This window comes from Mercurialis annua, linkage group LG2 (genome assembly GCF_937616625.2).
Source record: "Mercurialis annua linkage group LG2, ddMerAnnu1.2, whole genome shotgun sequence".
NCBI lineage: Eukaryota > Viridiplantae > Streptophyta > Magnoliopsida > Malpighiales > Euphorbiaceae > Mercurialis > Mercurialis annua.
In genome coordinates, this window is record NC_065571.1 from 8,330,024 (window position 1) to 8,399,100 (window position 69,077).

A 69,077-nucleotide genomic window follows, 5' to 3' on the forward strand; every position below is an offset into this window, starting at 1 on the left:
CCTAAATCAGGGTATAAACGAAAAAAAAGTTCAAGGTGTGTGATTTTAAGTAATTAAGCCAATATATTTATCTATAATTACTTGTTTATTTAGAACAGGAATAATGTCAAAAAAATACGAACTTTACATGTTTTATCATTTTAATCACGCGGTTTAAATTTCGTCATTTGCATTCACGAACTGCCATTTTTCAAATTCATGCACGGTGCCGAGGTGTCACGACTCCATTAATGTAATTTGTGTGTGTTTTAGAATAAGACTACTATTATGGGACAGAGGGAATACAAATTTAGTTAAATAGACAAATAAAAAAAATGAAAATAATAGTATTTTTAGGACATCAAACCTTCTTTTTATTACCATTTGATGGTATTTAAATAAAGTTAGCTTGTTATAGTTTACAATTAAATTCTTTTTTAACATTTATGAAGAAACACAAACATATTTATAAATAAATATAGATAAACAATTTCATCTTCATTATTGAAAAATCTTCAATCTATCCTTGACTAGCTTTCCGATGATAAATATTAAATCAAGAATAAAAATAAAAAGAAATTTACTATTTATTAAAATTTATGGAATTAAAGCGAAATAGAAAAAAAGATGGCTACCGCCAACTGTAAAATCAAATTATTGACAACAGCCGAACAAACTATTGGATTTTTTTAGAGAGGAAAAGTGTGTGTGAGAGAGAGAATCGTTCAACTAAAAGTCTTAGTTAAATTGCAACAAATTTTAAAGATTTGGTATTTACTTTACTATTAGGCCTATATAAAAAAAACATAAAATCAACACTCCGTTGGTCAACTGTGCACATAGCACATGTACACCGTGTTGTGACCAATGTTAACCGGGTTGTTGTCCATAACTGATCGGCGTTAACCGCTGCTGCGAGAAAAAAATTCACCCAAATTTAACGAGTGAGAAATTTCTAGACGAGACTTTGGTAATATATTTCTGTTATTTTCATGTGTTTCAAGTGTTTAGTTAAAACATTGTATTTGTAAATAAAAATAAAACGACAAACGTAAGTTTTTTTAAGTATGTGTATTTGTTTTTTTGGAAAAGTTACAATATTTTTGATAAAAATATTTGAAAAAATAGTAAATTTTATATTTTTTTATAAACTATCACATTTCTTTTCCTTTTTCAGTTAAAATAAAAATTATTATACTTAAATCCAACCATTATCTTTTTTCCATATAGAGTCAATGAAATTTTTAAAATGCTTCCAACTATAGATGACATCTGTAAACTTTTCACATTCATACCAATCCTCGCTCAAATTTTACAGGTCTTTTACGAGAGGTAAGTTCTTGATTCAAATTTTAACGGTTATATATATAAATATAGTTTAAACTTGTGATCTCACTTAAATTAGAAGAGCGCTTTAATAACTCATATGTACTTTGAGGTTAGATCCACCCATGGTTAATGTTGAGCAATATGTGTGGAAATGGCAAGATGATAATTAAAATAAGTTAGAAGGGCATAAGGGGCAGGGAGGCAAAAAAACATAAAAGGGATTATAAATAGAAAACGACAAATTCTACCTAAATGGTCATGTAGTTGGATTTTAAAGTGTAATTTAAAGTGTTAGATACATATTAGATTTTTATTGATAAAATTTAAAATATTTAAAATATATATTAATTATAAAATTAACTTTATATATGTGATATAAATAAAAATATTAATTTGAAAAACAGAAGAAAATAGATTAAGGAAGCAAAAGTCATTGTCAATGCAAGGTGTCTATCACACATGTAATAGTCTCTCATCTTTAATGCATTACCATGCAAGGTTATGAATTTAAAACAAAATTCACCAAATTAGCGCTTTAAATATATACACTTAGAGATGTGTGGTAGTAAAAATATTAAATCTATTTAATGTTTAAATAAAATAAAAAATAGAATTACATTAAAATAATAAATTCAGTTTGATGTGATTTAATTTTATCAAAATTTAAAAACAGCAAATAAAAAATAAAATCAATTACATATAGGTCAAAATATTAACATTTTAATATATATAAAAATACCATTACTATATATATATATATATATATATATATATATATATATCTGTTCAGAGTTTTAAATTTTTAAAATTTTTAAACTTAAAATTGAACCCAATTTTTTTTTTAAAGAATTACAATAAATAAGATTCATAATAAACAAGTAATTATTTGAGTTGATCTGTTTGGTTTAATGAACACCTTATTTGCATTGCTATTATCTTTTGTATTCAACAAAATTGTGAGTTTTAATATTCAATATTCATTTTTAGTTAATATTATAAAAAAATATTAATAAACTAAAAAAATTCTATCCAAAATTTTATTCTAAACCATTAGATGTTGCATACATACTTGAAGTGTTTTATGTTTTTTATAAAATAGAAGAATGATATTTTTGTGTTTTTAATATTGAAAACAAAATTAAAAAGAATTCGAGCTTATTAGAAACTCTATACTTCATCTTTTAAATCCCTCTTATTCTCCATTTCCTTGAGTTAGCCCTACAAACTATACTTTAAACATAGCAATACCCATTAGTTATTAAGTACTCAAGAAACTCTACTTTTGGTTGATAACACATAACAATTATCTGTTTTTTTCTCTTATAAGAAATGACAAAATTATTGAGATTTTCTATCTTCTTCTTTATAGTCTATTAAAAATAGCCATAAAATTATATTAAATTTCCTGGATATTTCTTGATTTATTATATAAAGTTTGGTGTATAAAGCACATGCTTGTATATACATGCACATAGAAAAGAATAGAATCCTACAGATTTTAGAGGATTTTATCATCACGTCGCTCGTCTATATTTATTATTTGACTATTTAAATTATGCTAAGTTATGGCGTCAAGATTAAACTATACATTTAGGTGATTGGCTAGCAAGGAAAAAAAACTGAAAAAGAAAGGCTTATGCATGTGAATCATTCTAATTTTTTTTATATCGGACATATATTTGTATATGTATATATTATATTTTAAAATTTAAAATTTAATTAATAAAATTAAACACATTTTTTATAATTTAAATTTTAAGGTTACATATGATTAATATATTGTGTGTAGACAACAAAATATTCCCGATTATTAATCTGAAAAACCAATCAATAAAGGAGGAGACACCAATGAGGGCAGAGGTTTGTAGGGTATAGTTCATGTGGGCAAGGCAGAAAAAGATAATGCATAATAGAACCATCCAAAAATCACCTCACATGATTTTTGTATCTCTGATCTTATTATTTATTCTTTTTATTTATTTTATTTTCAATATGATACCAAAATTGTACTTTTTCTATAGATGTTAATTTAGAAACATGTTTGATTCAAATCAGTTTCATGAAATTTATATATAAATAAATTTAATTGATTTTTTTAATGTTTTACATAAACTATGCATAAATTTATTTACATAAAATATAATTTTGATTTTATAAATAAAAGCTACTTACAATTTTTTAGATGGTATTATTTTCAAATTTGAAGAAAAAAGTAATGTTAATTGTTTTTTTTTACAAAGATCACTGTTTAAAGCACTCCATAAATATTCATTACTGATAGAAAAATGTTCTTTCTGTTTCTTGAATAAGCTTTGTTGGTCAAATCTTCCTCGGAATTATGGCAAGCTCTAACTTTTTTTAGCAATTTTCATATGCCTCTCACGATCAACTTAAATATGAGAGCAAACGGTCATTTCGGAATCTGACTTTTTGTATCAACGTCGATTAATTCATGTTTGATTTTTTTTATTTGTTAAAAGCTAAAATTTCTATTAATTATAATGAAAATTATATAAATAAACGGTTTTTTAACAAGCTGAAAAACCATTTTAAGATAGTGATGATAGCTGTAAATACAGCAATACATACAGTTATCGATAAGGATTTTACAAACCACTAAATGGATTACCTAATATATTTATAGATCCAATATTAAACTACGATTATGAAACCGCTCTAACCTCAAAACTTCAAACTTTTCAAATCTCATCTTCAACATGAATTTAAAGAGTAGATCTAGTAAAAAGCAAGCACAACATCAAAGACCATCTTCCAATTTTTAGATCTATAAAAATATGGATCTAAAGTTCGAAAACTAAAAATTCTTAAACGATCTAAAACATTGGATCAATATTTTGTGAAGACCTTAGAAATTTATTCAACTAAAATAAAATTCAAATAAACAAACACCTTAAAATAGAATTTATTAAAATAGAAAAAATAGATCTATAAATAATAGTGTTATGGGGAGAGAAGATGGTTTTCCGGTTAACCGGAAAAATATTCTCCCACCCTTAAAGAAAAAGATGAAGATGAAAGAAAGTTTTTTAGAGAGAAGGGAGAGTAGTTTTTTAGAGAGAGAATTTTTTTAAATTATTTTGATTGATTAATAATAATATTTTTATTTTTAAATTAATTGAAAATAAATTATGCAAATGAAACGATCTGAATGATCATTCTTAATTAACCTAAAAATAAAAAAATATTAAAGTTAATTGACTTAAAAATACAATCTGTGGTCCTAAATTATTTCAAATAGCAAGTATGAGAATGAACTCTGCCTTAATTTTAAACCTGCTCAAAGGCTATTTCCATGGACAACCTTCAATATTTGCCTTTCTTTAAGGAGTATTATAGCTCTTAAACTTTATTTTATAATTATATTTTCCAATCCATCGATTTCTACTTCGTATTAATATTGTCTCCAGCGTACTTCATATCCATTATCGTTAAAATTTAATAATGTGGCGGTCACTTGAAACTCTATAAACCATATTGAATTCACTTAAAATATTATAGGTCGAAATATGAATTAAACCGAGGGTCACAATTATTAAACTTTAATAAAAATTTAGCACTACATTATACAAAAAGACATATTAGAGAATGATATGTTTTATTGTTCTTTCTGTTTTTAGCTTCCCCAACAACTGTATGTTCTTCAAAGTGTAGGTTAGGTCCACAATTTTTTCCACATAGAAAAGCCTAAACACCATAAGAGGTTAACTGCCTTAGCCTTAGGGCCACTCACATTTAAGACTCAACCTCATACTCACAATTGGATAGAGGTTCCAATGTTGATGCAAATTAGTATTAATTCCATCTAATCCAACAAATATTGAGAAATTTGCATTATACATGATCTTTTATTATAAAAATATATCTTTTAATTTTCGTTTGCTAATAATTTATTAATCTTTTTTTGCTGAGAGCGTACTTATATAAATATTTTTTATTAAACTATGTTATAAAAATATATCATATTTTAATAAATACTCTCAAGAAAAGGCATTTTTTGTAAAAATAAAAAATATTGATATATTCACCTATAAACTGAATTGAATAAAAGAGATATTTTTTCTTCTTCAACATTATTCTACCGCTTCGTTTCTTGGGCAGGAAGCGGTGATTTTCCGGTTTATATCGGCATTTCGCCGTTTCCTCGCCCATCTGTTCATATTTTATGCTTTTTGTGGATTTGTTTGAATAAAGTTCTCCATTCCGGAGTTGATTTTAGTTGTGAATTTTTCTGTTGTGGAGTTGTTTTTGTCTGTGATATATGTTTTGATGGTTTTGTTGATGTTTTAGCAGATTCTATCAAAATGTTATTGTTTTGGGCGTTCACTTGTACCGATTCTTGATGAATCCTATTAAGTTGTGGTTTTTTAATTCGTTTCAAGTTCTTGTGCTGGTTCAAGCTTTTTTCTTGTAGATTTTGTTGCTATAGCAATTTTTTCAGTGATTCAGACTTGCAGGTTGCAAAATCTTGATGGATTAAAGACTTTATTTAGCTCCAGTGCAGTTATTTAATTTCAACTGTTTAAGTTTGTAAGATGATCTGCGATTGAAGTGTTTGTGTTTATTAACATATGCGTCTAGTTTTATGTCAGACAACCGGATTTCATCTCGAACCTTACGTTTTTAACTCCTATGGTTTTGAGCTAATATAAACCTATGTTTACTTAAAAAAACTGAATTGAACAATATTTGATTCAAATAATTTAAAATGTTTTAATGGAGCTTGTGTTAAATAAAATAATTGAATTGTAGATTTGAATATTGCTTGAGTTGGAATTTAGCATCAATATAGATTTAGTTAAAGTTACTTTAACTTTCATAACTTACAAGTAAAAATTTGATATTTATTATATATTATGTATTATTTAATATTTTAGTGGATGTTAAACTGAAATTTCTTTCAATAATTATATTATTTGACTAAGTCAATTAATATAGTTAATTGATGGAGGAAAAAAATAAAATTTTTGATCAAAAGTCTAAAAAATATATCTAATTACGAGCTAATGTGAAATGATTTTTTAATAAAAGTCTCTTAGGTACTGTTCGGATATAAGGATTTTAAAGAAATAAAATTTATAATTTTTGCGTTATCAATGAATTTTATGAAATTTCATTGTTTGGTATGAATAATTATCATGAAAATTTATAAATTGTGACAATTCTTCATCCTCCAAAATACATCATTTAATTCCTCACTTTTTAAGTGGAAAAGTTAAAATCCATTTGAATGAATGATAAATTATATTATAATTACAATACTCGAAATATATCCCTATAAATTTATATATTTTAATTCAATCCAAACGGTAGAATTTACAATTCTATCACTTCTACATTTATATGAATTTGAAATTCATAAATTTAATAAAATTCACAAATTTTAATACCTTTTAATTTAAATGGTGTCTTAAACTCGTCTCATGTTGCAAAGGACGGAATCATATAATGTTCAAAACAGTAAAAAAAAATTACTTATTACTTTAACTTAAAATAAGGTATGATAATAAAAATAGTGTCGCTGAGACTAGTTACTTTTTTTTTTGGTGATAATGGAGTGTTTATCCCATGTATTGATTGTGCCATGTCATGCTTACAACAAGCTCATAGACATTAGCGATAGTAAATTTTTTTTTTTAATTATTAAAAATTTATATAATTAACGCACAATTGGTTTGTTGCAATGAATGACATAACGCAACAGTTACATTGAAAAATGTTCTTTCTGTTTCTTGAATAAGCTTTGTTGGTCAAATCTTCCTCGGAGTTATGGCCAGCTCTAACTATTTTTAGCAATTTTCATATGCCTCCCACAATCAACTTAAAGATGAGAGCAAACGGTCATCTCGGAGTCTCTCTATCAACGTCGATTAATTCATATTTGATCTTTTCTTTTATTAAAAGCTAAAATTTCTATTAATAATAACGAAAATTATATAAATAAACGCTTTTTCAACAAGCTGAAAAACCATTCTAAGATAGTGATGAGAGCTGTAAATACATAAGTACATACAGTCATCGATAAAGATTTTACAAACCACTAAATGGGTCACCTAATACATTTATAGATCCAATATTAAAATACGATCTTAAAACCGCTCTATTCTTAAAACTTCATACTTTTCAAATCTCATCTTCAACATGACTCTAAAGAGTAAATCTAGTAAGAAGCAAGCACGACATCAAAAACTGTCTTCCAATTTTTAGATCTACAAGAATATGGATTTAAAGAACGAAAACTAAAAATTCTTGAACGATATAAAACATTGGATCAAAATTTTGTGAAGACCTTAAAAATTTATTCAATTAAAATAAAATCCAAACAAACAAACACCTTAAAATAGAATTTATTGAAATAAAAAGAAATAGATTTATAAATAATAGTGTTATGGGCGGAGAGAAGATGTTTTTCTGGTTAACCGGAAAAAATTTCTCCCACCTTTGAAGAAAAAGATGAAGATGAAAGAAAGTTTTTTAGAGAGAAGGGAGAGTAGTTTTTTAGAGAGAGAATTTTTTTTTGATCATTTTGATTAATTAATATTAACTGAAAATAAATTACGCAAATGAAACGGTTTAGGGATCTGAATGATCATTCTTAATTAACCTAAAAATAAAAAAAATATTAAAGTTAATTGACTTAAAAATACAATATGTGGTCCTTAATTATTCCAAATAGCCAGTAAGTATGAGAATGAACTCTGCCTTAAACCTGCTCAAAGGCTATTTCCATTGACAACCTTCAATAGTTGCCTTTCTTTAAGGAGTATTATAGTTCTTAAACTTTATTTTATAATTATATTTTCCAATCCATCGATTTCTACTTTGTATTAATATTGTCTCCAGCGTACTCCACATCCATTATCGTTAAAATTTAATATTGTGGCAGTCACTTGAAACTCTACGAACCATATTAAATTCACTTAAAATATTATAGGTCGAAATATGAATTTGTTTACACCGGCCCAAATAAATACCGGATAGAACTTTATATGGGCTTATCAGGGATCAAGGCCCAACGGAAAGCTTGTTTATTATTGCTTTTTCTATTTTATTAGGTGTTTGTAGCTCATTAGGAGTGATTTTCTTTCAGAGTCTTAGTCCTAGTCAAATTAAAAGTCTTAATAATAAAGCTCTGAGCTATTTATAGCTCCTCATAATTAAGACTCCTAATTTGACTAGGACTAAGACTCTGAAAGAAAATCACTCCTAATGAGCTACAAACTCCTAATAGGCGAAATGCCAAGGTAAGGAAGGTATGGATACCGAAGAGCGAAAAACAATCGGCCGATGTGTCCGTAACGGCAGTGGTTCACAAGGATGACGAAGATTCCAGCAACCGATCGTCCTACAAGGACGTACTCGTATCGCACCACGGTGGCCAACTTAAAGCAAGATTGCCCAAAGAACGCGAAGTCGTCGTCTCGCACAAGAAGGGTGTGTTGAAAGCATGGGTCCCGGTGGTAAGGGACGAATACAGAGTAAGAGTGGTCACGCTCCCCAACTCATACAGAAGTAAACCAGGGCAGAAGGCAACGTTGGAAGGCGATGTAATCGTACCAGAAGGAGATAGCGCCGATGATACCGCGGTAGTGTCCCTCAGCAAACCTCCAACAAGAATGACCAGGCACATTCGGCCGCTATACATCAAGGCCGATCTGAACGGGGTGTCGATTAACAGAGTCCTCATCGACAACGGAGCTGGCGTCAACATACTACCGGCGAAAATGCTAAAAAAATTGGGCATAACGCGGGATCAGCTTGACCCGACCGACGTTTACATGACTGACTTCGCAGGGGCGAGACGCCGGCCGAGGGGTACATTACCCTCAGAATTAAGGTAGGGCGAGTAGAAACCGAAGAAGGGTTTTTCGTGGTCAATGCCCGGAGCAACTACAACATTTTGCTCGGCCGCGATTGGATACACTCCAACATGTGTATACCCTCGACTATGCATCAGATGCTCTTCATATGGCGAGATGACGGCGAGGCCGAAGTTGTGCAGGGTGACCCCAACCCCTTCGGCGAGGACCATAACGTACTCGAAGCACGTTTATACGATGAAGAGGTGCGCAACATACAATCCCTTAGTTCGAAAGGAGAGACGAGCGTTCCTCGCTTGCTTGTTAACTCGGATCGGCCGGTATCAGTGACCCTCGGGGGCAAAGGCCGATCCACCATCCTCAAAGATTCAAAATGATAGCACGGCATAAAGAATTGAGGGAGAAAATTAGACAGTTAACCTCGCTGTATGATATTACATCGGCCGAATGCATCTATGAGGACCAGGAGCAAGACCCAACAGGATCGCTGCGGATCGGGGACATACGATTGGCAACTGGGAAGTTAGAAGACGATCCCGCCCAAGTTCAGGACGACCTCCTCGAAATCAATCTGGGGACAAATGAATCGCCTAAGCCTATATATATCAACGCAGGATTGGACGAGGGATTCAGAGAGCAACTGATCGCCCTACTCATTGAGTTCCGCGACTGTTTTGCCTGGTCGTACGAGGAAATGCCGGGCCTTGATCCTGACATCGCCGAACATAAGCTTCCATTAAAGAGTGGGTTTCGGCCATTTCGGCAACCTCCCCGGCGAATGTCCAGGGAAGTGGATACTCTCATATAAGATGAGATTAAGCGGCTGGAAGATGCCAAGTTTATTCGGGAAGCCCAATACACCGAATGGCTCTCTAACATCGTGCCAGTGATGAAGAAAAACGGGAAGCTACGAGTATGTGTAGACTTTCGGAACCTCAACCTGGCTACACCTAAGGACGAATACCCGATGCCTGTGGCCGATATGCTGATAGACAGGGCAGCAGGACACACGATACTCAGTTTCCTCGATGCACACTCCGGGTACAACCAAGTTCCAATCAGCAAAGGAGACATCTCCAAAACGGCTTTTAGATGCCCCGGGCCGATCGGAGCCTACGAATGGGTCGTGATGCCTTTTGGCTTAAAAAACGCGGGGGCAACATATCAGAGGGCGATGAACAAGATGTTCAGAGGCCTTGAATGCCTTGAGGTCTACATCGACGATGTCGTAATCAAGTCAAATACCGGCAAAGTTCATTTGGCTGATCTCCGGAAAGGTTTCGAGCGTATACGACGTAATGGGTTAAAAATGAATCCTCTGAAATGCGCGTTCGGCGTTTCGGCTGGAAACTTCTTGGGTTTCTTGGTTCACCAGCGGGGAGTAGAAATAGACAAGAACAAAGCCAAAGCGATTATCAATGCTGAACCACCCAAAACCAAGAAGCAGCTCCAGAGACTCATCGGTCAAATCAATTTCCTAAGAAGATTCATAGCAAACACAGCGGACCGACTTCGCAGCTGGAGTGTTTTGCTAAGAGGAAAAGAGACCGACGAGTGGATATGGACGGACGAGCAACAACGGGTTTTCGACGATTTGAAAGGTTACTTGGCAAAACCTCCGGTTATGACCCCTCCAAAGCCGAACAAGCCGTTGTTGTTGTACCTATCGGCTGCACACGAGTCCCTAGGATGTATGCTCGCCCAAGAGGACGATGGGATCGAGAGAGCAGTCTACTACTTAAGCCGAGGATTGACGGACACAGAGATTCGCTATACCGACATAGAAAAAATGTGTCTATGCCTGTACTTCACATGCTGCAAGCTGCGATACTATATGTTGCCGGTCGTAGTGTATGTATTATCCCAGACCGATATCATTAAGTATATCTTATCGAAGCCACACCTGAGGAATCGGATTGGAAAATGGGCGATTGCAATGTCCGAATTCACATTGGTGTACGTTCCTCAAAGAGCAGTAAAAGGACAAGTGTTGGCAGACTTCTTGGCCGATCACCCTGGTATTACCCTCAAGGAAGAGACACCTGGTCGAGTAGACATCACGTTCTTCGACATCGCCGTGTGGAAGATGTGGTTCGACGGATTCAGGACAAGCCAGGGGGCAGGCGCGGGAGTACACATCGTCACACCCTTGGGGGCATCCTACCAGCTATCATTCAGACTCCAGTTCGAATGCACCAACAATCAAGCAGAATATGAGGCCCTCATATTCGGTTTTGAGATTTTAGCCGAGCTAGGAGCGAGGGCGATCAGTGTAAAAGGAGATTCTTTGCTAGTCATTAAACAAGTGACAGGAGAATTCAAATGCGAGTCCGAGCTGTTGGTGAGATATTGCAACAAGGCGAAACACCTGATCGAAGGCTTTCAGGATACGAGGATAGAATACACAGAGAGGGCCGATAACAGCGTTGCAAACGACCTAGCTCAGCACGGTAGTGGTTACAAGGTAAACCGAGAGTTCGACGCTATAGAGAGGGAAACACCGAACCTCCACACCGGGGGCATCACAATCGACGAAAAACAATTCTCGGTTTACCAGCTGGACGTCACCCAAGATTGGAGGGACGAGCTCCTGAAGTGGTTCGAAAAACCAGACGCCACGAATAGGAGGTTGATGACTTTAGCCCTTAGTTACGTGGTCTTAGCGGGCGAATTATACAAGAAGGGCTTTGAAGGGCTACTCTTCAGATGCATCGGTCCAAAAGAGGCGATGCTTGCTATGGCCGAGGTACACGAAGGTATAGCAGGCGCCCACCAGGCGGGCCCCAGAATGAGGTGGCTTATCCATAAATACGGCTTTTATTGGCCGAAAATGGAACAAGACTGCATAAGATATGCCAAAGGTTGCGAAGCTTGTCAGTAATTCGGCCCAATACAACACGTCCCGGCCGAAGACCTGCACTCCATCATCAAGCCATGGCCATTCAGAGGATGGGCAGTCGACCTGATAGGGAAAGTATACCCCTGCTCGTCTGATGGTCATACTTTTGTGATTATCGCCACCTGTTACTTCACCAAGTGGGTCGAAGCTAAACCTTTGAAATCGCCGACACAAGAAGCGGTGATCAAGTTCTTCAAAAAATACATCGTCCACCGACACGGCTTGCCCGAGTCCATAACCACAAATCAAGGGACGATGTTCACAGGAAGCGATGTAAGTTGGTGGGCCTCCCAAATGAAGATTAAAATGTTGCACTCAACACCGTACTACGCCCAGGCCAACGGGCAAGCCGAAGCCACGAACAAAGCCATCAAGCTCATAGTTCAAAAGATGATTGAAGAAAACCCAAGGCAATGGCACGTGCTTTTATCAGAAGCCGTTTGGGCGAATAGAACCAGTCAGAAGTCGGCTACTGGGACCTCGCCTTTCAGACTGGTTTATGGCTACGATGCGATGTTGCCAATGGAGCTGACCGTCACGTCTACTCGCCGCAGATACCAGAGCGAATTATCCAAAGAGGATTACTTTGACAAGATGGTGATAGATTCTCTTGACCTTGACGAAGAACGTTTGACGGCGTTAGATCACTTAGAAGCCCAGAAAAGAAGGGTCGAGAGAGCTTACAACAAACGGGTAAAACAAAAAGTTTTTACGGTGGGCGACATAGTATGGAAAGCAGTCTTGCCTATCGGCCATAAAGACACTCGGCTTGGCAAATGGAGCCCGAACTGGGAAGGCCCCTTTATTGTGGTCAACAAGTTAGAAGGCGGTGCTTACTTGCTGGCAAACATTGATGGAGAAGAACACGACAGGGCGATCAACGGCCAATTCCTGAAAAAATACGTCCCTAGCTGTTGGGAGGGCGTAGACCGTCGGTTGTTTGGAGCCACCGAAGAATAGTATCGGTTATAAACTCCCGCCGAACATCCCGGAGTGGGAAAATTCATGGGGTGTTCGGCCACACTATGTAAACGCCGATCATTTGGTAGTACCATTTATGTTTCGGTAGTTCACATCAGTTGAGTTTTTTCAACGGGTCCTCCGTTTTTCTCAACATTTTGTAACTTTTTATTGGTAAATAATATCGTTTTGTGTCGGACCAAACGCGGACCGATAATATGAGAATAATCAAAAATGACAAAGTAAATGATGGTAAAACTTTCGGCTCTCTAGCCGGATGAACATTAAAATTACCAGAAAGGTACGACCCCAAGGCCGACCCGAAGCACTAAAATTCATAAAGAGATACGGCCCCCGGGCCGATCAAATTGTTTTAATATTCAGAATTAACATGAAAATACAAAATTATAAAATTGTTCTGGACTTAAAATGTTAAAAATGACTAAACATGTCGCCTATCTCACTACGGAGAGTGCTGAATTGAGAGCGGGCGTCTGCCACCTTTGACTTCATCTTCGCAAGACTTTGCTTCAGGGCGTTTCGATCTTTCTTGACAGCGATACCCTCAAGCAAGTCCTTGTCCATTGCCACTTCAAGATCGCCGATTGATTGTTCTTCCGCCTCCAACTCAGACTTCATCGCAGCGATCTTCTCCTGGAGCTCTTTAGCGTGATTCCGACGAGACGTGAGAGTCGACACGGCCGACTTTACATTTAACTTCAGCCCATCCAGTTTTTCCTTGACAGCATTCTCTTGGGCGAAGAGTTTGTCATGCTCGGATTGTATCGCCGTGGACTCGTCATAGATAGCCTTGAAAGCGGGGAGCGAGGCCGACAGCTTGACCATAGCGCTACGAGCCTTCTCACTTAAGACTTCTGGAGGAGCGTCGGCCAAAGCAGTCGCCGATTTTTGTAGTCGCTCAACATCTTTAGGCGACTTAAAAAGGGAAACGCCTTGGGACTTCAAAGCAGAAACAGCATCTAAATGATCGCCCCAGCTGTCAGAGCCTTTGGCTTCTTTTGGCACTTCAGTTTCTTGGACAGGCGAATCATCTATATCGCTGTCAGAGTCCAGGAAAGCGGCAGCTTTCGCCGCAACGTCATCGCAGCCAGCGGTGTCGTCGGGGATCTGCCAGGTTTGACCACAATAAAAGATCAGCTGATAACGTTACTGTTGAAGCAAAGTAAAGCGGATATGAGGTACCTTAGTATTGGAAGCAAGCTTTGCCGGCAGATTGGCTAGAGACGAGCTCAATGGAGACAGCAGCTTCGGCATGGGCGAAAACGCCAGCATCTGGGACACAGTAGGTGTCACCGTGGAATTGGATTTCTGAGAAACCACCGGCTCCACTGATCGGCCCTCATCTCCAGTAAGCTCCTCGGCCGTTTCAGTATCGCCCCGAGAAGAAGATTGCGCGCTTGAAGGTCTGGTGAGAGGGGTTTCAACAAGTGCAGGGTCGAACATCCTGGACCCCGATGTGTCTTTTTTCGCCCTCTTCGCTTTAGGCTCCTTCTTAGAGGGTTTCTTGGCAGGAGGTTTTTGTTTCGCCCTCTTAGATTCGGAGCGCTCCTCGCCGTCGGTGTCGAATACATCTCCCTTACCCCACTTAGGAACGCCAACTGAGAAAAGAAACAAAATTAGAGGGCGAATTCAATAAGAATAAATGGAAAAATAGGCAAGTTACCTGGTATCCTATTATAGCCAACTCGAATAAGTTCGGCTATCGCCTCGACATCAGAAGGACATCTGATGCCGGTATATGTTACGCCTTCGCTCGTTATTTCAGGTTTTCGCCTTTTTAATTTTTTCTTGGGAAGTTTTATTTGATCGACGGTGGACATGTTAACTTTGGGTACTGGTGGGCTCTTATATTTAAATTTAGGGCGAATATGAGCAAGATAAAATTCATAAGAGTATTTTTGTCCGTAATGTTCTTTCCACACTTTCTTCATTTTTTCATCATATTTTGCCCTAGCCATTCGTCTATGTTTTTGCATCCTAAGGTTCATAACAGGGCGATCTAAAGGGTCATATTTGAACTTATAGAAACGCTCAAATTTAGCTATTTCGAAAAGATGAAAGAGATTACCTTCATATTTCGGACGTTTTGGCGCCTGCAAAAGAAACAGATCGGCATGAGTAGGGTTTCGTGATAAAGGAGGCAATGAAAAATTATGAAGACTGAGGATTTCTTTGGGGGAGAGGTCGAAATAAGACTCTACGATTGAAGCCCACCAGCTTTCATACTCAAGTGTCCGAATCATTGACAAAGAAGGGCGAGAGATTTCGGAAATGGGGGGAAGATAGGCTCGGTTTAGGCGACAGATAAACTGGAGGTCTGGGTAATTTTCTAAAGAGGGTTTATAGGTCCCGTGATTATTGACGGAGATCAATAAAGGACAGGGAATCCCTTGACTATAGCCGAATTGATGGGCGACATAATTCGGGCAGTATGCTTCAATGCTACTGCGGTTGTATTCCAGCCCGGCGATTAGGTTTCGTGATTTTAAGGCGCTACCCCAGTTTTGACCACCGAGTTTTAACCGAGGGTCGGCCATTGCTTCTTCAGAATCGGCGCCATCCCAAGGGAGATACAACCAAGTAGGGGGATATTGAAGGGATAGAATGGGGCAGAACAATTCGGCAGTTCTGACTGAGTTGGTGAAAACTTCCAGTACGTCTAGTACGTGGGGGAGGCGAGTACCGGCAACAATCAATTGGTAACCGCATAATTCGGCTTTTATTTGTGGACCAACTTCAAAGAGTTCCGGGAAATAAAGAGCCAGCCATAATTGTAATACCCATAATGGACCACTTGGGCATTGGAAGATCCGTTTGTCTCCGTGAGGGGCGATTTCATTCAAACCCCTGTATAGATGGGCGAGCATGAATTCTCCAAGATTGCATTTTCGGCCTTCAGCAAGGGCAGAAGCCAAGGTGAAACAGTCTGTGGTAACTCTGAAGGAAGAGGTGCAAAGGACGAATTTTGCTATGAAGAACGCCAAGAAGGCGATGTGTTCTCGGGTATCCGGCTTGTAGTGTTTTTCGCCCATAAAAAGCTTGACGAAGGGACCATAGCTTCTCTGAGCCTTCGTTAGTTTGAACTGGGGGACTTCGGCGTCCAGGTTGGGCGAAACGCGTTCGCCAGTGATGGGGATATTTAGCATGACCGCCATATCAAGCAGAGTAATTGTCATCATGCCGAACTTGAAGCAGAAGCAGTGGACGGCAGTAGACCAGAAAAGTGAGGAGCCCATGATGTAGTGTTTGGCGATAGGCCTGTTCGCCTTGCAGAGACCAATCATGTCATAGATGCCGACGTCCTTCCATAATTGGCCGAAATGAGGTTTCAATCTATTTACCCAATCTTGGTACCCTTTGTGTTCGGTCGGCCAGTTTCTGAACATTGTGTTGACCCAAACAGAGGACTGATGAGGTAATGAAAAGCGTGGTGGGACTTCTTCATGAAATGGAGTTGCTATTTCGCAGAGATGACTGGGCGAGACAATTATTGGACCAACACATTCTTTGTCGTTGTTGGTTTTTACTATTACCTGAAGAACGGTATTGGGAGCAGCAGCATGAATTTCGTTCATCTTATCGGTCACTTGAGCGGCGATAGCATCATTAGGAGCAGCCATGATAACTGCAGAATGAAGTACCTCGGTTAGACGAATATTTAGGAGGGCGATTCAAATGTATGAGGGGCGAGGATAGTTACTTACCAAGCAGTAATATGGAGAGCACTTGAGATTTGTCTAGAGAGAGAAAGCTTGTTAAATGCAGAGAGAGAGTAGGTAAGTGATGAAATGAGATGGTGCTTTTCTTAAAAGATAAAATCAGAGGGAGCCGAAAAGTCGTGGGGTCAAAGCGTGGTATCATGGAGAACAGCTGGAGATGACGTGGCCAAAAGGGGTACCGAAAGGGTTATAGATGCGCACCCCTTTAAATTTTTCAAATGGCTTGGGCCTCAGTAATGGGCTTCGAGGTGTTGAAAAGGGAGAACAAGCCCAAAAGATAAACATTTCAGACTTGTTGGGGGCATTGTTTACACCGGCCCAAATAAATACCGGATAGAACTTCATATGGGCTTATCAGGGATCAAGGCCCAACGGAAAGCTTGTTTATTATTGCTTTTTCTATTTTATTAGGAGTTTGTAGCTCATTAGGAGTGATTTTCTTTCAGAGTCTTAGTCCTAGTCAAATTAGGAGTCTTAATTATGAGGAGCTATAAATAGCTCAGAGCTTTATTATTTTTGTATCAACAAATCAATCAATCAAAAACCAAGCCCAGTGCTTTTTATCTCGCAATCTCCGGATTGTTTTAATTTAGGAGTAGTTTTCGGTATTAATCTCGCCTGAGTCCGTGACTCCCAGATTATTACTTTTTAGATCACGTGGTTAAGTGTTTTTAACCAAACAAGCCCTGTGAATATCTGCATAGGTTCGTTAAAGTATCAAACCTCAAACCGATTATAAATTCAAAGATTCGAGTCCGGAATATTTCCAGGCGAACAGAATTAAACCGACGGTCACAATTATTAAACTTTAATAAAAATTTAGCGCTACATTATACAAATAGACATATTAGAGAATGACATGTTTTATTGTTTTTTCTGTTTTTAGCTTCCCCAACAACTGTATGTTGTTCAAAGTGTAGGTTAGGTCCACAATTTTCTCTACATAGAAAAGCCTAAACACCAAAAGAGGTTAACTGCCTTAGCCTTAGGGCCACTCACATTTAAGACTCAAACTGATACTCACAATTGGATAGAGGTTCCAATGTTGATGCAAATTATTAATTCCATCTAATCCAACAAATACATGTTTTTTTATTATAAAAATATCTCTTTTAATTTTCGTTTGCTAAAAATTTATTAATCTTTTTTTTGCTGAGAGCGTACTTTTATAAATATTTTTTATTAAAATATGTTATAAAAATATATTATATTTTTAAAATACTCTCAAGAAAAAGGCATATTTTGTAAAAATAAAAAATATTGATATATTCACCTATAAACATAATTGAATAAAAGAGATTTTTTTTTCTTTTTCACCATTATTCTACCGCTTCGTTTCTTGGACGGGAAGCGGTGATTTTCCGGTTTAGACCGGCATTTCGCCGTTTCCTCGCCCATATGTTCATATTTTATGCTTTTTGTGGATTTGTTTGAATAAAATTCTCCATTCCGGAGTTGATTTTAGTTGTGAATTTCTCTGTTCTGGAGTTGTTTTTGTCTGTAATATATGTTTTGATGGTTTTGTTGATGTTTTAGCAGATTCTATCAAAATGTTATTGATTTGGGCGTTCACTTGTACCGATGAATTCTATTAAGTTGTGGTTTTTAATTCGTTTCAAGTTCTTGTGCTGGTTCAAGCTTTTTTTCTTGCAGATTTTATTGCTTTAGCAATTTTTACAGTGATTCAGGCTTGCAGGTTGCAAAATTTTGATGGATCAAAGGATTTATTTAGCTCCAGTGCAGTTATTTTTATTTCAACTGTTTAAGTTTGTAAGATGATCTGCGATCGAAGTGTTTGTGTTTTTTAACATATGCATCTAGTTTTATATCAGATCACCGGATTTCATCTCGAACCTTACGTTTTTAATCCAATGGTTTTGAGCTAATATAAATCTATGTTGACTTAAAAAAAAACTGAATTGAACAATATTTGATTCAAATAAATTTGAAATGTTTTAATGCAGCTTGTGTTAAATAAAATAATTGAGTTGTAGATTTGAATATTGCTTGAGTTGAAATTTAGCATCAATATAGATTTAGTTAAAGTTACTTTAACTTTCATATCTTACAAGTAAAAATTTGATATTTATTATATATTATGTATTATTTAATATTTTAGTGGATGTTAAACTGAAATTTCTTTCAATAATTATATCATTTGACTAAGTCAATTAATATAGTTAATTGATGGAGGAAAAAAAATAAAAAATTTGATTAAAAGTCTAAAAATATATCTAATTACGAGCTAATGTGAAATGATTTTTAATAAAAGTCTCTTAGGTACTATTTGCATTTAAGGATTTTGAAGAAATAAAATTTATAAGTTTACGTTATCCATGAATTTTATGAAATTTCATTGTTTGGTATGAATAATTATCATGAAAATTTATAAATTGTGACAATTCTTCATCCTCAAAAATGCATCATTTAATGCCTCACTTTTTAGGCTAATAATCACCCACGGCCCCTGATTTTAGGGGTATCTTACGACAAACCCCCTGATAAAAAAAACGATCAGTAAACCCCCTGATCTTTGTGACGGCGCTCGCTAAACCCCCTAAGCCCCAAATATGACGAAAATACCCCTGGCGCCATCTTTTTCAGTCAACTGTTATTCTTTAAAAAAAAACGATGGCGCCACGTCAGCAAAATACCTTAAAAACTTCAAACACCTAAAATACCCCTAATTTAATTTAGAAAAGACAAAAATTAAACAAATCAACCCACTTTAAACCATTTAATTAACCAACCCAACCGCCAACACCACCCAACCACCGCCGCCACCGCAACCACCGCCGCCACCCCAACCACCGCCGCCACCGCCGGACCGGAAAATTTTTCAGTCATCTTCTCCGGGATGACCGGAAAATTTTCCAGTCATCGTGGAAGAACATCGGGGCTGTTCTTCGTGGAAGAACAGACGGCGCTGTTCTTCGTGGAAGAACAGATGGATAAATTTATTTGAATGAATGATAAATTGTATTGCAATTTATATACTCCAAATATATCCCAATAAATTTATATATTTTAATTCAATCCAAACGGTAGAATTTACAATTCTATCAATTCTACATTATACGAATTTGAAATTCATAAATTTAATAAAATTCACAAATTTTAAATTTTTTTAATTCAAATAGTGTCTTAAACTCGTCTCATATTGTAAAGGACGTAATCATATAATGTTCAAAACAATAAAAAAATTACTTATTTCTTTAACTTAAAATAAGGTATGATAATAAAAATAGCGTCACTGAGACTAGTTAATTTTTTTTTTGTGAAAATGGAGTGTTTATCCTATGCATTGGTTGTGCCATGTCAGACTTAAAATCCATTTGAATGAATGATAAATTGTATTACAATTTATATACTCCAAATATATCCCAATAAATTTATATATTTTAATTCAATCCAAACGGTAGAATTTACAATTCTATCAATTCTACATTATATGAATTTGAAATTCATAAATTTAACAAAATTCACAAATTTTAATTTTTTTTAATTCAAATGGTGTCTTAAACTCGTCTCATATTGTAAAGGACGTAATCATATAATGTTCAAAACAGTAAAAAAAATTACTTATTTCTTTAACTTAAAATAAGGTATGATAATAAAAATAGTGTCACTGAGACTAGTTAATTTTTTTTTGTGTGATAATGAAGTGTTTATCCTATGCATTGGTTGTGCCATGTCAGACTTAAAACAAACTATTAAACATTAGTGATAGTAAATCTTCTTTTTATTATTAAAAATTTACACGGCTAACGCATAATTGGTTTGTTGCAATGAATGACAATGACGCAACGGTTGCATTGAATAATTTTCCTATTGATAAATGACAGACACAAAAAAAATTATTAACAGCAATAGCATATTAAAATGCTGTAGGTTTAGTTAACTTTTTTTTATTGAACGAATGCTCAACGCGCCCCCTGAACTTGTGACACGGGGTCATCTAACCCAATTTATACTTTTTTGAGCAACTAACCCCAAAACTTTTCATTTTAGGGTCAAATACCCCCATAATTTATATTTTTATTTTAAAAGATAGATTTAGAATAATTATATCGCAATAATTAGGAAAATATCTAATTACCTTTTTGCATCCATCGCCTCCGATTTATATTTTACACATTTTAAAAATATAATTATGGGTTGTTTGACCCAAAATTGAAGAGTTTTGGGGTTAGTTGCTAAAAAAAGTATAAATTGGGTTAGATGACCCCGTGTTACAAGTTTAGAGGGCGCGTTGACCCTTTATTCTTTTTTTATTTGTTTCTTAAATATATACCACTTAACTTTTTTTTTTTAATTAAAGAATTGGAGTTTGATAGATCATTCCGATGCTGGATTCTAACTTAATAATAAGTACTACAAAAAAATTGAACAAAGGATCAATTCACCCCCTCAACTTGGCACGAAATATCAAATGAGTCATTCTCGTCGCTTTTGGTACAAACAGACCCAAAAGTTGCGTTTTCGTATCAAATCACCCCTTGAGAGAGTGAGTTTGTTAATTTTATTTAATTAACTTAATTAATCATATCCTAATTAATTAAAACTATAATTAAAATTTAATTAAACTAATAAAACACATTTAACTCTAATTAATTATATTTTACTTAAATTCATAAAAAAAATTATATTTTACTTAATCAAAACTTTTAATTTACTCTAATAAAACACAATTAACTCTAATTCATCCATTTTTTTCGCCGAATTTTTTTTTTCAGTTAATTTTTTTTTCCGCAGACCCATCGGGTCTGCTTTTCGCCGGAGCAGACCTAGATGGGTCTGCTCCCCAAGAAAGAGCAGACCCATCGGGTCTGCTCTTCACCGGAGCAGACCCAGATGGGTCTGCTCTATAGGGAGGAGCAGACCCATCGGGTCTGCTCTATGCCGGAGCAGACCCATCTGGGTCTGCTCCTCCACGATGGAGGAGCAGACCCAGATGGGTCTGCTCCAAGGGGGATAGCAGACCCATCTGGGTCTGCTCCTCCGATGAAGGAGGAGCAGACCCAGATGGGTCTGCTCTTGAAGACCAATGCTCCTCCGGCAACCGGAGCAGCTGAGCTGCTGCTCCTCCATTTTTTTTTAAAAAAAAAATTAGTTTTTTTTTAAAAAAAAAATTAGTTTTTTTTTTAAAAAAAAATTAGTTTTTTTTTTTAATTTAGGTATTAATTTGTAATTTTTCAAAATTATAAGGACTATTCTACATATTTAACTAGGAGAGTGTGTTTCAAACGCGGCTTGAGAGTGGGCAAGAATGAGAGAGGGGTTTTTTCGATACGAAAACGCAACTTTTGGGTCTGTTTGTACCAAAAGTGACGAGAATGACTCATTTGATATTTCGTGCCAAGTTGAGGGGGTGAATTGATCCTTTGTTCAGCTGAATTAGTATAGCATTAGATTAGTTGCAATATTGGTTCCATAAATATTTTTAGGGTTAAGTACACAAATCCCCTAAAACATGCCTTTCCATTCATTTATACCTCACCATTTATTTTTATGCAAATATCTCTCAAACAAAAAAAGAAGTTTTCAAAACTAGCTCAAACTTTAAAATAGACATATTTTTATAAAGAAAGAGACAATATTACCCTCATATACAATATACCTTTTGATTTGACCAACCCACTAACCGACCACCGCCGGCCAACCATCTCTAGCCGACCACCGCCGGCCGACCAATTTCCGACCAATTTCCGGCGACTTTTCCGGGCAGTTTTCCGGCAACTTTCCAGCAACTTTCCGGGCAGATTTCCGGCGACTTTCCGGACAGTTTTCCGGCGACTTTCCGGAAAGTTTTCCGGCGACTTTCCAGCAACTTTCCGGCGACTTTCCATCAACTTTCCGGGCAGTTTTCCGGCGAATTTTCATCAACTTTCCGGGCAGTTTCCCGACGACTTTACGGGCAGTTTTCCGGCGGCTTTCCAGCAACTTTCCGTGCATTTTTCCGGCGACTTTCCGGCGACTTTCCGGGCAGTTTTCCGGCGACTTTCCATCAATTTTCCGGGCAGCTTTCCGGGCAGCTTTCTGGCGACCCTTCCGGACAGTTTTCTGGCGACCCTTCCGGTCAGTTTTCCGGCAACTTTCCGGGCAGTTTTCTGGCGACCCTTCAGATACATTTGGATTACTCCAGGCAGCCACCATCCATCCTCCGGCAACCTTCTGTTGACCCTCCGGCCATAGCCACCTCCGGGTAACTTCCGCCGACCCTCCGATCAGTCACCATTCACACTCCGGACACATCCATCTAACTTCCGGCGACCCCTCTAGGCAGCCGATGGCCACCTCCGGATGTTTTTAGCTTTCACTATATATAAAATATATACACACCCTTATAAAATACATTTGGTTGATCTTCAGATGACATTAAATTGAATTTTGGTTGACATTCAACTGATTTTTATTGAAATTTGGTTCATCATTTACATGTAGATATTAAATTTGATTTGATATATTACATGTAGATGTTAAATTTAATTTGATTTCAAATTTATATGGAATTGATAACAAATTTCAGTAATTAATATTTAAATAAATAAATTTCAATAAAGATAATGAAAATATTTGGTTGATTTGCGGTTGACATTTAGTTGGTTTGCAGTTGACATTTAGTTAATTTACGGTTGACGTTTAGTTGATTTTAGTTGACATTTAATTTATCTTTAAAATTTGGTAAAATTATAAAATAATGACTTTAACAAATTTAAGCGAACTCTTCAAAACAGTAAAAATTGTCACTTGTCAGCATTAAGAAATAAAAAAATAATTATAAATTTGATTTGATATGTTACATCTAGATGTTAAATTTAATTTGATTTCAAATTTATATGAAATTGATAACAAAATTCACTAGTTAATATTTAAAATAAATAAATTTTATTAAAGATAATGGAAATATTTGGTTGATCTTCGGTTGACATTAGATTGATTTACGGCTGATATTTAGTTGATTTGCGGTTGACATATGTTTGATTTACGGTTGACATTTAGTTGATTTTAGTTGACATTTAGTTGATGTTTAAAATTTGATAAAATTATAAAATAATGGCTTCAACAAATTTACGGGAACTCTTCAAAACAGTATAAATCGTAACTTATCAATATTAAAAATAGTAATAATAGTTTTGAATTGTGTCACGGAAGAAGTTTTGAATTCCAATTCCACCAAAGCAAAATGATATTTTATTCTACTTTTTAAATGTTTTACCAAATGTCGAGCGACTCCATGGTTAACTTTATACATGTAAAGATAAATTTAATGTGATTTCAAATTTATATGTAATTGATAACATATATAAATATATAATATCTAAATAAATAAATTTCGTCGAAGATAATATAAATATTTAGTTGACATTCGGTTGATTTATGGTTGACATTTAGTTGATTTAAGTTGACATTTAGTTGATTTTAAGTTGACATTTGATTTATCTATTGTTGACATTTATTTGACTTTTAAATTTAATTTTTTTTAAATAAGTGATTCAACTGATTAAAGTAAAACCGTCAAAACATTAGAAGTAAACGTTTCCCAACATTAAGAAGGGGAAAATAGTAATAATTGTTTTGAAATGGGTTCGAATTCCATTGAGAGCAAAATGATTTTTATTTATTTTTTTTAAAATTTGACCACTTTTATAAACATACAACCGCGGTTGACATTTTACATGTAAAGATCAAATTTATATGTAATTGATAATAAATTACAATAACTAATATTTAAATAAATAAATGTTGTCAAAGATAATAAAAATATTTGGTTGACATTCGGTTGATTTACAGTTGATATGCAGTTGATTTTTGGTTGATCTGTTGTTGACATTTGTTTAATATTTAAAATTTAAAAAATTATAAAATAAGAGTTTCAACATATTCAAGCAAAACCGTTAAAACAGTAGAAACCGACGTTAGTCGATATTAAAAAGAAAAAAATAGTAATAATTGTTTTGAAATGTACCGGGGAAGGAAAAGGAAATATTATTGATATTTGGTTGACAATTAGTTGATATGTGGTTGATTGTCAGTTTATTTGTAGTTGATTTTCGATTGATATTTAATTTATCTTTAAAACCAGTCAAATTATAAAAGAAAAGTTTTATTAAATTTAAAAAATTGAAAGAAAATAAAAAAAATTGATAAAAATTTATAAATCTTTTAAAATATATATTATAATATAATCTGCATTTGTATATTTAGCGTTAAAAATAATAATTTATAGTAAGTATATTACAAAAAAGTTATTTTAAAATTATATATAATTTATTTCAGGTTGACAACAAGTTTACAAGAGGTTTAGATTTAGTTTACATGCACTTTCATAATTATTATGGAGTATTTGTATATATAATAAAGAGTAAACAGATACAACAAATAAGGTTTGCCTTAGTGGTTAGACTCTTAGCCAAAGGGAGGAAGGTCATGGGTTCAAACCACACTAAGAGCAAATTGCCATTTTATTTAATTCTTTTAATATTTGACCACAACAGTTGACCGATTGACCACTGTTGACCGCCGACCATTGACCACTGTTGACCGCCGACCGCCGCCGCCGACCGCCGTTGACCGCCGGTCCGACGCCGTTGACCGCCGGTCCGACGCCGTTGACCGCCGGTCCGACGCCGTTGACCGCCGGTCCGACGCCGTTGACCGCCGGTCCGACGCCGTTGACCGCCGGTCCGACGCCGTTGACCGCCGGTCCGACGCCGTTGACCGCCGGTCCGACGCCGTTGACCGCCGGTCCGACGCCGTTGACCGCCGGTCCGACGCCGTTGACCGCCGGTCCGACGCCGTTGACCGCCGGTCCGACGCCGTTGACCGCCGGTCCGACGCCGTTGACCGCCAGTCCGACGCCGTTGACCGCCAGTCCGACCACCATCCCCTGATCGGTTAGACCATTCCCCAACTGGTCAGACCATTTTTGGTCCAACCGCCACCTATTCCCTTATCTTGATGAGGGGTAAAATTGGCTTGTAAATATTTTGAGGTATAAATGAAAAGATGTAAAATAAAATGAGAGATTTCTGCATATAATTTTTTTTTGAGTCGCTAACGTATACTTTTATAGATATTGAGACATATGGTGTAATTTCCTCATATTTTTACCGTATTCACGAGGTGAATTCTCTATTTTTCTTCAATCTAAATCGATTTTCTTGCATTTTCTTTCGTCTTCCACGTGGCAGTAAAGGGTACTGCAGCAGGAGTTTACTATTGTATTCATCTTTTCACTTATTTTATTGGATATCTTTACTTTTTAAAATCCTCCAATTGGATTATGAACTATTTTTCTGTACAAATTAGTCACTTAATTTTAAAACTTGTATGATTATGATACTTTTGACAAATTGCTCTAAAAAAATAAAATAAAAATAGCTGCTTCCTTTCTTCTTCTTTTGTCCATTTTTTTCTTTTATATCACCATATTATTATTTCGGATTTTTTATTGATCGATGACGGTTTTATTACTATTAAATTTAAATTATTTTGATAAATATAAATTTTATCTCAATTATGTTTTTATTTACGATTTTTCAAAAACTTTTCTTTATAGATGATATATTTTCATTTATAGAATCAATAATATTATCAAGTACTTTCTGTATAAATACATTGATATATTTATTTAAAGATTAAAAAGTTGATTAATGGTTTAAAATAACCATTAAATAAAGTGAACAAATTATTAGATTACATACTCATAGAACTATATCAACTCGATTGAAAAATAAATATTTTTTTTAATTATTTAATTAAATTTCTTTCTTTTATACTTCTTAAATATATTTTTTATATAATCTTTGACTTGTACTTTTATTTTGATTAATGAAATATTTATCATTGTCAACCAAAAAAATTGAATAATATAAAACTTAATTAAAATTTTACTATATAAAACTATATTTGAAAATATTAAAATAGAATATTAACACTATAAGAAGAAGAACAATTGATTTTGGTAAAATACAAAGTTCAAACAGTGAGTTTGTATATTTTAAAAAAGTTAAGAGGCTAATACACAATTAGCATTCTGTTTGGTTGATGAATAGGTGAGAGATAAACACAAACCGAAATTAAAAGTTATCTATGCAGATTCGAATATTTTATTTTATTTTCATGAAAATTAAAAGAAAATCTCATACACATGTAAGCTTATACAACTTGGCATTGTTCATATATTTTCTTGAGATGTAATTATTTCAATTTTCTTGTTACAGGATTAGTTTTAATTTTTGATTTGTGTGGGCAGTAATTATATGTAGGTAGCCATGTCTATACACAAGCAGGAGCATAATACAAGCTCACCGTCAACGCCTAGAGTTCGCCATCGCCGGCGTTCTAATGAGGTAATTTTCAGTTTTCAGGAATTCTCTGATGAAATTTAGGTTAGAGTTAATCAAGTATTTAATTGCGTAGTTGGCTGTTTTGTTCTGATGAGAAGATTTCTGATGTGTTATTAGTGTTTATTTGTTTTATTGTAAACTGAGTAGCATAGACACTTCATTCAATCTTACATTTTCCGTATTGTAAATGTTCCGGAAATTTGGCGTTTCGGACAGGAAACTTCACTTTTAACATAGAAAATCTTAAAATAGTAAATAACATTGTTTCGTCGTATTAGTGTTCAAGTGTCTCGTTTTTCCGTATGCGCATCCGTGCTATATGTAGAGATATCTTGTGATTTTTATACATTGTTTTTGGGGATATGCAGGTTCCTAATGAGACGAGCAGATCGAATGGCAATTACTTGCTCACTAATGACCGAGATAAATACAAATCAATGTTAATCCGAGCTCACTCGTCTTTATGGATGCTTGGGGGATTTCTGCTCAGTCTTTACATGGGGCATCTTTACATTTGGGCAGCGGTTGTTGTTATCCAGATATTTATGGCAAAAGAGCTATTCCATCTTCTCAGAAGAGCTCATGAAGATAGGCGTCTTCCTGGTTTTAGGCTTTTGAATTGGTGAGACGCGCATGTTTTACTTAATTTGGCGTTGAACAAAATGAAAGTGAAAGTGTAGGCGTAGCATCATTTTTGACAACATGAATTTTATTGATATGTCTATGTGACCACAATGTAGCAGTTTTTTTGTTTGTTTGTTTGTTGCAGGCACTTCTTTTTCACAGCAATGCTTTTTGTGTATGGCCGTATAATCAGTCAACGACTTGTCAACACAGTAACTTCAGATAAATTCTTATACAAGCTTGTTGGTGGCTTGGTTAAGTATCAGATGGCTATTTGCTACTTTTTGTATATTGCAGGTTTGAGAATTTACCACCTCAGTTCTTATTCCAGTATTTATTAATGTTGTATGTACCTCCTTGGTATTCAGAGAGATCATTCTTGATGTTGCAATGGTTAAATAAAATATGCTGTCTTTGATCTGTCAGGTTTTATGTGGTTCATTCTTACGTTGAAGAAGAAGATGTACAAGTATCAATTCAGCCAATATGCTTGGACGCATATGATTTTGATTATAGTATTTACGCAGTCTGCTTTCACTGTAGCCAACATTTTTGAAGGGATATTCTGGTAACACGAGTTTTATTGTAATCCTACATTGTCATGTTTAGCTAGTTGATACGAAATCTATATTGCCCGAGTATTCATTATTCTCTTACCTGCTACATGTAATGGCTCAAATTGGCAGTCTTTCAATTAAATTGAAAAGTACTTAAAATGAATACCATTAGTATAATTCTTAATTGCAAGGGAGTGAATCTATCGAATCTGAGTGTTTCAAAGATTATTTAGATATAAAGGTATCTCATTTCTCCTTTTGATTCTGAACACCAGTTATACAGCAGTTCGATCTACTTATCCATTTGTAGTTAACTGATACAATGCTAGTTCTTTCTTCCTCCAGTTATCTTTCTTGAACTTCCATAATGTTTGAGAACTCGTGATGCATATGCAGGTTTCTTCTACCAGCATCTCTTATTGCTATCAATGATATTGCTGCCTATTTCTTTGGTTTCTTTTTCGGGAAAACGCCTTTGATTAAGTTATCTCCAAAGAAAACATGGGAGGGTTTCATTGGAGCATCAGTTGCAACAATGATTTCAGCATTTGTGGTAAGCATCATCCATTCCTCAATTGACGGTTGGTACACTGTTAAAGAATCGGACAATAATATTGTTAGTGATAACTAATAAGTAATCATAAAGTATGCTAGCTATAGCTGTACTAGTGGCTTGATTACAATTCTCTACAAAAATTTATGTCATTTTTTGGCTTCAGAGCAATGTTATTAGGCTAATAAAGGATTTGAGCAGTAGGGAGTATGTTTTTGTGTTTATTTTCTGTTGTTTGGTTGAAATATTATGATATTTTGTATAATGTAAATTTCCAGAGAAACTGAGCTGATTCTGTAATACCAGCTAGTTCGAATATGCTAAGTTGCTAACTTCACTATTTCCCAGTTGCAAAAAACTAGTAATTTGATAAAATTGTTAAATTATTTACCTTTTACAATTCTTACCACATCTAACGATTTAATTTATTTCTATCGTATGCCAATCAGTTAGCAAACATACTGGGGCGTTTCCAGTGGCTGACATGTCCAAGGAAGGTAAATCACTCAAGAGAAAATTACTGCTGTTTTATGAAATTTTCTTAGGCTATTTCATATGTTTCTAATATGGTTGGAACCTTGCAGGACTTATCAACAGGGTGGCTTCAGTGCGATCCTGGTCCACTATTTACACCGGAGCATTATTCCTTACCAGGATGGGTGCCTGATTGGGTGAGTGAAAAGATCAATGTAGATAATTTCAAGATTCTTAACCATGTTTTATAACAAGTGTGAATGACATGACTCTTTTATGCATACGATAATTTTTTTCTAACATGTAGATAGTTTATCACTTTCAAAAATATTTAGTTCAAAGCATCCTCGCTTCTGTTTGGTTTGACAGACTGAATGAAACAATTCCAAGCCAACAATCCTTTGTTAATTTTGGTCGAGCACAAATTTGTGCTTCATTCTTGTTTCCTGTATCTATGAATGGTTCAATGTTAGATTTCTCATTGAAGTGCACTTGCACTCTTAACTATATGTTAACCTGGATTATTCTGTATGCTTGAAATGTTTGAATACAGCATATTGTTTTATTTCTCTAATTAGAGTTTAAAATTTGATGGATGTGCTTGCAGTTTCCTTGGAAAGAGTTATCGATTTTGCCGGTGCAATGGCATGCTTTATGTTTGGGTTTATTTGCCTCAATTATAGCACCTTTTGGGGGCTTCTTTGCTAGTGGTTTCAAGAGAGCTTTTAAGGTCAAGGTAATAAGCTGGTCAATAGCTATGTGGATATTTCTTTAACTTTTCCGAATGCTAACGTTCAATCTCTCTCTTTTGTCTCTTCCTCAAACTTAGGATTTTGGGGATAGCATACCTGGACATGGAGGTTTTACCGATAGAATGGACTGTCAGGTAAACTGCTGCAATTCTTCGATAGTCTTTCATCTTTTCGTTTTATATTGCATATGCCTTTAATCTCTCTGTTATTTATACTCCTCGGACAATAGAGTTTTAACAGTTTTATTTCTCGTGTCAAATTGCTTACTGCAGATGATAATGGCGGTTTTTGCCTATATCTATCATCAGTCATTCATTGTTCCACAAGACTATTCAGTTGATATGATTATGGATCAGGTAGGCCTAAAACCATGTCCTTTGTTACTTATTTTAGGCTTGAATTAAGAGATGACGCAAAAGAAATTTGCTTGCCACCTGGCATGAAAAAAATTATCTCAAAATTTCTTGTGTAGATAATGGGAAGCCTTACTCTGGAGGAACAGCAAGCTTTATATACGAAATTAGGGCAGATTTTCAGAGAGAGACAATGGGGACTAAATTGAAGTTCTATAAGACGATTGTTTATCCCGCTCGCTACAGCTTATGGTGTAATGTCGTGTTTCTTGTGAACATCAACCGAGTAGAAACAGGTGATGGGGGGAAGATTAGGTAGGAACTTTTTATGTTTTCTTCAATTGAGTGTTCTTGATTTGTTGTTTAGCCAACATTTTCCAGTTATATGCTGTCAAATATTCCAACCTTTGTAAATTATTAGCTCAGCTGGGATTTCCCCGTCCCTTCATATGACTACTTTTTGTGAAGAAATGTACTCAAGTCGACTGTACTATAATTATCATGTCAAAAAGAAAATGAAAAATATTGACTTTGGTTTCTTTTCTTGTTATATTGATTAAATTACTATCATCTGTCGATTTTTTTATTTTTTTTGTATTTTAAAAAAATTAGTACTTTTTTCATTTCAATTATTAAAAAAATTCAATGTTAGGAAGCAAATAACAATTTTTTGTTATTTTCTTGAGCTTATTGATAATGTATTTGAAAATTTGGTAGCTTCAGTTCTATGAAATGTTTTTAATGTAAAACCTGCACTTCTTCCCTATAGAAATACAAAGTTTACACTCTCATTCTCCACAATTGTTAGCCTAGGAATCAAAATTTTGAGAATCGAAAACTCTATAATGCTTCTTCTACATAACCGTTTGTGGTAGTAGTACGGAGTATGCCTTCATATCTCACCTGGTTATATGTTGAATTTCCGAATGCTCGCGCAACCATTCAAGCACCTTTGCTCCCTCTAGTATCTCTTGCACCTATCAAGAGTACACAAATTCCTCATCAGAAGTTCCATGGCAAGAGTTGATTGGGAGATAAAATGTGTAAAACGAATATTTGATTATGAGCCAAACTTAGGCGGGTTCGGGCCAGGTCTAACCAGCTCCGACTCTTTTAGATGCAAGTTCGATTCCGGTCCCCAAATTTGGCCTTTTAAATTGAATCTATGCGGATCGAATAGATCTTTTCGAGTTTCCGTGGGATTTTAATGAAAAATAAAAATTCAAATCCATCCGTAAAAATATGGCTAATGTGGGTTGAACTGGGCGGGATTGATAGTAAAATTACTTATCCATGGCGGGTGCTCGGTCTATTAAACAGGTCTAATTAGGATGAACTCCTCCCTTACAAATGAAAAGTAAAGCTAAACTGAATGGCCTTCCACTCTCCATGAGTGCAGCACTTACTCTAAAATATATTTCCAAGATACTATAACAGTTAAGACAGTCTGAGAGTTGCCTGGAGGGCTCATTGCAAAGACAAAGAAATGGTCAAAATATGGAAAGTTAATGAATTTGCAACTGTACTAACCTGATCCTTCACGTTCGCCTCGTCGTATTCTTGTTTGTGGCGTTTGAATTCAGCAACCGAGTTCTCAACTTCTTTGACAAGTTCCTCCGTTGAGAACTGCATTAAAATGCGAAAACAAATGCATTGAGAGCTTATCAAACAGTTGAAAAGTTGAAATAAAACATTCAAAAGACAACTGTGGAAAAGCTACTGTCAACTGTTAAATTTCAAATAACAGCTCATAATGGTAACAACTGAATCAAACAATAACCTCGTTATGGGACCATAAAGTACCACAAGGTGAGCAAATTTTATCACATATCAGATTGTAATAAGAGAGAATATGTTAACCCTTTATTTGGTTCAATTCTAGTTTAAAATTCAATTCATTTGGAAATGAATTCACATAAACACGACCCATTTTACCAAACTTAAAAATAATTACGACATGAATGTCTGAATAAATCAAACACAATTATATTCATTTACATATAAATTCCACAAAATTTTGTGGAATTCATTTGATCCAAAACGCATGATAAGTGAACATCTATACCTGAAGATTTTCACGTCTGAATATGTCTCCAACTGCCAGATTTTGTTTTATCACTTTTGAAATGTTCTCCTTTTGGTTTTCTAGGTACTCATTAACAGCCGTCGGACCAGATAGAGTTGCCAGCTGTTGCTCGTTCAGTTTCATATTTGCCTGCACCAGAGGAATGCAGATAGAATTAGTGCTATGCAAATGTGCATACCCACAGAGACTAGCAGCCATATCAGTCCACAAAAAATAAACTCGAAAATCAAGGAATCAACCTGGATTTGGAGAAGTCTAGCTCCATAAAGCTGTCTACCTTGTTCTTCAAACATGGATTTAGGAATGTCAACCTCCACCATCTGAAAACAAGTTGAAACATTAATACATCAAAAACTCGAATTCTGGAGCAGAATGGAAAATCTATGTAGAGACAACCAACGATCACGCCAATGGTCCATACAGCACATTGCTAATAATGATTAAGAAAGCCTTATGTGAGATTGTAGAAAAAACAATCCCCAGCTGGCACAAGATCTAAAAATCGGGAGATTAACTAATTCTAGGAATTGCCACTTCCGAGAATAATTGTAACCTTGCAAAGCTGTTCAAGAATTGCATTATCAGTTGCCTGGTCTTTTGCTGCTTTCTCCGCATCTAAGCATATCTGCAACAGTGATTCCTTGACCTAGAATTTAAAAGCAGGTTCTTGATGAGTTGAATTGAGATGAATCCAACGCGTAAGTATGTACACTAAAAGATTTTATGTAAGGATTACCTGCTGTAAAGTGGTGCACCCAGGGAATAGTTTGTCAGCAAGGGAGTCGTCCAATTCGGGCATAACTCTGTAAAATAGTTCATTGCATTGAACCTGAAATGGAAAATGCAAGTCATGAACATATAAAATACAGTCTGAAGCAAGCAGGCATTTATTTCAGCAGAATAAAAGGAAAAATCTTGGGTTTTTGTGAAAACAGTTTCTAAATATCCTTCTTTCTGATGATTCTGAAAGCTGTTAACTTACATGTAAATTTGCAATTTAGATGCAAAATAGAACGTTGAAGCAAGCTTTAAAGTCAAACAAAGTAAAAGAACAAGATGACTAGCCGGCTAGGGAGGTACTTGCTCCAGAAATTGAATAAAAATTCAAAAAAATAAAATAAGGCATGGAAATTAAATTAATACAGAATTACAGATGGTGACTCACAGTAAACTGAGCATGAACACCCCGAAGATTTTTTTGGCTCCATGATTCAGGAAACACAAGCGGGAACGACTTTGTTTCACCTCGTTGAATTCCAATTAAAGAATCACGAAAACCAGGGAGTACTGTATCCCCATCCTCTGTATCGAAGTGAAAACCTGCACAGAAATGGCATTGGGATTGAATTGTCAATAAACTAGGAACTTCTACTCGTTATTAAATATTCTTAAAAAATATTTAAAATTGCATCAGCATAATACAATATGGGAATTAGAAGGCTAAATACAGCAGAGCTATATAAAACAGTTATACCATCATGGCATCATTCCTGGCCAGATCCCTGAATTTTCTAAAACTTCAAGTCAAGGACTAGCAGACAATATAATAGGAGAAATCCATCAATTTACGCATTTTCAATTTTCGACAGTTTCACATCAATTATGGGTATGATATGTTTCTAGGAATTCCAAAATGTATAGAAATGACTATATAACATAAGATCAAGCATATATTGCCAAACCTTTACTCTCTGCATCTGGGATATTTTGAACACTTGATTTATCATCAGACTTTGTAGCTGAAATATCAATCACAACAACATCGCCAACCTGTGGAAGTTTTAATATAAATTGTCAGCCTAATGTAACAAACAGGGAAGGTAAAAATAAACGCAACCTTCAGATTTCAAGGTACTCATATGATATTAGAGCCTAAAAAAGGTTCAGTTCTGACCACTAATTAAAATGAAAGTTTATCGAAAAAGACTAATTATTGATTGGATTAGTCATCAATCATTTGGCATAATTGGCACTAATTTTTGTAGCCTATTCACTATGTACCACTACAAAGTTATAAGTTTTACTAGTTACTGACGTATAAACTTCTTCCCAGAAGACAAACACACCGAGAATTTATCAAGTGAGATTCTTTTATGCAATGGAGTTCAATATGCCAAATATTATTTCAATTACCACAAATTTGTACATATAAATTCTAGACATTAGCTATAATTATGATTAATAGTCTAATACATTGTATCAAGGTTATAAATGAAAAGCATTTTCAGAGAGAGCCAGGATTATAAAATTTGGCATTAGAAATGCATAACTTCCTCTTCATTCTTTTAGTGCAAAACAACACTCGAAAAAGAACAGTGTACATGCTGTTGATTATCTATCAAACATATTCACAGCATATTGTTTAGACAAGCCTGTGAAAGCTGTCACAATAGAGTGCGCGCTTAGATAAATATTACAACTCAATTCTTTTTGGATTTACTCCATCCAAGTTCTTTTTAAGGAAATAACATTGCCATGAAGCTTTAAACCCATCAAATTTTGAAATTGAAGAGAAAAGTAGAAAATAGAACTTAAACATTTTTCACCTGTAGTCCTCTGTCAGTTACGACTTTCAGGGCACTGAGGGCTTTATGTCGGCGCCTTAATTCTTTTTCAGAAGCGATCTGTGCGTCAATATCACTATCTATTTCAACAACAATCTTCAGGTTTTTGTATCCATTATCCGGGACCCATTTGACTTCAGGAACCACATCAACAATAACGTCGTACCTGGACCATAAGTCCTTTCAAAGAGCAGTTCCATAAATCGTATGGATTGCAATTTAGTAACACATACCTTCCAACTCCTTAAATAATACCTTTTACTTTAACAGTATGTATTTTTCAAATCTACCCGAAGTATATATAATTGGGTAAGTAGAAGATAGAAAAAACCTGAGAATGTTGAGAGAAGAATAAGTCTTCTCCATTTCAGAGAATCTGGTTGCTATGCGAACTGAGTCCCTCAAAGCCCTTCCAGTCACCTAAGAAACAGAAGACCAATAGCAATAAGATGATAGTTCTCTAGTAAAATGCATAAATTTGACGTAATACTTCCACAATGCAGCATCTGGTGAAATAAGAGAGGTATATTTTCGATTTATTGCAGGGAAGAACAGTAATGAAAGAAACTGCAGTAGATTAGATGGACTAAAAAAATGTTCAAGCTTCAAAACAAACTTTTTGACAATTAATGCGCCATGTTATGCGTTAGGCATAAATCGATTCCTAAAATTCAAAGGCAATTTACTACAAAATGCATAAACATGTCCATCCGGGATTGTTCATTGATCATTTAATGCTCATGGAGCAATTTTGGAGCTTCTGCTTAAAACTTACGCATACATACGGAACCAAATTTCAACTCCTTCTAAAACATAAGAACTTATAATCTAAGTAAGCAACAACTTGAACATACCGAATTCATGGCATGTGGAAGTGTCCTCTTCAATACAGATTCAACAGTAGCCTTATGAATATTTTCCTTGCCAACATAACCTACAAGAATACTCTCCGGAACATTCTTCCCAGGTCGAAATCCAGGAACCTGCAATCCCAAACAAACTTTTACGAAATCATTCGTCTTTTTCCTAATCTTTACCAACATAAATAACCAAACAACAGCACACCATTACATTTTCCAAAAAGAAAATTGCTTAAATTGAACTTACCTTAGCTTCCTTCATGAATTCTTTCATCACCCTTCCGTAACATTGATCGCATACAGCCGAAGGAACCTCAACAGACAACCTCAACTGCACAAAAAAATAATACAAAAACCTCAAGAATTGAACATTCATAACTTCAAATTAATGAAATGTGAAAAATTTACTGACTCTTGAATTGGGTTCTGGAGACTCAGTGACTTTAATGTCAGCTGGAAGCTTATCTTTTTCGGGTCCGTAGTCCAGAGAAGTTGACGGAGACGGTGACGCAGATTTACGAGCACAGACAACCGTTGGATTATGGGTTTGGCGGGAAATTAACGAAATTTTCTGAGAATTTAATGAACTGGTATCGAATTGTAAGAAATGGGGTTTAAGATTAATAGAAAAAAGTGATGGATTTTGAAGAAATTGAGGGGTTTGGTGTTTGGAATTTAGAAGGCCTGTTCTCAACCTTATACAAAGCTCCATTTTTGTCTGAAGTAAAAACTGGTTATCAACGGAAATATATGGATATGGTAATGGAACTGGAAGTATGGAACTTACAAAATTGATAGAACTATCTTCACAAAATTACAGAAAGGCTCCTAAATGTTTACACAACTTTACTTTATGTCCCTCTTCTTTTAAAATTAATTATCTTAGCTTCTACTTCAATTCATTTATTTTTATTTTTATTTTTCAGTTTTTCTTTGAGTAGAATTTCATTTTCACTTTTCATTTTATTTTTTTTCATTGTTAAAAATAATAGTACTTCCTCCGTCAAATAAGTGATTTACACAAACACAAACATTATAAAAATAATTAATTAAATGGGTTAAAAACTAATTTTTATTCATCTTTTCAATTTTTTTTACATAATTTCTAAATATATAACTAGTATTTTAATGATTACTTTTTTATCTGATGTAGGAATTTTTTTTTTTAATAATTGAAGAAGGTCAACATTTGTGAAAAAAATTGAACTAACGATCTAGTAAATTGTTATCAAACACCTATACCATTTGACTGCAACTGATTGTAATAATATTTTATTATTTAAAACAATATAATTAAATACCATTTAAAATGAATTTGGGTAGATTTATCAAATTTGAAAGTTACTAGTATAATATTAAAAACGGCATTGGTAATTTGTAGAAACAGATAAAAACGAGCGCGAAGGAACATATAAAACGACGTAGTTGTATAAACATAAAACGCAGTATAAAAAGACAGAGGTCCTTCTTTTAAAAAATCAGAGCCCATAAAAAACCGAGATAACGGGTTCTCGGAGCGAGACGGTAAAAGAACCAACAGAACAAAACTATGGAAGGCGTAGGCTCCAGATTGGGCCGCTCGTCGTCTCGTTACGGCCCATCAGCAACCACCGTGTTCAACGGTCCGGTGAGAAAATGGAAGAAGAAGTGGGTCCACGTAAGTCCCACCACTTCTACCACCGGTAACCGCCACAATTCTCACTCTAACAGCCGCTTCAACAACAACAGCAGCAGTAGCAACTCTCGTCTCGTCCTTTGCCGGTGGACCCCTCTCTCCTCTTCCGCCTCCACCGCCGCTGCCGGAGTAGATAACTCAGCTTCCCCTGAGGAGCCTCCGAAACGGAAGTTCCGTTACACTCCGGTGAGTGTGTAAAATTTTGGTCTTTGTTGGTTGCTTAGGGTTTCTATATGTGAAGTTAGTAAAGTCTTGGTTTTGAGTAAATGGGTAGGTTTTGATTTGGGTTAAGTGAGTTGGGTTTGGTTAACTGGTTCGATTGAGCATGATTTTGATTTTGATTTTTTTTTTTGGTTCTTGAGCAAAGATTGGTGTACTAGAAGAGAAGAGAAAAGCGGCTAAAAAGGATGAGAATGAAAGTAATGAAGGTGTAACTAACCAATTGACTCCAATGGAAACTCCCAAGAATGATAGTGACTCTGAGACGAAGACTGAAAATCAGGTTTCAGTTATTTTAACTGTTCGTATTATTTTGTTGAATTATTTATGCATAAATTCACAGCTGATGATGCGAAAACCGGAGTTGGCCACGTCATTAACCTGTCAACGTGCAAATCCGGCTTCCAAATCATCAATTTTCACCGAATTCTCATTCAATATTCAATTTACCAAGAAATTGTAGTTGGTTGACATATTTATCAATTTTTGTAAAATGTGACTAAAACGTGTATTGGTGGTGAATTTATACGTAAATAATCCTATGTTTTTTTATTTCTGGCTTTCTAGTTGTTTATCTTTTTCATGGGATGGTTTTATGTTCTGATCATGAAGTTTCTTTAAACTTGCACAGTTCTGCTTAATACTGGAGAGTTAGTATTTTCTTTGGATTTGATGAGAAAAATACTAGTTTAATCATCGTCAGTAGATTTGTTCAAGATTTTACTTCTTTTTATTTTTATTTTACATGCTGATGCAAGGAATTCTTTTGTGTGTCGAAATATGGGAGTGTCTATCTCTTTTTATGTTTGTCTTGGTAGAAAATTACATGGAATCGGATCGAGTGAAATAAATTGACAGTTTTTTTTTTCATGTGCACAATTGTTCAAGATTTGGTGCATTCTCTCTCCTACTCTTGGCAACATAATGTAATAGTTCTTGATTTGTAATGTATCTCCTAATTTGTTATAGAAAAGAAAGTTTCTATGATTCTCTTAGTATCCTTTTCCCATTGATTCGATTTAGCTCTTCTAATAAAGAATTTATCCTTCGTTTTACATCCATTTGATTGTTGGCATAGTTTTCCGATTTGCCCTTTTTTTACCTTACTACCTTGGCAATTGATTACTGTTTGATGATATGTTCTCATAAGAATTTCCCGTAAGAGTAATAATTTTTCTCGTTATGAAAATGAAATGGAGAAATCATGTTTAAGAAATTAAATTTCAAATTGTCTGATCAAACTCGCTGAGCTGATGAGTGGATTATCTGTGTTGCAGGATTCAAACATGAGTAATTTGGATCTGGGGTTGTGCTTGAAAGGCCATAATAATGACCATGATTCTGCTGATGAGAGTAATGGTGGTCAAGTTAAGAAATCAAGTTCAGGTGGCTTTTGGACACCCAGTTGACATCAAACAGCTCTATTATTAGAGTCATCATGCTTAAATATCCTTAGTACTCTATTGTAGGAGGAGCATCATTGCTTCTTACTGTAATTGTGATTTGTAATTTGTAATTGATGGTAGTAGACTCCGGTGGAGTTTATTGATGAATGTTTTAGGTTAGTTATTGGGATTGTACATAGTTGTTAACTTGTGATGTTTACCACTAGGGGTGGCGTGAATGAACGAGTCGAAACACTGTTAAATTTGATTCTAAATTCAAATTTCGACTCGAGTTCAATCTAATTTTATTTTAGAAGTTTAGTTCAATTGAGTATAGAACTTTAGGACTTGATTAATCCCAATGGTAATGGAGATGCTCTTAGATAAATATGGCCAATTTGAGATTGAACTTCATAAATAATGGCAATCTTACAGTTATGAGACCATGGTTAGGTTCTTCAGCAAAACATACAACAATGTTTCTGGTTTTCCAACAAAACAAGCAAAAGTTCGCCAGCAAAAACCAAATTATATCATGAAGTTGTGTCCTACAAATCCATGCCTGGCAACATGAAACTTGTATCATAAGCTAAAAAGTAATGCTCAGTCGGCAGCATAATTTATGGCCGATAAGTATTAAAATATCGAGGACAAAAAAATTTAAGATCGTAATAGGCTACTCTGGGAAGACGACATTACATTCCCTTTTTTCTTGTTTCTTGAAAAATGCAAAACTTGCAAAATCTATACCCTTGTCTTTAAACAGATCTAATTGTTTGAATTTGATTCTGTATCATTCTCTACTTCTGCAGTTACGCCAACTTCAGCTGGTCGAATAACACGTTCATGAAGAACATATCCTGCCTGCAGTTGATAACACAACAATGAAGCAGTTTAAAATGCAGTTAGAAAGCTGAGTCAATAACATTCCAATCCATTGACTTGCAATGGTGAATTCACGGGTATACATGCACATTTAAGATGTACAATAATTAAAACAACAATTACAAGAACTGCTATACAATATTAAGAATCACCCCCATCCTTAACAGCTCTAGTGTAGAAGTTTTTTTTCTTCTCCTTTAAAAACAAGAGCTGACAAGTTTCATTCGTTCAAATTGATAAAAATGTTGGGTAGATAAGAATTATTTAAGGTTAGTGGCACGATACCTTTAAAACTGCTGCAACTGTCCCAGGAGGCTTAGAAGAATCCGGTACCTGGAATACTGCATTATGCTTATGTGGATCAAAGGGCTCATCTACAGGCACATATTTTTCAATTCCAAATTTCCTAAACACCTGAAATCAAAAATAGCATGTAACTTCTCAGCAATAAAGCAAGCTGCATAGCGTAACAGATCTCAGCTTGGTGACAATTGGTAAAATATTAAGAGATGATTACGTCTGCAAGCTGTTTTTCGGTCATTTCAACTCCCTCCAAAAGTGTTTTAAGGAGCGGAACTGCCCCAGCGGAGTCGGTAGATGTATCAATTTTTGAGAAACTTTCTTTGACAACTGAAGAAGCTCTTCCTAGATTGTCAGCAACATCAAGTAGGTTCTTTGCAAAATTCTGCACCATATCCAGAGAGATTTTCATACACGGTACAATTTCCATATACAAGAAAATGAACAATGAACTTCTATAATGAGCCCACAGCTATACATGAAAGAAAAATATTGGTAAAGTACCTGTATGGAAAACTTTTTAGTGTTTTCCGCTTCACGTTTTGTTCTTTCCATGACATTCTCCATTTCTGCATATGTCCTAAGAACTTTATCTTGCATTTTTTCAACTTCTTTGTGCTTCAGCTTCAGAAGCTCTTCCTTTTCAGCCACAAGTTTCACCAAATCATCCATAGATAGATCCTCCTCAGCATCTGAATCTGAATCAGAAAATGCAATTCGTTTACTACCTCTTCTTCTTCTGCCAGATTGAGACATGTTTGATTGGGATTCAGAAGTAAAACCTGACTTTTTGGTCTCACCAGAAGTAGAATCTTCCGGCCGATCAGAAAGCTTTGATTCTCCATTTGATTTTTCTGATTCAGCATTTGAGGCGTCGCCATTTTTCTCCGCAGTGCCCCCCTCCTTTTCGTTAGCCTCAGGGGAAGCAGATGAAGCAAATCCAAATCGTTGAAATGGGGAAGAACTAAAGGCTGAATGATGAAATAAAGAGACCTGGCCTGCAACAAACTGCAAAAGAAGACAATTGTCTTCAACTTAAACTTTTGAAGAGGTAATCTAATTTTTTAAAAAGGCAAGTGTTGCTGTAATGCATATATGCGCAAAACTAGCTTAACGTAATCAACTTTATTATGAAGAGGTAATCAAATTTCATCATGAGGGCAAGTGTTTCTGTAATGCATATACGCGCAAAACTAGCTTAAGGGCTCTCCGCCTACTGACTCGAGAAAAATTCAATTATACTCCCAAGTTAAACCCTCATAAAAGTAACCATACGATTCGGTTCTAAATCTTGTAGCTAATCCTATAAATTGGAGTGTAATCTACAAAACAGCATAGCTTATTACACAAAATCTCATAAATTCGTATGCTTTTTTGAATTCTTAATTATAACTAGGCTTAATTCCTTAAAAAACCCCCACCTTGCACTTTTTCTTCGTTTATACCCTGACCTTGTAAAAACACAATTTGTACCCAATTTTGGGTTTTTATGTTTCATCCCTACCCAAAAGTATTAAATTGTACTTTTTTCATTTGCAAAAGAGTTTAAAACATATTTTTTTCTATTTTTAAATATACAAATAAACCCTTAAACTTAAAAAATAATCAAATACATCCAAATAATTAATTAATTTTTTTAATTTTATAAAATAATGAAAAAATTAAAAAATTTATTATTATTTTAAATTTTTTTGTCGGAAATATTTTTTAAAATAATTTAAAAAAAATAATAAATAAAAAATTAAAAAAATTCGAAAATATTTTATTAAAAAATTAAAAAAAATTATTATTATTTTTAATTTTTTTGAAGCAATGGTATTTTTGTACTATTAATAATATTAATATCTAATTAATATATAAGTTAAAAATGAAGGATTGTTTTAAACTCTTTTTCAAATGAAAAGAGTACAATTTAATACTTTTTGGTAGAGATGAAACATAAAAACTCAAAATTGGGTACAAATGGTGTTTTTACAAGGTCAGGGTATAAACGAAAAAAAAATACAAGGTGGGGTTTTTTTAAGGAATTAAGCCTTATAACTATGTTTACGAATTCATTCTCCGAAATCCCTAACCGAAACTCAAACCATTGAGTTAAACAATCAATAAATTCTTATGGAAACCCTGCTCAAAATGAAGGTATTTCAGTTAAAATCCTTAAACCCTAGTAAAACCCTGGTAAAACAAACTGCAGAAATTGAACCGTTTTTTGTGTCAAAAGCTTACCTGGTTAGGATTTAAATGAACCAGAGAGTCGATTTGATTGGAGAAGATGGGCGATTGCTGTAGTTTCTGCGACGGAGAGAGGAGGAGGAGGGGGGAGCGTCGACCCACGCTCCTTGAGACGCGTGATAAAGCTACTCTAGACATTGACATAGCTGAAGGGCAAAGTGGGTATATTGAGAGAAGTAATTGTAGAAAGAAAAATGAAAGGAAATATAAGAAGCAAAGCAGTGCTTGGTGAGAAAGAAATGAAAAGAAAGGGTTTTAGTTTAGAACAATTTTATTGACGAATTTACCCCTGTAATTGAGGAATTTATGAGTGTAAGTGAGGTTTTAGAAGGGTGATATTGTAAAGTAATTTTGTTAAAGAGGTTAGGTTTGGAATGCTCCAGAAACTTTGTGGAGGTGAGGAAGCTAATTGAAAGGATACTTGGAGGGGTGATAAAAGAAACGGTGTCGTTTAAACAAATTAAGCTTAAGTCCTTGATTTTGTAAGAAGTGGACTACTAGGTCCATGTAAATTTTTTCACCTATTTAAAGCTCACGCTTTTACAAATTACAAGGTCATGAAAGATGAGAAATTGAGCTCTAATTATTTTTTTATTCTTATAGATTGAAAACTACAATAGGGATCCTGCATTTCAATTATTCATATATTTTTAAATGACTTCTTTTTTATTTAATTCTCTATTTAGAATAATTTTCATTAAAAATCCCTTCATTTTCGTTTCTTCCACCATAGCTCATAAAAATAAATTTGTAACTATATTTTCGTTTAAAATTCATATTATAGGGTGTAGCACCAGCTCTATTTAAATTCTAATGATATAATGACCAATTAAAATTCTATAAGATATTTTAAACCACCTCACTTGAAAAATTTATCGGTCCAAATAAAATTATAATCTAAACTGAGATGTAACTGACCCTTATCCCTACAAAAAGAATGTATTGTCCTCATTAATTTTTTCAATGTCTTAAATTTAGAACATCTATTAATATAGTAATTCTTTTTCTAATACATATTCCATTAATTCAAAAGTTCACGTATTAAGTTATTGAGTATTGGTTCATTTAAATATAAAATATTATATTCCAATGAAACGCAATGAATGACTCGATGCAATTCAGTTCAAGAAATAGAGCGGATGATCAATGACAAATCAAGAACAAAAATTATTATGTTACAACTTAGAAGATGATGAATATTCGATTATGTACAAATTAAATATATGACTGTGCAATATTTTCAGTGAGAAATCACCTCATTTGCGCTTATCACTCATTCATGTTATGTGAAGATGAAATTGTATAGAGGTTATATTTTTTTTTTTATTTTTGATACGTTTTGTTATGGTGATTGTCTTTATTTTTTGAAAGTTTTGTTATCCTTTTTATATCGAAAGATTTGTTATCCTTTCTATATCGAAAGGTTTGTTTGTTGGTATTTCATGAAGTTTTGGTGAGTCTTTTGTTAGACATCGAATAATGAGATTCTTATGATGTTAGAGCAGTTATGTAATTTTGATTTTAATTTTGTAAGGTGATATGCGAACAAAATTTTGGTTCTTGTTCGGTTGATATTGATAGAAAATTATTTTCATTGTTAAAAAATAAATCATCAACAACTTGAGAAAGCACCATATAAAATGAAAAAGAAAAAGAATAAACATTAAAAATATAATTTAATTTATTTTAAAATTGATGCCTAAATTTGAAATCAATTAGTCTTAATGCACTTTCTCACCTTAATCTTCCCATTAGAAGAATGTTTTTGATCAATTTCAGCACGTAAAACCTCTTTGGTATCTACTTCTTTTGGTACATCAAATTAGAACTACACTAATACCTACTTTCTGAAGAAGAAAAAAATCAGAATTAAATAAGATGCTAATTTTTCCTCTCTTATTGTTGGGTTGTCTTAGTATATTCAAACCTAACAATGCAGCACGTTGGACTGTAGGCATTCGTAATCCCGAGAAGGGTGTAAATGAATCAGATTATTTGTAAATTATTCGGAAAAATTAAAATTAATTAGTAAAAAATTTGAGTCCAATTCGAGTTCGAACTATTTGAATTTTTTTTCTAATCGAACTTGGGTATCAATTAGAGAGACACATAAGAGCCACAAATTTATATTATGTGAATAAGGGTTCGTTTAAATTTGTTAAAAATACATTGAAAAAAAATCATTAATGAAAGATGTAAATCATTTGGTACATTTTTCACTAAGAATATGTGTATTTTTAATTTTTTAATAGATTTACATTTTTCACTAATTTTTTTTTTATCTATATCATCCAAGCTCAGAGTTCGAACTTGAAAATTTGAGCTTACTCTAGTTCAAGCTTGAATTTGTACAATACAGTCAAGTTCTAGCTTCCCATAGTTCGGATTCGGATCGTCTCGTCTACATTTTTAATCGTGAGATTGATTTAATTTAAAGAAAATAAAAAGTTGCCTTTTGTTGTGCAACCCAACCGATCTTTGAAAAAAGAAAAACTAACACCCCTTCAAATCACGTAGAAACATGAGTACATACGTCCAGCGCAGTCCAACAAAAACGACAGTGTTTAGGTTGATGAACTGGTACATCACATTTTTATTGTGACTGCTTATATCCTTCTCTAACGTTATAACTGCATTAATTCTCATTCAAGCCAAACACATATACGAACCAAATATTTCAGCCATTTGCTGGTCTACATAGGGTTCACCAAATGGTCAAAACCAACCGAGTGAACCAAAATCGAGTATTTTATCTCTTTGATCGACCCGACCGATAACCAAATTTACCAAAACTAAATTAGCTAAACTATCAAATCTTAAAAATACAAGACCGAACCAAACTGAAATAGTAGGCTAATTCAGTCAAACCGATAGAAATATAAAAAAATATATAAAAATATTTAATTAATTCGGTTAATTTGATTAACTTAAATATCAAAGCTCTTAACCGTAACCGAACCAACACTTTTTATTGATCAAACTGACCGAACTAACCAAATTTTCTAAAACCGACTTGATCGGTTAATTCGATTAATTTGATTTATCCAAATTTTTTGCTCACCCCTAAGATGTGGACAGTTAGGAGTCAAATCTCTCGAACCATTTGTTGATCCCTATTCCAAACATTCTAGAGAATAATTATTTTTTAATAAAACCTATTAATGTGAGAAGAATTTATGTTCTAAGCAAAAAATTACTATATCAGAATAATGGAGCCTACTAGTTAGTTTCTAGTGGTTGATGGTCTTTGTCTATGACCACAACATGTGGCTCAATGATCCTACGTTGTCCATTAGGAATTAATGCAATTTCCAGTACAAAAAAAAATGATCAGAAAATCAGTAAACTATGGAACCAATAAAACTCTGTAGTCTGTACCAAAGCCTAAAAAAATGGTCATTGAATACACTAGACAAAGTGTAAGCACCAACCCACTGAAACAATTAAAACTCTCAACAAACTTCATCTATACATTTTCTATTAGCTTCTGCAGCTTCACTATGAATCATCATTCATAATTTCTTACCATCTTCACCCAACCACCTAAACAACACTTGTTTATAATTAATATTTATATTTAGAGTCGGGGCTTACTAAATATGGCAAGTGAGATCATGTTCTGGTTCTTGTTTGCTCATCTTGTGCTACAAATAATTCACGTAAATGCAAAAGTTCCGGCCATTATTGTGTTCGGAGACTCTTCGGTGGACTCGGGGAACAATGACTACATATCTACAGTTCTAAAGAGTAATTTTGCGCCTTATGGTCGGGATTTCAATGGTGGAAAACCCACCGGAAGGTTTAGTAATGGTCGGTTACCAACAGACTTCATTTCTGAAGCTTTCGGACTCAAGCCGTTAGTACCAGCATATCTAGATCCAGCGTACGACATAAGAGATTTTGTTACTGGAGTTTGCTTTGCTTCTGCCGGCACTGGCTATGATAATGCTACAGCAGATGTGCTAGTAAGTTGTGCTCACTCCTTAATACTAGATATAGGCTGAAATTAGTATCTATTGAAGCATCTACGATTTAATATCCTATAATTATAAAATAGTTAAATTCCGAAATAATTACTTCGAGGAAAATCTCGATGATGTGAGCTTAATTTCTCCATTCTCACTGGATTTGCAGTCTGTAATACCTCTTTGGAAGGAGATAGAGTACTATAAAGAATACCAGAAGAAGCTTAGAGACTATCTAGGACATGAGAAAGCTACTGAAATTCTTGAAGAAGGACTCTACCTTGTCAGCATCGGAACAAATGACTTCCTAGAAAACTACTACCTATTGCCGGGGAGATCATCCCAGTTTTCCGTCAGGGAGTATCAGAATTTCCTTGTGGGAATAGCAAGAAAATTTATTACGGATATTCATCTACTTGGAGCTAGAAAGATTTCTGTAAGCGGGCTTCCTCCAATGGGGTGTTTGCCTTTGGAAAGAACAACAAACATATTTTTCGGAAGTGAGTGCGTCGAAGAGTACAACAACGTAGCCAGGGATTTCAATGAGAAGTTAAATAGAATGCTCATTGAGCTGAACAAAAATCTTCCTGGGATCAAACTGGTGCTTTCAAGTCCCTTTGATATTCTGTCAAAGATCATAGATAATCCAAGTTCGTACGGTAAGTTCTTTGCTATATTACTAGTACTATATAGATAAATTTCTCTGGATGTTTCTATATGAATATAAACTCAGGTATGGCTAAGCAAAGTCACAAGGAAATGGTTTCTGACCTGATATCTACAACAGGATTTAATAATGCAGCAGAAGCATGCTGTGGAACTGGACTGTTTGAAATGGGTTATATGTGCAATAGGAGAAATCCTTTTACATGCTCAGATGCAAATAAATATGTATTCTGGGATTCCTTCCACCCAACAGAGAAGACTAATCAGATTGTTGCGGATTATGTAGTCAAAAACTGCTTAACTCAGTTTCTGTAATGATAAGAAAATTCATGCTATCGGTGTAACAAGTATAGTTCTAGTTCTAGTCCTTGCTATTTTTTTCAAATGGTTGTACTATCATTTCTGTAAACTAATCAACCAAAGAATACTCTTCCAAACTTATATTTATTCTCCTTAAACCGCCAAGAGGAGTTTTAAACAAGATAAACACTCCAAAGTGATCCTACCAGATCTAGAAGGGAATTGCACTGAACATTAATTAATTTCTCACAAGTAACAGCACACGGGAGGTTTTTTTTGCAGTAAGAAATTATTTAATTTCTATGTTTTGTTAAAGGAATCAAGATAAGGTGAAATCCTAGCATATGACCAACAATTTAATATCTTTGTTTGAATGAAAAGAAGACTAATTCAAACATTGCTAGGAGCTTCATGAAAAGCAACCGACGGGCAAGAAATAAGCTACATTAAATATTTTAATAATCATTTTAATGAAAATAAAACCCTTCTAGGATTCATCACATTAAATAGTAAATAAATTAACAATGTAAAGACCCTATTATGATGCAATGAAGGTCTACTTCGGATCTTTGGGAAAATGCATTTTGATCAGGGCAGGAAGTTCAGCAAGATCAACCTGAGGCTTGCCCAACAAAATACTCTTCAACTTTTCATCACAGTTCACTATGTTCTTGTTGTCTGGGTCCTAGTGAAGAAGAGACAAATAGAATCTTTAGCAACACCAAGAAGATGGATTCACATAGTAAGTCCATAGCAGGAATCAGAACCTTACTAAAGTTAAACGACAAAAATGCAACAAAATCAGACAGTTTTAAGTCTATGCAATCAGGCTGGTTTAACCTCTTTTTAAGAAAAGAAAGGAATATTTCATGTGTAATCACAATGAACTAGCATCGACCATCTTGACTACATTCTATCATCAATAACACAATAATTAAGGATTAGTATTAACAGAAAAATTACGTGATATTGATAAAAAGTGATTTATTTTGATAATTAGGTGAAACAAAAGCATACGAATTGCATACATTCCCAATCATAGAAAATAACTCTTTTATTCTCCCTACCAATTGAGTATTTAAATAGTAACAATTATTTCAAGAGTATTAATCAATGCATGGTAAGTGATGGAATGACATAGAAAACTACGATAGAAATCATGTGCAGAATAACAGAAGATTGAAACGGCGTCAAACCTTCAAATGAATAACACAAGCACCACATTCTAACTAAAAGCTATTCAGAGAAGATGAAAGACGAAAAGCATAGCATATGGCGAAATATGGTCGGTGTCAAAGTCTCTCTGATACACTAGTCACTACAAAAAGTTAATTCAAGAAACATACACAAAATAACAAGTTGAAGAAACAAGAACCTGGAGATTATTAGTCTTGATGTAGGACCAGACATGCCTGAAACATCCCAGACGAGAAATTTGCGACTGGCCAACAAAATCTCTAAGATTTGAAGGAAGGTTTACAAGATCAATTAAATTAGCAATCTTCTTGGGGTTGTCTGTGACAGCCTTCTTCAGCTGCTGTGGCAGCATCTTCCCTAAGCCTGTCTGCTTTCTTTCTGCAAATAAGACATAACAAATACATTAATCTTCCTCTGCTTCTGAGCTCTCAAACTTAATTTAGAGCTGTTTCTTTTCAAGCAAACTTACCAATGCCAAACAAATACATCAATTTTTTTTACTTTTATGCTTAAACATGAGAGACTAAATTTTGTTAGCACTGAAACTAGATGCTCTTTTTAATTGAAGAATTTAATCAAACAGTCGGTGTGCAAGCATAGGGTGACTCAAAATTGCTATTTTGGATACCCGTTTAAGGCAGTTCATAAAAAATGATACCCATTTAAAGTTGTTCTGTGGGTAATATAATCAAACACTTGGCATGCATATTCAAAAGCTGAAAAATAAAACATATGTTGCAACGGGAACAAGAGCAATAACATTTACTATTGAACAATTCATCAAAACGAATTCAAATAAACAGTTAAAGTATCGAAATTGAAGAACGCAGAGTAGAGGGTTAACAACGAGAAGTACCTAGAGACTGAAGATTGAGGGACTGGAATGTCGAAAGATTATATTCTGATCCTGAAAGAGCAATTTAACCCCCGTTTTTGCAGATTGCCTATGAAAAAGTGCTAAAACGTTCCTATACTTTGCTATAATTTAACGTTTTGGCCCTGTGGTTTTAATATTAATGCAACATAAAACAATGGTAACAATTTAAATGTAAATAAATATATTAGTTTCAAAGTAAGATTCTTATCAGGATTGGCAGTAGGTTATGGGCATTTCGGAAGCGCTGAGTTGGCTCAAGGGACGGTCTAATGTGATCGTTGAGTCTGACTCGATGGAGACGATTGTTGAAATTAAGAATTCAAATTTTATTGATCCAAAGTTATTTCTTGGAGATTGTTCGGAATAAACTAAGTACTTATATAAAATTGATTGTGTTTTCATTAGGAGATCTGCAAATTAGGTGGGGCATGTTCTTGCACAAAGAGCTTGTTCCATTTCAGATCATTAGAAGCGGTTTCGTCATTTTTTTGAATTTTTCACTACTGTAACTGCTTATGATTTGATTTAGTGAAATCAATTTTTCTCTGGAAAAAAAGTGACGCATTTATATCTATTGTATATAACAAATCCTTTGAGGTGCATTACCATTCCTCTTTTTTTTTTACTTTAATTTTTTTTATAAAATAAATGGTTTCATTAGATCAAATTTGAAACAAATATATCGATAAAAAAATTCATGATAGTTTGAGAGTCATTCCTATTAACCTGAGATAAAACGGATATTACATGCAAATGTTGTCTGATTATCTCTTAACAAACACAAAATTTAAATTATAAATTGTTTTGCTAACATGAAACAACCTTCGATCATCTTATCTCTTCTTTGTCGATCTGAATCTCCAAACTTACTTACGATCTTCATTGAATCTGATTCAATTATAATATTTTAACCTTATTTCAGCCAACTCACATGATTTCTATATTAATAAGGGGTCAACATTTCTTGCTTTAATCACTCTTCTATCAGTGTCACAAACCACATACGCCATCCGGTTCTATTTTAGCCGATTATACCGCCGCGTCCCCATTTGCTTTTACCTAGCCAGCTGACAGTGTGTTCCATCTAACCACCCCTTCCTCCACTCTAATATGCAAGTGTTGGTTGCCTGTACATTTTCAAGCACAAAGCTGATGACCTGCATAATTAATCACCTCCTTAAGTGATCTACCTCGCTTTTGCCAAATTACAGAGTTTCTGGTAAACCAAAAAATCCAGCAATTGCCACCAAGCTACAGTCTTCATTCTTCAACCTACTCAGCCACCTACTACACTATTCCTACATGTTAGCGTCATTCCCATGCATCACGTCCAACATTGCCTACTTCCAACAATTTTAGTGAACTCACAATAACCAACTAAATGAATTTGTGTTTTCTTCCCATTACACATTTGACGAACCGAGTACATGCAAATACGTTTTATGGTCAGAGTTTCAATCAGAACCATGGTTGTCAAACCCGAACCGGACCGGCCGGTTCGACCGGAAAACCCTCGACCCAGTCATATCAACGGTTCGGGTTGAACTAAAATCCCTTATAATTACAAACCCGCGGTTGTTTAATCGAACCGGCCGGATAACCGCTGAATTGGACCAATTAACCGGTCAAGTAACCGGAAAACCCGGTCCGGTTCGGTCAATCACTTAAAAACCCAAGCCCTTATTAAAAAAAAAATAAGGAATTTAAATGTCATTGCTGGGATTTGAGCCTTGGTTGTTTAGTATTTTTAGTGGAAGCATTCAATACCACCAAGCTAACTTACTATTTGTGTCTATATTTCTTATTATATAATATATATATGATTATTAATAGTTATAACTTTTTATTTTTTTATTTTTATAATACGGATTTAATTCCGGTTGAACCCCGGTTGAACCTTTAACCCTTGACCCTCTAGTTTCACCGGTTTTATCACCGGGCCGGATTTGACAACCATGATCAGAACAACCTCTTCATTAAAAGCGATTTTTACTATCAAATTCCAGCTGTCTTTAACATATCTTATATTCAAATGAACTTTGATAATTCTATATCTATTAACACCTTTTTTTAGGCTTATATTCACCTATGGCACTCCAACTTAAACACCCCAACCACCAAGTCTCCTGAACTAAATTTTGGCCCGCTAAACCCCCTAAACTTCACTTAATGATCACCTATGACACTTTTGGCATAAATTGACCAAAATACTCTTTAAATCTTTAAGAATAACAAACAAACCAATACCAACCAAACCTAAAGTCACTTAGCCAACCAAATCAACCATAATCCAACAAAATCAAACATAATCTAAATAAACCTAAATTCATTCAAATAATAAATAAATAATTATTTTTTAATTTTAAAAAATTAAATAAATAATTATTTTTGAATATTAAAAATTTAAATAATTTTTTTTCAAATTTTTCAGTGGATTTGTTCACCTGTTCAATTTAAAAAAAATTAAAAAAATTATTTAAATTATTTAAATTAAAAATTATTATTTATTTAATATTTAAAATAAATAATATTTTTTCTGGCGGTGGTGGCCGGAAAAATTGGCGGCGGCGGGTGACGGTTTTCGGTTGAGTGGTCTGATTTAATTGGGTGGATTAGTGATCATTAAGTGAAGTTTAGGGGGTCTAGCGGCCAAAATTTAATTCAGGGGGCTTGGTGGTTGGAGTGTCTAAGTTGGAGTGTCATAGGTGATTATAAGCCCTTTTTTTTTACTTCCTTATTAGAATATAAAGAATTATCAAAAGTTTTATTATGACTAATTTTTAAGACATAATTCTGTTGAATATTAAGTGTGATTGAAAACCACACATTGAAAAATATACGAATAGAATGTGGAATATATAAATACAATGGACTACTTAACTCATTAATTTAGAGTTTTGGGTTTGATGTGGTGTCTAGCCCACGGTTATATGATTCCCAATCATATAACCATGGGCCAGAAACCACATTTGAAGATCTTTCTACTAAGGGTGTAAATGAACCGAGCCGAGCCGTGTTTTGGAGTGTTCATGTTCATCTCGTTTAGCGAACAAAGTGTTCATGTTCATTCGAGTTTTGAACGGGGGTGTTTATATTTGGTTCGTTTAGATTTTATATTGTTTATAATCAGCTCATGTTCTTTCGTTTAGCTGCTAAACGAACAAGCTCGCGAACAACCTCGATAAGTATCAAACGAGCTCATTCGCGAGCCCATTCATTTAATAGTTAAAACATATAAAATACGCGAGCACAAAACTACATTAGTTTCTTATATCAAAACCATAATTTTAGAATTATATAAGATATTAATATAAATTAATTTAAATATGAGTCAGTTCGCAGATACCTAATTGAATTTATAAACGAGCTTGCACGAACTCTTATTCAAACTCGTTCACAAACTCCTATTCGAGTTCGTCCACGAACTTGTTCACGGTCTCTTATTTGAGCTTGTTCACGAATCACTAATCGAGTTGTTCGTGAATCTAAACGAGATGAATGTCACTATGTTCATATTTAACTTAATAACTCTTCAAGCGGTACTCTCTCAATTTCTTATCTGTTTTGTTCATCTTTCAAGGTTTCCTTTGAAGGTGGAAACGATGATCCCCGGCTTTCAGACGAATTAATATCGTTTTCATCCGCTCGTATATATTCTTTTCTTTTTTCTTCAATAAAATACTTCAGTTGGAGTTTTTGTTTGTTTTTGGTTGTTTTGCAGCGGTTTTGCTTCTATATGACAATAATTTTAATGTGTTGACATTTTCTCGAATTCAATTAAGATCTTATAGTTTTGGCGATCACCTGTCTTGATTTTTGGTGAATTCTGTTTATACAGTTTTCTTTATTTATTCAAGTTTTTTGTTATACTTTGAGCTTCTTTGTTACAAATTTATGCTATTTTTTTTCAATTTTTGTGACTATTTAAGTTTACAGGATACAGATTTTTTGAATATCAAACTTGTATTCAACTCCGGCACAGCTATTTGATGATCTGCGACTAAGTCGATTATATATGTTGTAGCTTCTCTGTCTAATCTACATGTTTACCCCGAATCTTATACTATAACCAATTTTGTTTCAGTTATAATACAAAAGATTTTATGTTGATTTGAAGAAGAAAAAGAAAATAAAACTTGAAAATAATAAAATTGCAGATCACCTAAAAACATTTGATAAAAATAATACTATGAGAAAACACGCCGAACAAAAAATAACAAAGACACCTCCAACTATTTCACCAAAAACAGTTAATGTTTCACCGAGAAATAATCTAAATAGATCAAAGCAAAAATGACTAAAGATAAAAAAAAGAGAGATTTAGGAATTTACCTCAAATATAAAAATAATATGATTTTATACCTCAATAAAGAAAAGTTAATGCAAATACATCACTGTTTAAACATATTTATAATTTTACTCTTCTTATTTAAATGTTTGTGATTTTACTCTGACACATGTCACACATGATGCATATGCTCTCTCTCTCTCTCTCTCTCTCTCTCTCTCTCTTTATGTGTCACACATGATGCACATACTCTCTCTCTCTCTCTCGACATGACGCATCTTATTTGTTGTGCCCATTATAAATTATTTCCAAATTTAAACTTTCTTTTGTTTGTTCCTTTTTTGTTCTTCAGCTTTTTTTATTTCTTTTTTTTCTTTATTAATTAAAATATTACACATTATTAAATAAATTAAACGTCTTCTTTTCATTTATTTCAGTATTATCAAATATTTTCTAATTTAAAAATATATACTACTATTTAAATGTTTATTATATTAATAGCATATTCAATTTTTTTTTGATGAATAGCATATTCAAAAATTATATGAACTAAATAAAAAATCACAGTATCACATTATCATATGATTATCACAGTTTCATCTTAGTATGTAATCATCAGTGTATATGATATTGCATTGTCATCTTATTATCATGTCATTACTAATATCGTATATTGCTGATTATTATATGATAATATGATGATACTGCTGGATAATATAAGACAAAATCACATTAGCACCTTATCATATGATTATCACGGTATCACCTTATCATATGATTATCACGGTATCACCTTATCATATGATTGTCACAACTTCATCTTACCATGTAATTATCAGTGTATTATATTGCATTGGCATCTTATTATCATATCATTATCAGTACAATCTGTAGCAAATTATTATATGATAATGTGATGATACTGCTGGATAATATTAGACAAAATCACAATATCATATTATCATATGATTATCATAGTATTACATTATCATATAATTATCATAGTTTCAACTTATCATATAATTATCAATGTATCATATTGCATTGTCATCTTATTGTCATGCCATTATTAGTATCGTATGTAGCAGATTATAATCATCTCGTTATAAAAAATTTCCCATAATTTTTTTCATGCAGGTATCATATATATTATCATACTATTATCAATAAGAACCTTATCATATTATTATCTTCACATTATCTCTCGTTATCATAATTTTTATGTATTTTTTCCATATAGCTATCATATTATCATACTATTATCATAAATGTATTATTTAATTATCATCTGGTTATCACTGATATCATTAATTTTTTTATAATTATATTTTCACGTACGTTATCATCCAATTATCACAACCTTATCATACTTCATTATCATCTAGTATCATATTATCATATAATTATCACAGTGTTATATTATCATATGATTATCAAAGTTTCAACTTATCATATAATTATCAATATATCATATTGCATTGTCATCTTATTATCATGTCATTATTAGTATCGTATGTGGCAGATTATTATCATCTCATTATCATAATTTTTTTTGTAATTTTTTTCCATGCATGTATCATATTATCATACTATTATCATTTTATTATTAATAAGAACCTTATCATACTATTATCTTCACATTATCATCTCGTTATCACAATTTTTATATATTTTTTTCCATATATCATATTATCATACTATTATCATAACTACAATATTTAATTATCATTTGGTTATCACCGGTATCATGAATTTTTTTGTAATTTTATTTTCACGTACGTTATCATCCATGATAATGTAGTGATAGTCATATGATAATCAGACGTTTTTTTTATAAAAAAAATAATTTTCTCTTCAGTTTTATGATAATGATATGATAATGCCGTGATAATTATATGATAATCAGATGCTGTTTTTTTGCAGAAAATTGTTTTTTTTTTTTGCAAAAAATTAATTTTTTCATCATAACATCGTTTATTATGCATATTTTTAGATTTAAAGTTGAAAAAATTCAAGAGTAATTTATTTACATCTGAAAGTTAAAATAAATCGTATTTATCACCACAAATTAAGGAAAAATTGCTAAAATCAAACATGAAAGGACGGCGGAGCGACAGAGGAGCGATGAAGAAAAAAAAAATAGAGAAGAAAAGAAGAAATAAAATTGAAGAAGAAGAAAAAAATGGCGAAAAAAAGAACCAGTAAATAAGAAGAAGAAGAAAGGGAGAAGAAAAAGAGGAAAAGAAAGAAAGAGAGAAAAAAAAAATGACAGATGTCACTTAGAGTAGAATAAATATGATTAAAATACAATAATAATAATAAGTAGGTATAATTATAATATAAACATGTCTTAGAATAAAAAAATAAATATATTAAAAAAGTGAGGTATTTTCTCTATCTTTTTCTTATTAAGGTAGGAAATCATATTATTTTCAAAAAGAGAGTATTTTTCCTAATTTTCTCTAGAAAAAATTACTAAACTATCACTCTCACCAAAATTATTACTTTTAATAAGTTTTAAAGATTTATAATTTCGATTCTCATATTTTATTCTTATTTACCTGAAATAAATAAGATAGTATTTAATACTCCAAATTCAGAAGACAAAAAATAAATTCTTAAATTATAAAAATAACAATTTCAACCTAAAGATAACAGCAATTTTTTCAAAATAAAATAACATGATATAGGTAAAATGTGACTAAACCAACAAACCTATCACATTTTACAAATTTGCCCCTCGTTAAACCCTAAAAAACTAACGCCCACTGTTAGGGCAATCCCTGGCAAAATGACCAGATCCGCCACAGCCATAGCAGCTCATGCCGCCTCCACCACCACCACCTCCACTGCTATATCTCCCGCCACCGCCGCCGCCTCCTTGAGAACAATCCCTAGCAGTATGACCTGGCTGACCACAAGAATAACATCCACCACCACGGCCTCCGCCTCCACCACCACCCCCATATCCACCTCCATAGCCACCTCCAGAACCTCCATATCCGCCGCTGGATCTCCCTCGGCCACCACCGCCACCATAACCACCACCGCCACCATATCCACCTCCACCTCCATAGCCACCATCTCCATATCCACCAGAGCTACGACCCCCTCTACCGCCTCCTCGACCGCCCTGAACAGCGCTACCGTCGGGGCCGGTGACATCAGCAGCCTTACTACGGCCATCATCGGACTGTTCGATGTGATACTCGACATCTTCGCCCTCGCCGAGGCTGCGGAAGCCGTCGCTTCGGATGGAAGACTGGTGGACGAAGAGATCTTCGCTGCCGTCGTCCGGCGTTATAAAGCCGAAGCCCTTTTGGTCATTGTACCACTTCACCTTGCCTGTCTTCTTTTGGCCACTCATCTTTGAAACCCTAAAAAATGTGAATCTGAAAAATATGAAAAGAAAAGTGAGAGTGAGGTGGTTATATACCGGACTCTGTAGTTGAATAGGGTTTGAACTTTATATTTAATCCAATTTCTTGGAACGCTGGCCTGCCTTTTCCTTTTTATAATTCTTTTTACTTTTTAATTAATCAAATAACACTAATTTTGATTTTATTTATTTATTTACAACTCTCGTCTCAATAAAATTGTCCACTTTTTTTTATCATACAGTGTAAAAAAACAATCATTATTTATAAATTTTGTAAAAAAAAATTATCTTTCTTGTTATACCGTTATTTAATATATGGTCCACTTTCAGTTTATCCAATAATATATTTTAAATAGGGGTAATATAGAAAATTTAGTGTAAAAGTTAATTACTTTAAAAGTGAACAAATATTTTGGGACAAAAATATTTTTCAAAATAGACAACTCTATTGACATGGAGGGAATAGTAATATATTTTTTTCCAATTTTAAAAAGTAAAAAAAACTGAAAAATGGAAAATCCAATATAAATAAAAAATACAAATTAAATTTATTAAGTTATTATATCTCATAAAAATAAATTTTTTATTTATAATAATATCAAAAATTAATTTAACAATTGAACTAAAATTCATTGTTTTATTTAATTAATTAATATTAAAAATAAATAAATAATCTACAATGTAAGTGAAAATAAAATTTAAAACTATTCCGTTTGATTACAAATAAAAAATAACACCACAAATTATATAGTATGTGAGAGATATCAAAATAATTAATATTTATTTTAGATTTATATACTCCCTCCGTCCCACTCTAATTGACAAAATATGGAGTTTTTGGTGTCCCATTCTAATTGACAAAACTAACATAACTATAATTTTATTCTTTAATTTTCCATCTTTACCCTCATTTAAAACCATGTCTTTTATGGAAAATGGTGAGTATTTAATGAAAATTTGACTAATATATACTAATAGCATTAATTAGCTCTATTATCAATAGAAGGGTATATAAATAATTTTCTATGTCATTTATTAACTTGTCTTGGTTATTGAAATATAGTTATTTTGTCAATTAGAGTGGGACGGAGGGAGTATAAGTAATGGTATGATTTTAAAAAAGTGATATCTATTTTGGATTAATTTTTTCAATAAAAATTTATTTTACCCCTTAAAAAAATATCAAATAAGGACGAACTCATAATTTTGGATTTGTTACCTTTATGGTTTTTGACATAAAAATGCCCGTTGGACTTAGGAAATTCTGTTTGCATACCTATTAGAAAATTTATTCCAATTTAGTATTTGGTTTACCGAATCCGCAATGCTATATTGCGGATTCAACACCAATCCAAAATATAGCACTGCGGATTGGTTAATTATTCCGAACACCAATGATTGGGGAGACACATTGATGAGATAATTTTCAATGATTGGGGCAATAATTCTTACTGTACATAATTTAAAAAATATAACATTTAGCGTTTAACTTCTATTTTAAAATAATTGATATGTTTTAGGAATTATTATAAATAATAATGAAAATAATGTACATTGAAAATTTGAATACAAATGTCACAGTATTAATACATAAACAACAATATCCAAACCACTTCTGCTATCTATCGAGTGTTATTTCGCATTTGAAGCCTCAAATCATAACTCAGGTCCCGTCGTCGGTGTCACATGCTTTCAGTAAATGTGCGATATTGTCTATCACCCGGAGGGCCCTCATCGTCGTCATTGTCTTCATCCTGGGCTGGCTGCTCAACATCTGTACCTGGTGTGACGCGCAACCACCATTTGCAGATTTCATTGTGCTACAAACCAGCATAATTGTTGAGTTGGTAGTCCTGTGACTCTTGTGCTCCCTTCCCATAGCCATTGAATAAGTCGTCACACACGCCTGAACAACATCACGGTTTAGGAAGATCATCACAACTTCGAACTCCATCTTAGGATTCCGCACAATGTTATGATCAGCCTCCGGGAAAATGTTAAATTCGTCAACATGCACCCGTCTAACGTGCTCAAGGAGTTGTGACTGATACCGTGTATTTTCTCCCAAATCTACACGTCCAACGTGCTCAGGGAGTTGCGACTGGTACCGTGTATTATCTTCACCGATGTCGATGTCTCCGACATCCTTTTCGTCGCTCTCATATAAATCTTATTCTTCCTTTTCGTCACTACTCTTCTCCAACCTGTTAGAATCACTTTAAACCAACTCGTCCAGTGAAATGTCATTACGAACCACAATCCGATACTCCAAGTAAAATTCCAAAACATCTAGAGCCGGGAACCTCATAGCCTCGTTTAGAATTTCAAATAGGTGCTCATTGTTCTCTACGGGAGACAACGAATAGGACCGTATTAGGCCGCTTCGAATCTTGGAAGCCGGAAGTAGATTTTTGTAATTTCCACTTCGGAGTCTGTAAAACTTCCCTTCTACATATATTCTCTAGTTTGAAATTTATTCTCTCACTAAGTGCCATATTCACTCGGCGACCGTCATGATATTCTACTCCACACGGGTATCTTACTATACGGCCATCGCACCATATCAGAAAAAATAGGTTTATGGTCGTCATTGCTAGAGGATTAGCAAAAGCAAATATATCACCGTTGTTCTAATTATGTGATTATCAAATTTATAGCTTTTTTACCAATTCAAATTACATGTCAATTTGTTTCTAATAATTTTTATTAAATATTTGTAAAATACTAAAAAAATTAACGATACCATAGTAACATTAAATGAATTAACCATTTATATTGTGAAAATATTTTTAATAAATTATAATATTTCAATTAACGATAGTAATCCATATCATTTTACTAACAATAAAATTATTTCAAATTATAATTACAAAAAAAATTAAATGAATTAATTATTTATATTTTTCAAAAAAAATTAACACAAATATTTTTCTAAATTGTAATTAATAATTAAAATTCTATCGTTCATCTACGTTATAATAATTCCTAACATTTACTAACAACGAAATTATTTAAACATATAATAACTAAAAAAATTAAACGAACGCACTTCTTGCAGTCCTAAAAAAAATAGTACCGCTTTGAAAATAAAGGCGGTTAAGCTTCGAAATATAACACCTTGTAAAATGTTTCCGTTTAACTCCGAAAAAAACGCTCGTTCAACATATATGTGGAGGGGGGGGTATCAAAGATTATAAAGGGTTTTGCTATTCGCCGCCCCTTTTTACTTAGCACCGCACAGGCGAAAGACATTTTTACCCCTTTAGCAAAATTTCAAAAAAAAAAGTTCTCTCAACTCATTCGAACACACTCGAACAACTACGTAAAAAGTTGAGTAAAATGACGGATAACGAGTATAATTCGTCGGAAAACGAGTACCGACAATCGGAAACAATATGTTCCGGCTTTTTCGAGATAAAAAATAATTTTTAATTTTTTTTTTCTGTTTTTCCGGCGTCCCCTCCGCCTGAAAAGGGGACGTCCGGCGTCCCTTCCAGAGGAGAGGACGCCGGAAAGCGGCGTCCCCTCCTCTAGAGAGGACGTGGATTTTCCACGTCCTCTCCTGAAGAGGGGACGAACGATCGTCCCCTCTTCAGGAGAGGACGTGGGAATCCACGTCCTCTCCAGAGGAGGGGACGCCGCTTTCCGGCGTCCTCTCCTCTGGAGGGGACGTGAAATGTAAACGTCCCTCCTTAAAAAAATTATTTATTTCGAGTTTTTTTAAAAAAAAATATTTATCGGGGGTTGTTTCCGAACGTCGATACTCGTTATCCGATGAATTGTACTCGTTGTTCGTCATTTTAATCGATTTTTTACGTATTTGTTCGAATGTATTCGAATGAGTTGAGAGAACTTTTTTTTCAAAATTTTGCTAAAAGGGCAGAAATGTCTTTTGCCTGTGCGGTGGTAAATAAAACCGGGCGGTGTTTAGCAATCCAGATTATAAAATGCTTTAAATGGTGCCCATTCCGCAATACAGCATCGCAGAATGGGTGGGTTCATGCATAAAACTAGAATAAAATTTTCAATAGGCAAAAAAACGAAATTTCCTAAGCCTAATAGACACTCTTATATCAAAAACCCTACTTGTATTACATAATTTATAAGAATTTTTTTTGTCGAATTTTTTTCGAGTGGAAGGAAGTCCAATTTAAACTGGATACAATTAAAAGTGAATTGTATAAATTTGGACAGAATTAGTAAATTTACAAAGTAAGGAATAATTGAAAAACGGATAAAAATGGATGTTTTTCAGATATTTTGCCTAATTTTTTTTATTTCTCCGCCATTGTGCATAAACTAAAAAACATACTTTAGAAATAAAAAAAAGACTTTACATTAATGAGTACTGACCATCACTTAGATATTTTGAGTACTCTTTTTCTAAACTTTATTAGAATATAGAGATATTTTGAGTCTGATACTCTAATTTGCCATACGACAATAACATTTATTTAGACGCGAGTTTATCACTTTTACGGAAAATATAACGAATGAGCTTTTGTTTAATTACGGCTCATTACAGCTACAATGTATTACTCCAAACAATGTCATAAAGGAGAATTGAAAAGAAAAAAAATCTTCAAACTCCTCTGGACAAAATTTAAATTATTCAAGTGACTAACATTAATCAATTCAAACCCTAATGTTCGTAAACACGGACCCATGTTTGAACATAATTTTCATCGGAAATCTGCCGTTCAAGTTTCCAAATTGCTTTCATTTTATCTATAAACTCTTCTGCATTTGCATCCACTCCACTCAAACATTCTGATGACTCATCTTTCACATCTTTAGTTTGGTCTTCCCGATGAGAACCGCCATTTTCGACCAAATTCCGAGCTGCTACATGGCGTTGTTGGTGATGATCGGAGTGGTTATAGCAGCGGCGGTTACGATGGTGGCAAAATCTAAAATTATTGATTTTATTTTCGGGTTTTAGAATAAAGTTTAGTTTCTTTTGAAAGGTGGAAATGAAAGCTTTCCATGTTTTAATATTAGAGAGTGGCAACTTTTTCTTGGGGCTAAAGCAAGACATGATCATTCACTTCTTACTCATAGATTTTTGGATTGATTTATAGACTAAAATTCCCAAATAATTTATGCTATGATTTTTTAATTAGAATCAAGTGATATTTATTGTTGGGGATTTAATTTAATTTAGTTTAGAGTATTAATGGAAATTATTAAGATTTATAAATACTTGTCTATATTTGTTATTCAGTTATGATAAAAATGAGATGATTGAGGACTTTGATTAATTTGTATATGGTAAATGGGGCTACACTTCATGCATGAATTCAAGAAATATGTGTACTTTCCTAAATTACAATATGCATTTTTATTATTAATCAATATATGTCTTTCTTTGGATTTTTTTCCTTAAACAGACAAATGTTAAAAGATTAAAATTTAAAGAAATGTTTAATGATTAAAATTTTATTCTATTCAAAGAGAAAATCAAAGAACTTGACAAAAAAACCTAGTTTGGTTAGGATTAGTTTTATTTTTGGACTGCCTAAACACAACATCTAGTGGGATTTTTTTAATTGCCTAATGGGAAGGTTTTGGGTACATAAATATAGTTGGCCAGTTGCGATTTTATTTTGCATTAATTTGGCCTCAAAATCCATAGTTTCCATGGGAGTTTAAACATGATGTAAAAGAAATAAGAATATGCTAGCCGATCTATATTAAATAATCTAAAACAAATGAAGAAAAAAAGAAATAAATCTATTATGTCCATGGAAATGAATTGCAACGAATGAAAAAAAAATTAACCTATTTAAGGCATATATGATTTTACTAATACACCAATGAATTATAATTCAAATGATATAAACGCTAGATAGAAATTTGCTAAATTGTGGGTTCGTTTCCTACCAAAAGCACCCTCCTTTCCAATTTTCAAAAAAAGCAAAATGTACTAATACGATTGTCTTGTTCAATACAAAATACATACTGAATATTGGTATTATCACACTTCTTTAAATTAAAAAAAAATAAAAAATTTATTTTTATTTATCAACACGAAATTCCTACACATAATAAATACAATAACCAATCATTAAATACCATATTGATTGATCACATTTTAACTATAATTAATATGACATTTAATGATTGATTATCACATTTATTATTGCCATGTGTTACACAAATAGTGGAGGGTTTATAATCCTACATGATAAATTTGATTCACACAATTTTTTTTCTTAGTTACAGAAAAAAAAATGCATGTACTTCATACACCATTAATGCGATTAGGATAAATTTTCAATCCTTTTTTTAAGGTTAATATATTTTAAATTTGGTCCCTACACTTTAATATTCATTAAAAATAAAATTTTCAATCATTTTTTTTTTCAGTTTGGACAGTTTTAATATATATTTTTGACCGAATCTTATACCCATAAAAGTGAAAGTGAAAAGACTCGATATATGCAAATTGTAGTGAACATACTCAATTCAAAAAAATATGATACAATAAATCATTGTTTATATGAAAATGAGAGGATCCTAAAATCATACTACATTTTAACATCCCAATGGCCAATATGAACTTCTGTACTAAAAGGATCACTTACATTCCATAAACTTTTAATCCATTTTTTAATATTTTTTTTAATCCTGTCCCTATACTTATATTCATTCAAAGTAAATTCCTCAATCATTTTTTTCAATCTGACTTGACATTTTTTATACTTTTTGTGACCAAAATAAAATTAAAATTAAAAGTAAAGACTCGATGTATGCAAATTGTAGTGAACAGACTCAGTTTAAAAAAGTGTGATAATACATGAACCAAAGGTCGAATAAATAAAAAACTTGCAGTGAACAGACTCAATTCACTCACATTCCATAAGTATTGGGAGAGATTCAGAAGGCTATTTGAAAATAACTCACCCTAATAATTCCCAATCTCGCATTATTTTTCATCAACAAATCAAGAGCAAGGAGGATCGCTCACACATTTCTACATAGCACTTCGAGCCGTCGGACAACTCAAGAATCGATATACAGTTACATCATGACAAAGATAATTTGGTTTTCGGCTTCACAATACACCTACAATTATGTAATTGATCTAAATCATACCTCTATAAACTGCAAAATCAGTCCGTGTTTTAGTCATAGGGATTTCTGAACTTCTTTAGTACATCTGGAATATCATAACCAAGCATATCATCAACACCTTGTATCATTTTCGGCTTCAATTTCTCGAACTTATCAATGTTGTAACCACTTAAAACCTCTCGGAATTGATCAACATTTGGAAAATCACCTGCCGGCAAATGGAACTCCCTTTGAACCTGCATAAACCACAGTCAAGCATATACCACGACTATTTCTACAGAAAAGGTCAAACACATTATATGCTGGAGATCGATGAAAACCTTTGCAAACTCGTCTCCCAAATTATCAATAAGTCGCTGTTGGACCTTTGCTTTACCCATCATTGCTGGCATCGCTTTTTTAAGATGGCTGATAATGTAAGCATGTATTTTGGCAGCTCTTGCTCGTTTCACAAATTCATTGATCTGTAGGTAATTATGATTATCAGCGAGCGGTGTAATAAGCGTCTCCAAAAATATATTTTGTCTCTATTAAAGCATAAAAAAAATTCACATATTATTAAAAAAAAGAAACATGCTATTTGCGTATAAATTCCATCTTTTCTTAAAAAAATTACGTTCTTTTTAGGTATTATTAATATTCCGAGGATCAACTCACACCTTTTTCTGCAATCAACAGAAAAAAGAAAGAACTTCATTCGTGGATCAGTGTTCGAGGCACAAGGTGCATATGTGATATTTAAATTTAATGGCAAATCACATTCCATCATGCACACTCATATGCTAATAGGCTAACATATATCTGAAATATATAACACCTCCAACACAAACTAATAATACAAACTCACCCGACGATCACAGGCCTTCTTTGGTATGTCTTTTAGATCAGATAGCAGGTCCTCTTGCTCTCTCTCAAAAAGTTCTTTTCCAATTGGGCCAATGACATGTTCATTTATTGGTTTGTCATTAAATGAGCTGCCAAAAAATGAGAAATATTAATTTGGCATGATATAAACAACACAAGATGCAATTTAAGTAAAATTACAGATATACATGAGAAAAAGCTCAAAATAACGAAGCTGTCTTTCATAACATTAGTTTTCAATTATACACGCATGAACGAAACCAACCTAAGGAAAAAAAAAAGCAGTACTGCATTTTTGACACAAACAACTTACACTTAATATACTAGGAATGGATCTGACGCATATTCATTCTAAAAATGCTGTTGATGTAGTTATAATTAGAAAGCTTACCCAATATAAACACGTGCAACTTCAGGAGTATTCAGAACTTTCCCCAGTGACCACATTAATGCTCCATAAACCCTCATCAGCTGCAAAAAAATAGAGCAAGGCACATGAGAATGCTACACGAGCAACTCGAGACATGTGCATAAACATAATATCATATCAACGAGAATACAAATTCGTACTTGTTGAGTATCAACTTGGTCTGCCTTGTTAAGAACCACACGAATTTTATCATCATGCCCGCGTAATGATGAAATGACACGCTTGAATTCATCACTGATGTCAAGTTTGTGAGGATCAAAGAGAAGTAGAATGAGATCACATTTTGAAGCAAACCATGATGTTACACCAGTAAAATCATAAGACCGTTGAGTTCGTTGTTTTTCTCCTGATAAAACTCCAGGAGTGTCCACAAAAGTAATATGCTCTAGCAACTTCAAGCACAAAATTACACGTTACATATATCATATACTTCAATAAAAAGATCGAGGATCAATCTACTGACTGTAAATTCCATGACTTACAGGATGAGGCATTTGAGAACATTCAAATTTCGATAAAAACGAAGTTCCAAAAGTTGTGAGTCCATTAAATGGCATATCTGCTTGGACTGCCACTGTATTGCCCGGTATACTCCGTTCATCAGGACCAGACTGTAAAAAGTACACATACCATGTTAGCTGCAATTCCAAATTCCAATGCAACAAGTGTAGGTCAGAAGTATAACTTTCAAATTTGTCAACCAAAAAAATGAAAAGAAGAAAGCAAAGCCACTATTGAGACAAAAGTACAAACAAGGATCTATTTCATAGCCTAGACAATAACAAATACATGTTCATCATTATTATATTATTCCAACAGAACGGAAAGAGATTTTCCAATCTCCGACATCCGACCCTCACAACTTCACTCGTATACCAATTTTTCTTGCTAAAAGTTTTGCCTTCATGTAATTTAACCCTTGATTAATGACCATTCTTTCCTATCATTTCTAACTATTGGGATGTTAAGAATCAAACAAGCAAATAAAAAAAATCGCACATCAATAAGTGTAGCAAAAAAGGGCAAGATAACAACTACAACAAATATTGCAAAATTACATTCAGCGAGGTTTGTTGTAGTGTTACCACTAAAATAAAATCATTTTCTTTTCATAAAATATAATTAATTTCCAGAGTTATACACACAAGCACATTAATTTCCAGAGTATTATAATCATTTTCTATACAATAATTTTACAATGGTTATGCTCACAAGAACGTATACACGCAAGCACATTGTAAATGCACCGACAAGCAGTAACAAGAACAGAAAAGCACAAGAATAAAATATTGACTGTTCAAGTACCATAACGACAACAAATCTGTCAGTAGTTGGCTCAGGTCCAATATGGGCTCCTGTAGCAATACAAAAAAAAGAGAAAGCAATAAATAAACTTAAAACTAGAATTTATACATTAATTTGCTCTTGGAAGAGGGGGGAGGCAGAGAGCTCACCAGGATAACTACTTTTAAGCAAATGTTTAATAAATGTTGTTTTTCCAGTAGAATATTGACCCAAGAGCATAACCATAGGTTTGGCATCGAAATCGCTGTTTGTCTGCAACAAACACATAAATTTAAGACATATGCTATCAGAAGTAGATTTTTTTAGTGGAACAACTAAATTACTACTTATTCATATTTCATATGTTCTGATGTTCACATTTCTAGGCGACAACATCAGTACATCACAATTCACGAATCAAAAGTATTGCATCCTTACCAGCAGTGGAGACACAAAATCATTAAAGCGATAAGTAACTTCTAAGGGTTTCAGCTTCTGAATATACAGTCTCTTCAAGCCATCAATGATAGATGTAACAGAGGATAGAGGTACCTAAGAAAATACCATAAGTGATTGTTGAGAATGATAAAGGGATAAAAAGTTAGGAATAAGAGAAATGCAATTTAAAAATGAACAAAGGAAGCACAGTAAGTGATTGCAGAGAACAATAAAGGGATATAAGTTAGAAATAAGAGAAACACAATTTAAAGTGAACAAAGAAAACAATGCAACATACAATAAATGAAAGTGTATCTGCGAATAGACTACTGCATAACTAACTTGATAAATGAGTATAACCAAGTCACATAGCATAAATTTCCAGTTTAAATACACACCTTCTTATTTGATTTTGAAGTGGACATCTGAGAAAACCAATTTGCTGAAGGTGAAGTTTCCACAGGTAGAGTACCTAAAAAGATTCACAGACCAATCATTACACCATAAGAATAGAAACTTAAGTATATAATCAATATCAAAAGCAACTCATACCATTAACATCAGAGTCTCTTGATTTCGATTGGCGCTTTTTCTTCTGCTAAATATTAGATTACAAAAATTAAAGATTTCTACACAAAGGCAAGAGTAGCAAAACTTTAAGTTAAAATAGCAATATACTTACTTCAATCAACTCAACAAGGCCATCCATAGTAGGAGGTCTTAAATTTTCAAAATCAACTGCAACAACATTCCCAAAAACAAAAAATAAACTTCCAACATCAAATACTACACATATCAAACAGAATCGAACGATAAAAACATACGAAAGAAAAGAAGAATCATAATAACCTTGAGTACTAGTTAAAAGATCATGTGAAATTTCATGTCCAGCTTGAGCTAAAGAAACTAACTACACTTCACAATAAAAAACAAACTCATAAGCAAATAAATTTCAAAAACAAATCAATAAACAGCGAAAAACAAATTAATATAATCAAAAACCTGCATGGAAGTAATAAACTCGTTGAAACCAAGATAACCCTGTCTTTTAGAATCCGCAATTGCCCAAACCTAAGCGCAAAAAAAAAAAAACAGTAAATAAAAACAGTTATTAACTAAACCTAAATTTGAAATGAAACTAAACAAATATAAAAACAAACCTGCTTAAGAACTTGACGAGATAAATTCGATATGCTAAAGAATTTCAAAGCATCGTCGCCGGTAATTCTACCATCGCCGTCTATTGAACCAAACACACACAAATCAAAAAAATTAAAATCAAAATTAAATCAGTAAAAATGAATAATGTAGAGTAAGAAACAACAAATAAAAACCTGAATCAGCGAAGTTAAACCATTCGAGATAGATTGTTTGATTCTCTTTCGAACAGGACCCGATCGGGCCCGTGGATATCTCCATTGTAATAACCTACTGTATCTCGAACAAAAAAAAATCAGTGACGAGTGATTTTTTGAACTTTAAATTTTTGAATTTGATTTTCAGATTTCAGTTTTGCTTTTTTTGGCTGATTACTCGGGTTTTTGGGGAAAAGAGAGGAGAGAACTTACGACCGAAGGAAAGTGTAATTTTTGAAAGGGATTACGGTGTCGTTTTGGCGGTGAGTGTGTGAGGTTAGGCGCGTGTTTGGTTAACTGTTTAACGGTATATTTTAAACGAGAAAAAGTATCACAGTTGT

The 69,077-nt window shown here is 33.7% G+C and overlaps 9 protein-coding genes across 13 annotated transcripts; 4 read left to right on the top strand and 5 right to left on the bottom strand.

The window, feature by feature from the left end:
- The first annotated feature begins 25,175 nt into the window (after positions 1 to 25,175).
- On the top strand, positions 25,176 to 25,647 carry LOC126668116 (uncharacterized). Its single transcript, XM_050361331.1, has 2 exons — positions 25,176 to 25,179; positions 25,244 to 25,647. Exons 1-2 carry the CDS (start codon positions 25,176 to 25,178, stop codon positions 25,645 to 25,647), a joined length of 408 nt encoding a protein of 135 aa, XP_050217288.1.
- A 1,138-nt stretch (positions 25,648 to 26,785) lies between these two features.
- On the top strand, positions 26,786 to 30,949 carry LOC126670244 (phosphatidate cytidylyltransferase 1). Its single transcript, XM_050363927.2, has 12 exons — positions 26,786 to 26,900; positions 27,004 to 27,100; positions 27,466 to 27,719; positions 27,867 to 28,018; positions 28,148 to 28,289; positions 28,675 to 28,831; positions 29,281 to 29,328; positions 29,416 to 29,502; positions 29,913 to 30,041; positions 30,135 to 30,191; positions 30,330 to 30,413; positions 30,530 to 30,949. Exons 2-12 carry the CDS (start codon positions 27,023 to 27,025, stop codon positions 30,617 to 30,619), a joined length of 1,278 nt encoding a protein of 425 aa, XP_050219884.1. The 5' UTR covers positions 26,786 to 26,900; positions 27,004 to 27,022; the 3' UTR covers positions 30,620 to 30,949.
- Positions 30,950 to 31,058: 109 nt separating this feature from the next.
- LOC126669898 (trigger factor-like protein TIG, Chloroplastic) lies at positions 31,059 to 36,675 on the bottom strand. The gene is made up of 13 exons (XM_050363537.2): positions 36,333 to 36,675; positions 36,168 to 36,251; positions 35,915 to 36,043; positions 35,392 to 35,480; positions 35,043 to 35,226; positions 34,179 to 34,266; positions 33,662 to 33,816; positions 33,233 to 33,325; positions 33,050 to 33,142; positions 32,736 to 32,816; positions 32,476 to 32,625; positions 31,941 to 32,036; positions 31,059 to 31,387 (listed from the first exon to the last, which is right to left on the bottom strand). Exons 1-13 carry the CDS (start codon positions 36,630 to 36,632, stop codon positions 31,310 to 31,312), a joined length of 1,620 nt encoding a protein of 539 aa, XP_050219494.1. The 5' UTR covers positions 36,633 to 36,675; the 3' UTR covers positions 31,059 to 31,309.
- A 714-nt stretch (positions 36,676 to 37,389) lies between these two features.
- Positions 37,390 to 39,502, top strand: LOC126669053 (uncharacterized). Its single transcript, XM_050362357.2, has 3 exons — positions 37,390 to 37,781; positions 37,963 to 38,097; positions 39,092 to 39,502. Exons 1-3 carry the CDS (start codon positions 37,470 to 37,472, stop codon positions 39,221 to 39,223), a joined length of 579 nt encoding a protein of 192 aa, XP_050218314.1. The 5' UTR covers positions 37,390 to 37,469; the 3' UTR covers positions 39,224 to 39,502.
- A 76-nt stretch (positions 39,503 to 39,578) lies between these two features.
- Positions 39,579 to 42,994, bottom strand: LOC126669052 (grpE protein homolog 2, mitochondrial). 2 transcript variants are annotated; one of them, XM_050362355.2, is made up of 6 exons: positions 42,611 to 42,994; positions 41,167 to 41,392; positions 40,889 to 41,082; positions 40,602 to 40,769; positions 40,370 to 40,498; positions 39,579 to 40,063 (listed from the first exon to the last, which is right to left on the bottom strand). In XM_050362355.2, the coding sequence occupies exons 1-6, from the start codon at positions 42,758 to 42,760 to the stop codon at positions 39,968 to 39,970; spliced, it is 963 nt and encodes a 320-aa protein (XP_050218312.1). In that variant the 5' UTR covers positions 42,761 to 42,994; the 3' UTR covers positions 39,579 to 39,967. The 2 variants fall into 2 exon arrangements, with proteins under 2 accessions (XP_050218312.1, XP_050218313.1); XM_050362356.2 differs by having other exon boundaries at positions 41,185 to 41,392; positions 42,611 to 42,993.
- Positions 42,995 to 45,979: 2,985 nt separating this feature from the next.
- Positions 45,980 to 47,688, top strand: LOC126670174 (GDSL esterase/lipase At4g26790). Its single transcript, XM_050363839.2, has 3 exons — positions 45,980 to 46,581; positions 46,751 to 47,240; positions 47,369 to 47,688. Exons 1-3 carry the CDS (start codon positions 46,216 to 46,218, stop codon positions 47,560 to 47,562), a joined length of 1,050 nt encoding a protein of 349 aa, XP_050219796.1. The 5' UTR covers positions 45,980 to 46,215; the 3' UTR covers positions 47,563 to 47,688.
- A 287-nt stretch (positions 47,689 to 47,975) lies between these two features.
- Positions 47,976 to 49,792, bottom strand: LOC126670175 (upstream activation factor subunit UAF30). Of its 2 annotated transcripts, none has more exons than XM_050363841.2 (3): positions 49,601 to 49,792; positions 48,923 to 49,128; positions 47,976 to 48,232 (listed from the first exon to the last, which is right to left on the bottom strand). In XM_050363841.2, the coding sequence occupies exons 2-3, from the start codon at positions 49,094 to 49,096 to the stop codon at positions 48,104 to 48,106; spliced, it is 303 nt and encodes a 100-aa protein (XP_050219798.1). In that variant the 5' UTR covers positions 49,097 to 49,128; positions 49,601 to 49,792; the 3' UTR covers positions 47,976 to 48,103. The 2 variants fall into 2 exon arrangements, with proteins under 2 accessions (XP_050219798.1, XP_050219797.1); XM_050363840.2 differs by having other exon boundaries at positions 48,923 to 49,122; positions 49,601 to 49,787.
- A 6,712-nt stretch (positions 49,793 to 56,504) lies between these two features.
- Positions 56,505 to 57,378, bottom strand: LOC126670654 (glycine-rich protein 2-like). The gene has a single exon (XM_050364430.2). The coding sequence runs from the start codon at positions 57,274 to 57,276 to the stop codon at positions 56,668 to 56,670; it is 609 nt and encodes a 202-aa protein (XP_050220387.1). The 5' UTR covers positions 57,277 to 57,378; the 3' UTR covers positions 56,505 to 56,667.
- A 6,744-nt stretch (positions 57,379 to 64,122) lies between these two features.
- LOC126670011 (EH domain-containing protein 1) lies at positions 64,123 to 68,971 on the bottom strand. Of its 3 annotated transcripts, none has more exons than XM_050363664.2 (16): positions 68,716 to 68,971; positions 68,542 to 68,621; positions 68,384 to 68,452; positions 68,231 to 68,291; positions 68,064 to 68,119; positions 67,934 to 67,976; positions 67,780 to 67,853; positions 67,382 to 67,495; positions 67,114 to 67,216; positions 66,965 to 67,014; positions 66,142 to 66,270; positions 65,800 to 66,051; positions 65,621 to 65,700; positions 65,213 to 65,339; positions 64,686 to 64,829; positions 64,123 to 64,601 (listed from the first exon to the last, which is right to left on the bottom strand). In XM_050363664.2, exons 1-16 carry the CDS (start codon positions 68,798 to 68,800, stop codon positions 64,416 to 64,418), a joined length of 1,653 nt encoding a protein of 550 aa, XP_050219621.1. In that variant the 5' UTR covers positions 68,801 to 68,971; the 3' UTR covers positions 64,123 to 64,415. The 3 variants fall into 3 exon arrangements, with proteins under 3 accessions (XP_050219621.1, XP_050219620.1, XP_050219622.1); XM_050363663.2 differs by having other exon boundaries at positions 67,934 to 67,979; XM_050363665.2 differs by lacking the exons at positions 68,542 to 68,621; positions 68,716 to 68,971 and having other exon boundaries at positions 67,934 to 67,979; positions 68,231 to 68,296; positions 68,384 to 68,438.
- Between the last annotated feature and the right edge of the window lie 106 nt (positions 68,972 to 69,077).

Excerpts from the sequence above, each read along its gene's own strand:
- LOC126670175 (XM_050363841.2), bottom strand. The coding sequence starts at position 49,096 with ATGCTGCCACAGCAGCTGAAGAAGGCTGTCACAGACAACCCCAAGAAG. Across the intron at positions 48,233-48,922 it reads TCAAGACTAATAATCTCCAG|GACCCAGACAACAAGAACAT; the intron begins GTTCTTGTTTCT and ends CTTCTTCACTAG.
- LOC126669053 (XM_050362357.2), top strand. The coding sequence starts at position 37,470 with ATGGAAGGCGTAGGCTCCAGATTGGGCCGCTCGTCGTCTCGTTACGGC. Across the intron at positions 37,782-37,962 it reads GGAAGTTCCGTTACACTCCG|ATTGGTGTACTAGAAGAGAA; the intron begins GTGAGTGTGTAA and ends TCTTGAGCAAAG. Across the intron at positions 38,098-39,091 it reads AGACGAAGACTGAAAATCAG|GATTCAAACATGAGTAATTT; the intron begins GTTTCAGTTATT and ends TCTGTGTTGCAG.
- LOC126670654 (XM_050364430.2), bottom strand. The coding sequence starts at position 57,276 with ATGAGTGGCCAAAAGAAGACAGGCAAGGTGAAGTGGTACAATGACCAA.
- LOC126670011 (XM_050363663.2), bottom strand. The coding sequence starts at position 68,800 with ATGGAGATATCCACGGGCCCGATCGGGTCCTGTTCGAAAGAGAATCAA. Across the intron at positions 67,496-67,779 it reads CTTCAAAATCAAATAAGAAG|GTACCTCTATCCTCTGTTAC; the intron begins GTGTGTATTTAA and ends GTATTTTCTTAG. Across the intron at positions 67,015-67,113 it reads GCTTAAAAGTAGTTATCCTG|GAGCCCATATTGGACCTGAG; the intron begins GTGAGCTCTCTG and ends GTATTGCTACAG.
- LOC126669052 (XM_050362355.2), bottom strand. The coding sequence starts at position 42,760 with ATGTCAATGTCTAGAGTAGCTTTATCACGCGTCTCAAGGAGCGTGGGT. Across the intron at positions 41,393-42,610 it reads TTCATTTAAATCCTAACCAG|TTTGTTGCAGGCCAGGTCTC; the intron begins GTAAGCTTTTGA and ends CTTCTTTTGCAG. Across the intron at positions 40,064-40,369 it reads CAGTTGCAGCAGTTTTAAAG|GCAGGATATGTTCTTCATGA; the intron begins GTATCGTGCCAC and ends TATCAACTGCAG.
- LOC126669898 (XM_050363537.2), bottom strand. The coding sequence starts at position 36,632 with ATGGAGCTTTGTATAAGGTTGAGAACAGGCCTTCTAAATTCCAAACAC. Across the intron at positions 35,227-35,391 it reads TCTTCTCTCAACATTCTCAG|GTACGACGTTATTGTTGATG; the intron begins GTTTTTTCTATC and ends CTTATGGTCCAG. Across the intron at positions 31,388-31,940 it reads AGGCGAACGTGAAGGATCAG|GTGCAAGAGATACTAGAGGG; the intron begins GTTAGTACAGTT and ends TACTCTTGATAG.
- LOC126670244 (XM_050363927.2), top strand. The coding sequence starts at position 27,023 with ATGTCTATACACAAGCAGGAGCATAATACAAGCTCACCGTCAACGCCT. Across the intron at positions 28,832-29,280 it reads CAATGATTTCAGCATTTGTG|TTAGCAAACATACTGGGGCG; the intron begins GTAAGCATCATC and ends TATGCCAATCAG. Across the intron at positions 29,329-29,415 it reads GGCTGACATGTCCAAGGAAG|GACTTATCAACAGGGTGGCT; the intron begins GTAAATCACTCA and ends GGAACCTTGCAG.
- LOC126670174 (XM_050363839.2), top strand. The coding sequence starts at position 46,216 with ATGGCAAGTGAGATCATGTTCTGGTTCTTGTTTGCTCATCTTGTGCTA. Across the intron at positions 46,582-46,750 it reads ATGCTACAGCAGATGTGCTA|TCTGTAATACCTCTTTGGAA; the intron begins GTAAGTTGTGCT and ends CTGGATTTGCAG. Across the intron at positions 47,241-47,368 it reads AGATAATCCAAGTTCGTACG|GATTTAATAATGCAGCAGAA; the intron begins GTAAGTTCTTTG and ends TATCTACAACAG.